Consider the following 72089-nt stretch of genomic DNA (forward strand, 5'->3'; position numbering starts at 1 on the left):
TGGTGTAGATCAGGGGCCTCCTTTGGAAATGTTTCAGGCTGTGACGATTTTCTTGTAACTCAACAGACAGTACTTGCACATTTAGTTGTACCTTCTTTCTTTTGCTGTCTTCCACAACAAAGTCCTTATGGTCACAGGCACATTCTTCTGGGTTTTTGTGTGTAGTTTTTTTACATTTTGCCTCAATTTGCAATTCTGTTTTAAATTCTCACTAACTAGTACAGCTTTAAATCCCATGAACAAGCCTTCTACTGTAATTGTAATCTCGTTTTAAATCTCTCAAGCGGGGGGGCTCTTGAGTAGAGTGCAGGATGTGCCCTATAGCCTGGAGGTTACCGATTCGAGTTCAGGCTATTCGACCGTAGACTGGAGCTCCCAGGGAGCAGTGTACAATTGACCTGGGGGAGGAGGGCTTAGGTTGGCCAGGGTGTCCTTGGCTAACCGCGCACCAGCGACCCCTGTGGTCTGACCGGGCTCCTGCTGGCTTGCCTGTAAGCTGCCCAGAGCTGCGTTGTCCTCCGACGCTGTAGCTCTGAGGTGGCTGCATGGTGTGCTCATCTTCGCCGCTCCTAAGTCATTGCAGGGGATGGTAGCAGTGGGCTGAGCCTAAAAAAATAATTGGATATGCCAAATTGTGAGAAAATAATAAAATAATTGGCGATTTAGTAAATTTAAAAAAATCAATAAATCTTGCAAGTGGAGTCTCCCAAAGAAATGTAGAATTTGCTGACACTCAGAGTTTAAAGTATTCAGAACTAATCATATAGATAGTCAGGAAGGAGGGACATTGACTAGCTGCACTGGGAAAAGTGGTTTTGTTTTACTTTTTTTTTTTTTTTTTTGTAATTGTATCAAGTGTTTGATCAGTTAAAATCGAACACCACCAGTTTGAGAAATGCTGGCATAGGTGATCAGTGTTCAGATAACCACCAGCAAATAAACAACAGAAGGGTTGTGTTTATCTAATCTTTGAGTCCCAGGAGACACCGGTTCCCAAACTGCATTTCTCTGCTTTGAGACAGGCCTCTCCTTTAGCTGACCTTTGTAGATATACCCATCCCAAACAGAACCCAAACAGCAGAATCTGTTCCCTGACACATTAGCACACCAGAAACATATATGATAAACTACAGGTGTTAAAGATTATCCAAGTGTTAAACATTTCACATTTTTTCCTAAGTTGAAATCAGAATATGATTGTGAAATGTTAGTCTTGTTTATCCCCTTCAATCACTGTGTGCACAGTCGTACCGTGTTAAGTTTCCTATCCATATCTGTTTTTTTTTTCTTTTCAAAGTTATGGCAGAGCAACTTCTTGAACTCCATAGGGTTCACACAAGCTGTTTTTAAAATGGCCTGTTTTTCCGATTGATTACAAAGGTAAAGTTTAAAAGTTTTCACACGTTTCTAAACAGTTACGCATTTTTAAACTGTAACAAATCTAGCAATCCTAAAAGTTGTATTTCTGTTCAGTGTTTGTACGCACCTTTATTTATCTATTTATTTACTTGTGTTCTGTATTTTCCCAACATTTCTCCTTCCAACGTACGTTGCTACTTATGTGTCAGCTCAGAGGGAATTTCTGATTGGTCGGGACATTTAAGTGTATCAGAACAATGAGTCCCCTCGGGAGGAAGTGAGTTCTGTGTTAGAGCAAGGCCGGAGATTAAACACTTCTAAACCCCTGGGTCAGGATCCTCCACAAAGGTTTATCTCCTCCAGGGTCTTTTTTTTATCTTATAAGTATGTGTAATAAAAGGTTCAGGATTAGTTTAGCTCAGCTCACATCCAAACCTTTAAAGCTAGTAGTGAACTGGAGGTGCACTCTAAAGTCCAGTTAATCTGAGCCCCAACCACCCCTATCCCCAACGGATATGTTGTTGTTTCAGTCGTGACTCATAATGCTTTGGAGTTATTCAGGGCAGAGGCAGGCTTGGAGGAGGCTTCAGCCTGGGTCTGCATCAGAAGCCCTGGTCTAGAATTCAAAAGTGTTTACGATGGGTAAAATGAAACCAGATTTAAAACCCTACAGTTTATCGCAATCAGACAGATGGCAGGCGGATTGAGTGCACAGTACAACTGCTCTCCTCAAACTACTTTAGAAACCCCAAGGCGGTATATTTTTTTTAATCATTTTGGTTCTCTCAAGAGCTCCTACTTCCTGCTGTGGCAAGTACTAGAAGTTGATGTATGTATTAATTCATTTTGAAATTCAAATTTCTTTAAGCAAAGATAAAAACGCTTACTTCAATGAGTGTAAGAAAGTAGAAAGTGAAGAATCAGGAATAATGAGAAGGTGATTGGCAATAAGGATCGAACTATTTAACAGGGTGGCCAATTTCTAGTCCTTTTCCTATGGAAACCAGTACAATTTGTAAATGACTAGTCAGATGCTACCCTGAGCAGTCTTTTGTCTTTGGTGAGGCTGCAAGGTTTGACAAGCCAAGCCTGCTGTACTGTATAGTACTAATGGCAGGGCTGTGCTGTAATTTGAAGAGAGCTCTCGTCACCCAGTACTGGCACCAGTGACGAATGCAATATCAGCCTTGATTTGCAACCGTCTGCCAGTTGGCAGAGATCAGAGCGTGAGGGATTGCCGGGGGGGGGGTTCGGGGGGGCGTGACTGTGACTGTGAGCGTGCCTGATTCAAGTCCTCTCTGTACATCACAGACCTGGGCTTCTCCAGCCTTCTTTCTTGTGGCGGCAGTGGTTTTGCAGTGAGTTTCTGGAGTGGGTGTGGAAGGGGGTCACTTGTTCCAGTGTGTACCAGTGTCGAACCCTCATCAATCCAACCTGCTCACCTAATAGGCTGTAGCTTTCATATGATAAGGACACTACAGTATACTGTACAGTACTGCTTGTTATGATTTGAAGTTTCTGTGTAACAGAGGGAAACTATAAGACAGGCTGGGTAAACATTGCTCTCACAATAATATTCACATTTTTGCAATCATTTCTTGAGTGCTGATATGTGACCAATTTCTTGGCTATATTTCTATATGAGAAGAAAGTAAAAATCTAGAATTTGTAACTATTGTTACAGCAACTAAACAAATTATTAGAACTGTGTGCAATTTATTAATGTCAGTACTACAGTAAAAGGTAAAAACTTGAGCTGCTGTTTGATAGGAATTCAATTGGGAAAGACATGTTAGTTGAAATACCACTGTTTTTGCATTACTGACACTTCTTATAAAATGCTAGACAAAAAAAAAACAAATGTGATTAGAGTATTAAATGAATTAAAACTAAGAGTCAGTAAACCAAGCATCTTTGAAATGGCACAGTGATGCAGTTGTAAAATTCAGCAGGCTTGTGAGATATTTAGTAGTAGTTGGAGGTGCTTTCTCCTGGAGTTTTCTTTGCAAGCTGGAATGCCCTAGTAATAATTGCTGGAAAAATGTCCTCCTATATTCACACATGAAAAACAGACAGACATGCTTTAACTGCAGCTTCACAAAAAGACAATGCGAGTGTCATACAGACACCTATGCATCTGGAATGCTGCTTTGTTAAAATGAGGTTTGATTTTTATTCCAGCAACTGTTCTTCATATGATTCTTCATTGTAATCACCATGGCTGTGTGATTGGTATGGACAACTAGAAAAAGTACACGATGTAAGCTGAAAGTTTTTCAAATATAATTCCACTGATGTCCTATTTCTAACAACAAATGACGCACAATATCCCAAACAGTGACACATGCAAAAGGCAGGCACTGTACCACTGCTGTACATTTCATTTGTTCTACTAATTTGCTTTTGGGAAAGCATTTTAGGATCGTAATGCATCATGAATCATAGTGGGTCAGATTAGTTTAGCTCAGAGCAGTGACTGACCTTCTGAGTTAAACAAAGGTTCAGATGTTAAGTTTCTCCATCAGTAGGTCTAGACAGCGTAATACACTGTTACGAAATGACAGTTTTGCTGTTGCCCAGCTAATAATAATTCTACAGTAACAGAGAGATTTCAAACCTGAGAAGAGACTACATTTGTCAACTTATACTGTTTCTGCAAAGGGAAAACTAAAAAAATAAATAAATAACTGTTGATGCAGAAGTTAATTACAAAGGTACATGCATTCCGAGTTGAATATATTCTGTGTCAACCAATATTGAAACTTGTTTCTCAATTAAAATCTAAACCGGCCTTACAGGGTTAATCAACGCTAGTTAAATGACCCATATAGATAAAAGTCCAAATAAAATGTAAAAACACAGTCAAGCCTGAAGCCTTGTCTTTGTAGCAGGCACCTGGGTGCGTGGAAAGTATGTGGTGGGTTTAGAGAAGCAGCTGAACACCTCATACACAGAGTAACAGCTGTAGTCTTCAATAAATTTTAATATGAAAGCGCATTGGCTAACTGAGTTGCTGAGAATCCACAGCTCTTTTATAGTGGGGTCCTGACCCATTTGTATAGCGGAAGGCACAAATTCAGTAAAGGTCGCAATAGCAACTCTGGAAACGTCTGTAAATAAGGATATCCCCTTTTTTGGTCTATTTATGTTAAGCTGTTTTTATATGAGGAGCTAATCACTGCAGCAGTACTAGTATAGTGGTAATGCTACTAATAATAGTGTTGTTTTGCAATATTTAATTGATGAGATAATGAAGGAGTGGGCATTAACTGCTGTCTGCTGGCTGTCGCAATGACTGGCAGCTGCTGTTTTTGCATTGGGATAGATAAGAACCCGTTCACCTCGCTGTGTTAAAATTGGCACTGGTCCCATTTGAGGCTTCTTCTTTAGCCCGTAAGTTTAAATATGAAGTAAAAACATTTGTTTCTTAATTGAATGACTTATTTTTAGGTAAGGTGGCTTTGTTTAATCCCAACTCTGCATGGGAAGACAAACAATCAAAGCAACCAAGGACTAACCTTATACACATTAGCATTGGCTAAAGTGGTGACTTGCTAGACCAACTTATCCCTCCTGTACAGAGAGGATCAGTGCTGTGACATTAGGTGCATTGCTTGTGTCTGTCCAGCTATCTGCAGGGGACAGTCCTGGGGGGCGAGCTCTAATTGGAAGTTAATAGGCTATAAACACTGTGTCAGATTGACTCAGCAGGGGACTGGATATTTTGTTTTTCCATCAAAGTAAGTCTGATTGCCCCCACACTGGTTTTACTGCCTAGAAGCTCTACCAATAAACACATACACACAATAATAAGGCATAGCAGTTTAACCAAGTCCTAGTTTTATTATGAATTTAATAACACACCTTAGCTTGTTCCCTATACACTTGGGCTAATCAAGCACATATTAAAACCTGCTATGCAATAGGAGTCTTATGATCATCTCTGGAATGTTAGTTTGCTGTAAGGGATTGGGGAAAATTCATGGAACCTAAAAAAAACCCTCATCTGTTTCTGCATTTTAAGAACATATTTACAATTTAAAGTAATGTTGCAAGCACTTCAGTACCTTCATTTCTTTATTTAAAATAAAGTAGCATCCTTAACAGAAACAAATGAAAAATAAACAGCAAAACTGTCGTAATGCATCATGACATGTTAAGGAAGATAATGCTCAGGTCATTTATTTCCTATGTGGATTTTGGCACTGGGACAAAACGCAGTCCTACGCAGAAACTATGAGGATTGTTCTTCTTTGAGTCATGCCACCATCAAATGAGAACATTTGGAAATTCCCACTGTGCAGTAAGAGGAGGCCAGGAATTTGAATGAGAAGGTGGGGAAATCAGAGGAGATTACCACTTCACTTTTCTGATAAAAGCTGTAGTTTGTTCCCTTCTCAAAACAAAATCATAGGACCATGTGCACACCAAAGCTTTTTTCGCTGTGCTAGGATCACAACATTCCATCTGTGAAATGGGAGGGAAAAAAAATGGTAATTGTTACAAGCTTTCAAAAAATAACTAAGTCCCAAGTGGGAGCTCTTAAAATGACCTCTGGGATATTTAAGTTTTTCAACACCTACATTTTGTTTTCATTTTTTTCAGCTTGTTCTGGGTCCAGTGAGCCTGTTTTCAGTAAACCTTGCCCATTAGGAAGCTTTGTTAAGAACATTAACGTACCCGTTCTTTGTCGTAATTCTCTCCGCTGTTCTAATTCTGTGAATTGTGAGTTTCCATGCCATTCAGTTGATGTACTGAATTTATGCTCACACCCTTTTCTTGTTGTTTTTGTACATTCTACACAGCAGTTTTATTCAGTGGCTTGTTGCTGGGGTAACCGTGAGGCACACTATTGCATGACCAAGCGAGAGAGCAAGAAAGAACTGCCAGTGCTCGTCTGAATTGTATCACCTGGCCGCCTGCATTTGACTTGCTTACAATAGCTGAAAACTTTCAAAAAGTTTACATCGGAACTCCGTGCTCTGAATGGTTTTGGAAAATCACTATACTGTTTACTGAAGTAAACTGAAGAAAAAAAAAAAAGATGCACAAGTTTGAAGTCAGATTTACTTAAATTAAAATGACTGTGGTATACACCTAATAAGAACACATACTGGAATCCTAGCTCTGAAGCATGAATAATAACCACACCCTCTTCTGTCATACTTACCGAGGCCTAAATTCACATGATAGAAAACAATTTATCGTACCATGCTTACTCACAAACCCGTAATTACAAGACAAATCTGTAGAGCTGATGCAACTTTAAGTCCAATATAATTACAACCTGAACTGGGTGTTACAAGAACAGACTAGTTATTTAACTAATCCACAATTTCTAATTAATTCGAAATCTAGAATACGTGTATTGTATCTCTATAGTGAGATCAGACAGACAGACAGTTAAGCTAGTGAGTGAGTAAGAAAGGTAGCTGATCGATAGATACTGTGCACAGGGAAGTGCATACTGTATTGTCGGCTTTGTTACTTCAGGTTCAAGGTTTTCAAGGTGCTACCCACTGAAGCGGTTGGCATACAGAGTTCTTTTTCAATAAGGTTCTTCAGCTAATCAGCCTCATTTAAAGCCCTCGGGTGGAGTAGGGAGGGGGCCAGTCTAAATTAGAAACACCTGAGCAGCCCAGCCTGAATTACCAGTTTTGGTCTGACACAGCAGACACAGAAATTGTGACTAAAGCATTTCCATTTTTTTATTATTTCTTGAAACATTAGTAATGCTCTATGTGCTGGATAACAGATATTATTTCATCATGGCAATTTTTTTTTTTCAACTCAACAAATTCAATATTTAAAGTATCCATTTATTTATTTAAAAAAAAATACTCTTAGCAATACATGTAGGGACTTTTTAAGCTCTGAGATATATATTGTGCTTATTTAAACTTACCTTCCACTAATTTGGTCTACTGCCTGTGGGCTGGACATGTGCAGAGGAGGATTCCTGCCCCCACAGGGTCAGTAAATACACTTAAGCTTAAAAATAAACCCTCCACAGTATAGGCTGTATGCCAGTGTTGTTTTCCTTCTAATAACATTTATTTTGCACAGTGCACTCTCATTGTAAGGCCAAACACATAAAACATACCCTTAGCTATGACTTCTGACTCTAATGAGGGCGTGCTGCATCAGCTCGGACAACCTGGACAGCTGCGCAGTGTACCAGTTGTAAATAAATAAATAAACACATCTCCTGGCTAGGTTATTAGCCTCCTGTTTTTAAAAAAAAAAAAAAAAAACATCCAACACATTGTCCTAGTCATTAGTACCATTGTGCAGATTATTAAGGCGTTTCATAATTTTCCTTCTGGATTTTTCAATAAAGTCACAGTCACACGTCTTATTAATTCCTATCCACACCTGGTTTAGCTGAACTAAACTGTTTACACGCTTGGATAACTCCCAGGAGTCATGGCTTCCTCACAGCTGTGATATGCTTTAAAGCATTAACAGAGTTAATGGGGAGGTCAGATTTGAAAGAATCTGTGGCGATGTGAGATGAGATAGTGGAGGATAGAGTTTTCTTGTTGGTTGTACCCAGTACCAATCTCATCTATTTGATGATAAATATGAATATTATGGCAAGATCCCTGTTTTAAAGTGATTTCACAGTAAGATCTTCTACCCAAGATTAGTGTTGGAGAGGCTTTCCAAATCAACCCCAGGAATTAACACCAGCCAGCCAGGCTCCATGGGACTCTATTGCACGCAACTAGCCTGTAAATGGAAAACATTTTGTTCCATCATTTTGTTTTATAATGTATAGCTCTTTTTACCATCAGCAGTCATAATATTTGTAAACAAGCTACTGTGTCTACATATGCAGTATTTGAAATAACCATTTATAAAAAATAAATTAATTTAAAAAAAAAACTCAAAACTCCTCACCTAAACAAAGGATTTACTTCCCCTTGTATACCATGTGGCAGGGGGTCACTCAATACTCAAGGTGATGAAATTACTCCACCCCTGCCAAACTGACAGAATATGTAATTGTATTTAAGGTACTGGCAAACATAAAACACATTACTGCCAGTGCAACGTACTGTTCGCTGTAGAGTACCTCTCACAAGAACATTTCCTGCTCGCCTGTTTGTATGCAGCAGGGGGAGTTTCGCTTTTTCGAACACAGTTTTGCTTCCGTTTTCCCGGGGTGGTGGTTATCATTCCGGGAAGCATTCTTTGTCGATGAGTAAATCAGATTTTAAAAAATCCCACAGGTCTACCGCTGCGAGTGACTGGTGTCAGAGAGACCTATGCCTGTCGTTCTTCTAGGTTTGGGTCTGATTCCACCCCCCTTGGCAAACATCCAGGCTGTGGAAACTGACAGTGACCGACCGCCTCCACCTCCCTTGCATTTGACTTCAGCTGAAAAGAGGCGTGGCCGAGTTCTGGGAAACTGAACTTCAGACAGAAACCAGCGAAGTCGAATGTGTGCGTCTCCTTGGAATGCTCGGGGTCTGGGTGGAACTTGAAGACATTTGGGAGTTTTTATTGGCTCCTCCTCCCCCTCTATTATTTTTTAAATTATAATTTGGGATATTATATATGGAATTGTAGGCTCCACTTCTCAATTATACTTTCTGCCTTGGATTTTTATTTATTTTTGCTGGAAATGTGCTGACCTGATACACACAGGACAATTTACGCAATTTCACCTGAAGGGCTGAGATCTTCAAGTAGGGTGAGTTGATGTATTATGATTATTTATTTATAGAGTTTTTTTTTTTTTTCTCCAGTAAAAGGTTTTTTAACATGTTTTGGTTTTCTCTACAGCATTTCTACACCTGACACAGAGCTCGATACTGCTGTTAAAACTTCATCTGTACCGTGCTGTTAGGAGTTAATTTTTTGTTTGGTGTGTAGCCTAGAGCAGTGATATAAAACACACCACTTCACATTTCAAATGGGAAGGTAGGTAGGTATAAACTGTAACTAAAGAATTAGCAAAATTAAATTGCTTCTAATTCTGTTTAACGAGTAACCTATTAGACGTGGTTAGCTGTCTTTAATGTTGGACATATTTTATTTTTATAAGCATGTATGTTTAAAGCGCAATTAGTTTGTAGCCCTCTTAACGTGGTGTCAGCGTTATACAGCATTCCGGTACTGAAATGTCAACTGACTATTTATTTATTTATTTTTTTTCTAGAAATGAAGTGTGTAACTTATTTCAATATCAGTTTGTATTGCAATGTGTTCTCATAATGAAAGGCGGGGAGGGTTTTTCTCAAAGTTACATCGAAACCATCTGCAGTCATTCTTAACAGTAAGCGAAGATATTTCTCTAAGCAGCTGGATACAATGCAACCAGTTACTACTCATGCAAGTACTAGTTGTCATTATAGTTATCGAAGCAATTATTTTATTTTTTTTTGTATTGTAATTAAAACACAGTATTTTGTACAGCTGCCTCTGCCTCGGGCGGGACAGCCTCTATAGATACAGTATCCAACCCTGATCCTGGAGAGCCCCTATCCAGCAGGTTTTATAGATGTCTTTACATCATCAGTGGCTAAAGACCTGGAACGCATGTTAATCTTGACTAATTAAGCCAATAATTGGTTCAATTAAGTAACTGAGAACTGGGTTGAAATGAAAACCAGAAGACTGTAGTGTTTAGGACCAGGGTTGGAGACCCCTGTTCTAAAGTTCTGAATAGTTTTTCATTTGAAGTGACTTTTTTTTTCATGCCACCAGCATTTATTTATCTTTTAAAAGGGGTTTATGGTCTCAGTAGTGTACAGCAACAGTTGATTGATCTTTAGTGTACTTTAGATTTTAAACTACACCACAGCTGGAGACTTGTAATTGGCTGTTGCATCGCTAGAATGTTCCGCCTACTAACTACACATTGGTATCATATTTGATTATATTAACTGATATTGTAAAAGGGTTTCGTCAAAGAACTCTAGCTAATGGATTTATAATATATTTTTTTTTCTGTTTTCCATCCATTACTTAAAAATGTTCAATAAAAATATGTAATGTGTAGCCATATTATAAACTAAGTCAAGTATACAAACGTTCTGACTAGTGCTTCTTCCTGCTCCAAAAACAGTACTTACAAGGACAGTGGCTAAAACCTTTGTTTAAAGCATGCTTGTAACAGCACCCAACTTGCAAGCTTGTGTCTGATTCCCTTAAAAAAAAAGTTTACTGCATAGAAAAATGGAATGCATGGTGAGTAACAGTTGACAGTATGGTAAAGCAAGGTGAAAATCATGCTTTGTCATGATAGCACACTGAAAACGCAAAGCTTACCAATGCATTTATATGCAATATTACATGATTGTAGAAAGAAATCACAGGAGTCTTCCAGTAAAGCTTTGATGGTTTCAGAAAGACAACTGTGCCTCCATGCTTTTGCAGGTTTTTTAAATTATTTTTTTTATTAAGTTCTGCGCCCGAAACCCTATCGCTTGCAGTGGGATCATTGCATGTGATGTAATCTCTCAAATAGTCACGCTGGCTCGTGATCCCTGCGATTAAGATGGAACCTGGCATTCGCATTTCATCGATCACTGCATGCTGTCAGCAGTAACATTGCACAAAGCAATTATTAGTAATGTTCTGTGGGGAATGCTGCAGGCGACTGGGAAAGGGGAGCCAGCATTAATAGTGAAGGGAACAGGTGGAATTTTTTTAGCCAGCAATGTTGGTCTGGAGGGGGTCTACGTTGTTGTTGCATAACTACTGTATATGGAAACAGTAGTGTTAGCCTAAGCCTAGTGCATCTAATGACAACAGTAAATTGCTGCATGGCTTTATAGATAATTGGTACAAGTTGGAGACCTGCTGCTGTGCAGTACGGTATCATTACACCTCACTTGGCTGTGTAAGGGGAAGCCTTATAATCATGTTTTTGTATGAGACTCTGATTGTTTAACTATTGTCAGTAGGACTCTGAGCACAGACTGCTGCTATTGGTTGTCACAGATGGAATTTACAACCCACTTCATGTCTGTAGCTCTACCAACCCACACAACCTGTTTCTGTACTGAGACAAATTATTAGCAGCTAGAATTTTCTTAAGAAAATATATATGGCTATGTATATTTTTTATGCCCAGTCATAGTATTGCACAAACTGATTTCTTCTATTATTTGGACTGAGCTGTCCACAGAAATCAGGTGCTGACAATCAGATGAGGGTCACTGGCTATTTGCCATTTGGAGTGAAACAAGTGAAGAAACACGTGCTTGGATTTGTGATGATTGCTGCTTTTCTTAGACTCTGCGGATAACCGCAATCCACACAAATATGGAAGCTTTTTCTCCAGTTGTTTCATGATTACGTCAGCGCCATCACGTTACAGTCCAGTTATGACTGTCACATGCTTATCTGGTAAGCACCCACTATGTTTCAATGGAACATGTGTAGTGTGCATGCTTTGCTTTCAACAGCACTACAATTTCCCCAGTTTAGGTTAAAAGTTTTCTCTGAGATCCAGACCCCTTTGACACCCTATTGAGACTGTTGTCTAACTATTGTATGTTTCAGTTTGCTGCAGTTGTAAAAGGAACACATCACTTCACTTCGTCTAGGTGGGATTTGGCCTGTAGGTCTGTTAGTTTATTTGTTTTATTTATCAGTTGTGTTTGTGCTCTGGTTGAGTTCATCGATCCAAATAAAATGTTTAAAGCAAGCTAATTTATATTGACTATTTATTGGTGGTACAAATCCTGTTCTCCGTGTGGTCAGTGTCATTTCTTGAATAAATGTTGTTTTACGGTCATCTACTGGTCTATAAAGAAATGGTCAAATCTACAGGGATCCAAATTATGTGCTGGATGAGGCATGACCCTGTGGGTCAGTGTACAGTACCTGCCACAGGAGACAGGTTATGCTGTATTTGCAAATTAAAACCATTTTCTTAAAGAAAGACAAGGCAGGGTTGCCAAATATTTAAAATACATGTAACACTTCTTATAAAACAGATCCTCTTCCTTAAACCCTGGCATTAACAGGTCTCTGTGCAAACCTGATGAGAGGGTTTACAATGTTTGTGTTTGGCATGAGTCTGGCAAGGAGAAGGAGTTTTGGTGAATTTTAACTCTCAAGCCAGCTACAGGCAGACCTATAACATTTTTATTGGAATACAGCTGTCTGAGATAAACAGCATTGGCTATAATTAAGGAAATGCAGTTCTCGTTATTGTACCACCAGTATTTTCTCTGTATTGTAAAACCTAAATATGTGATAGACCACCTCCAAATGTAGGCATTCAAAGTCATAGTCTGAGCAAATATCCACTGTAAAATACATGCTTTTGTGTTCTCTCTCTAAAGATCCTTTGAGGTCGACCCCCTTAATCCCCAGCCAGCCAAACAATACATTTTTTGTTTTGTCTGTTTGTTGTTATTTCTATGCCTTCTGTTGTCAGTCATGGTCATGGTTCTTTTTTGGCTATGTGCCTCCCTTTTATTCTTTCTTTTTAAACATGTAAGCATTGGAATGGGAACTGTTTCCGTGTCTGTACGCCTGAACAGCTCCTGGGGAAGCAAGTGAACAAGTGAAAGGGGATGCTAAAGAGTGTAAGCGCAGTTCCTATATCAGTTCTCTCTTTGACATACCATATACTATAGTATCAACTTATTTGTAGTTGTGCATTGTGGTCGGGATTCATATATGTTGTGTCTTGCTATACTCTGAATGTGTTTCATCCTTGTGCCTTAGTAGGCTTGTGCAGTAGATGCCTGTGGATAAGGACACATCATCATACGTTTGAAATTAATTGTGTTTAAAAACCGTATTGGACTGGTCTTAAAGAGATTCATTCCAGTACGGTATGAGAATTTCAGAAGTGGATGTGTAGTGTGTGTTTCGATCTGGCTTAGTGGTTTGATGTCGTTTATGCTTTTGATATGGGTAACACTCTGTGTTCTTAGTTGATGGATTTCAATATTTGTAGTCAGAAGTGTAGTTTGTTGGACCCTACAGTAAATAAGAACCTGACTTCCAAGCACCTTCTACAAAGAGCGACACATACAAGCTCACAACCTACTAAAGAGAAGAGGGCATTAACCAAACTAACAAGTACGAGAATTGCAAAACTAAACAAGTCATTGCTTAATTGCAACTCCTAACAAGCCATTGCTTAAAGGTCAGCCACAGATTGTGTTTTACAGCAAGATGTCAGACACTTGCCTTTACTGCTTATCACGTTGGATCCTTACCAAAAAAACTTTAATATGCTTTCAGTATGCTTTTCCATTGCCTTCAGCATTTCTATTGGATAGTAAATGGTTATTCCGGCTGAAGCATTTTAGTAAATGGCATGTCGCTGTATCTGGCCTGTAATATTTAAAGGAAGGCTGCTGGGCCTTGGAATTTGTTTCCTGTTTGTAGACATTGTGTGAGTCACATCAGCGTGCCGACTCGCCTCTCTCTTTACAACTTGGAGCCAACACGAAACAAGCCACAGCATGTTTTCATCGGGACTTTAAATTAGCAGTGACGTAACCAGCTAGTTTATTTCAGGTTGTGATAGCTTCACGCCCATGCATCCTCTCTGTGTTTATATACGGTGGCCTTACACTTTTCAAACCAGTGACAACTTTGCATCCAGACGCATCTGCCTGTGAACCACTGTTATGCAGAATGGACGACTCAGACTGCACATTAGGATCACTTGCAGTATTCAGCCTCATGGATGGAATGTGTTCAGTAAGCAGTGAACTTTACCACTTATGCTCACTCGTCACTTACTTCATTGGGACAAGATACGCTTCAAAACTGTAACTGAACGACACAGTGATTTAAAGAGTATGCCAAAGCTGGGACAGCTGTTAATAAACAAGCCATAAAGCACAAAAAAATAATAACAACAATTTATTGGCCTATTTAAATGATATTATTATTATTATTATTATTATTATTATTATTATTATTATTATTATTATTATTAGTCTGCAAAAATGAACCTGGCTGGGGATTCATAAATATAATGTGGCTCTGAAAAGTTTACATTAACATTGGAACAGTGAAATAAATTGTACTATGTGGTGATTTATATATTTTATAATTTGACATCCGTACTTCAGCAGTATAATGCAGTTTAACAGTCATCTGATTGTACTGCTTACTGTATGGATTGTGCAATATTCTGAGCCATCTCAAAGGGGAGGCAGGAATGACTGTTGTTTGGGTGAACATGAAACGCTACAGCCTTTCCCTTTAAAAAATACTTGGCTGTCTGGCAGGGAGAGAGGAGGGTAAGGAGGGGTGCTGTTGGCACTGGCCTCTGAGGGAGAGCCTGCGGGATTAAATATCTCACGACTAGTGAGAGGGGATGAGAGCATGGTTAAAAATAGGGAAACCGTCATCTCGGTTGGTCACTGTGGCAGAGAGTGTGACTATGAGTCTGATGTACAGATACTGTATCTGCTGTGAAACTGCAAGCAGAGTGCCTATAAGTGTACTGGTAATTGTGCAAAAAAAATCATTATTGGATAACAGGAAAAAGGGTCTGTTTGATCTGGCCTTTCACTAGCGAGCAGTTTGGGCTCTTTTTGGCTTGCTGTTTATTTTTGGATGCTTGCACCCAAAGGATGCTACATAAATGAGATTGGTGTCGTATGGTGCTAAAGTGTGCAAAGTAGCTTATGTGGTCAAAAGTGTAAAGCTTGTAAATGGTTGGAAAGTGCAAATCTGCCATACACTTGTTGGGGGGAAAAGTATGTCAACACCTTACTGCCCACAGCCCACAACCTTTGGTTTTAGGAACAGTGTGACTGGAAAGATGCAGGTCACCCTTTAGACTGCAGTCTTTTTTTGTACTTGATACCACTGGTTAGACCTGTTTCTCCTGATCTTGCTCCGAGTTGAATCAGTCACTGTGTGCAGCCTGTTCCTATTAATAAAAAAAGCTACAAAAAAAAAGAGGTTGACCCTGCATTGTAAATGATGTACAGTTTAACCTTCAGACTGCTCCTGCTGTGGAAATATCCATCCAGTATATATCCCTAGGTAGAAACGATTCTAATGGAAAAGGTAAATAAATTATAAATAACATGCAGAGTGATGCAAATCCAATATATTGCAGGTAATTTGTGATTTTAGTCAGAGCCATAAACTACAGTACCTCAGGATACACGTCAGGGGGGGGTTTCTTGTCCGCATGGCCAGTTGGAGTATTTTATAGTACTGGGGGATTCCCTCTGAAATACATCAAAATAAGTGGTTGATGCAAACCAGGGCATTCCCTGAGACTGGTGCAGTCCATCTATGGCTTACCCTGGCAGAGTGCAGGATCATGAAATCAGTATCGGAGTGTATTAAATGAATTTAAATGATACTTGTGAAAACAGTGCAGTCATATGTGTTATAACAGGTAATAGCCGCAGTATTAAACTAAGTCTTCCCTCCCTCTTTCAGTTGCATAATAGGTCTGGATAAAACCCAGACCCTGTAGATTGTGTTGGGAGACAGTGCTCTGAAAGACAACACCCCTTATTTTGTTTATTTGAATGCTACATTCTGCCAGAATGTATTGGGTTCAGTTAACTACCATGAGGTAATCAAGTAAGTAACTACATTGTTCATTCTGCAGCCCAAACACCAGCAACTAATCACAAATGATAAACACACAGTAGGACCATCTTACCTTGCTTATTGGCTGTTGATAACACCTCAACAACAACTTTAGCTTAATCTCTGTTTGTGTGTTGGAGACCTGTGGGATGCTTGCTTTCAATCAATTTCATCTTTTTAGCACACTGAAATTAAAAAAGAAAAAAAAAAAAGGGACTGAATATGGCTACTTAAAAAATGGTGACTGCGTATTCAATGTGCCTGTTGCCATTTGCTTGTATTGAAAAAAATGAACTGTTAAACGTTACTATAAAAGGTACATGATTTAATCAAGTGAGAAGTTATTAAACATAGATAGCAAAATCCCAGGTGCCCGTGGTACTCTGCTTCAGGTTCTGCCATACTTTGATGCAGGGGGAGAGTAGCGTAGCATATTTGTGGTGCCAAAGTGAAGTCCTCATTAGCTGATTCTATTGCAGTTGTACCAGTGCAACATCAGTGTGTAAAGTCTCTACTGCAGGCGTCCATGTGGTCTGGTTGGTGTGCAGTTTGTGGAGCGTGTCTTGTGTGGAGACTCGGGAATGAACACGTAGTGGTTCTTGGCATAAAGGGAGCTCTCTGCAGCTGAAGGATTAGGCATGCCTTTGATCTGCCTGCCCAAGGAATAAAACACTGGACTAATTCCTGACAAATGGCAGAGGATGTAATTGCCTTACTACTAGATTGATATTTTATGTCTCGTTTTGAGATATACAGGCCAGGTTCAGGGTTATGTTTCTGAAGTATTGTGGCCTCTTCTTCAGCCGTGCAGAGTAGTCCAAAAATGGTTTGGAACATGAAATAAAAATTACATTAAATGTATTTCATTGCATACCACATTTTCTAGGTGAATAAAAGCAGCTTGCTGTGTAGTTATTCATTTACGTTCAGATGATACGTACTGTCTTATATTCCTTTATGATTGCTAACGTGAAATGATAACCTGAAATATCACTTGAGAAGGCAACAGCTGGTCATTTTACAGTTGTGATGCTTTTGTGTTGAATGGTTTAGGACTCATGACATAACCTACTCTGCACATTGTGGCTAATGATGTTTTGTTGCCACAATCCAGTTAAATGATGAGAGGAAGAGAAGCAGCGTAGAATGAGGTGGCAGGAATAACGGACGCACCAGGAATTACTTTGCGGTTCACTAAAGGGCTAGCAACAGATCTGCATTTGTTATATGACTGTTGAGCCTCAGGAGTATTTTCCAAATGTAGTCAGTTCCTGTTTTTTCAATTCCAATTCCTTCTAAAGTATTGGAATTGATATTTTTAGACATTAATAGTGAAGTCACCTGAAGCCAATTTAATTGTCTAACAGTGACTTAAGTGCAAGTAATTTGTTGCCACTGTTAGAAGCTCATTTTAACAGAATACTGCTAATTGCAATTTTGATCAGTGATGTGTTGGAATTGATTAAACGCGAATGGGAATGCAGTTGTCATTGTGGCTTGCACTGTACTGTACATTGCTGCTTTTAGTGAGACAAAGCATGCGTTGTTCAGCGTGGTGCTGGCCCTGGGGACTAAACAAAAGAATGAACCGCAGGCTGGAGTTGCCGGCTCTGTTAACAAGAAGACATTGTTAACTTGCTGTAAACATGTTTAACCGTTATTGCTGATGTCCTGTTTCAGGGGAGCGTTGTAATTGAAGGAATATGCTCCCCTTGGGTTGGTTCCCTCGCAGCCCCTCCGGTGCATGTGTTCTGTGTTAGAGATGAAAGGGCTTCATGGCAGGCGCCTCAACCTGAGTGGGCTGCTGCATTCCTGACTGACACACTGAATCATTGACAAGGGCACCTATCATCTGCTGGTTTCTCACCACTTTACAGCAGATTTTTATCCGCTGCTTACAGACTGCTGTTAGGTTTGCAAATAGGAATCCTGTTGTATGCTGTCCAGTCTAGGAGTGTTCGTATTTTGCATTTTGTGCTCTTGGTTGCAGTTCATCTGTATGCTGTAAAGCACCAACAGTCCTACATCTAAAACCAGCTGCGGTGGCATCAGCCTGTGTGGCAGATACAGTAGGTTGGCTTGGTGACCTGCTAGTCCTGTGGGTAGCCCACTCACTGTGTTCCCCACAAAACAAAAATGCTAACTGTCTTTTTTTTTTGCAATGCGGTGCACGTCACTGCATGTGAGCGGAGTGGAGCAGATTTATGATCCATAAACGATGCAGCTTTTGCGATGCTCTGACAATATTGTGCAGTCTATGAAATCGCCCCGAATAATTAAAGTTAACAAAATAATCAATAATATCCAATTTGGACAGTAAGCCATTGTGTGCTTGTATATGAACCATGTTAATTGCAAATTTCACAAAGCTTATACAATTAAAAACATCTTTAACCACATGGTATGTGCAAGAGGGTCATTGCGTGTTAGTATCCCAAGCTGAAATACGATCCCATTAAATTACTTTTTCATATAGATGAAGTCGTGACATGTTCAGCTTGGGTTTGTCTTGCAAATGATCCCATCGAGGTGCAGAAGATTCACTTTACCCAAAGCGTTTTCATCACTTCATGTAAAAGTGAGATTAAATTATTCTCCAGGGGAAAAAAAAAACATTATTGCTGTAATAAATATTTAGCAGACCTTTTTTTTTTTTTTTTCTAAATGTGAATGTGTCGATTATAGTTGTCAAATGTATTTTTGTTGCTTACAGTTGCTTAATGTCTAAAAATAATCCTAGAAGTTTAGTTGAGGTCTGTCTGATAGGTGCACGTCCTGCCTACCTGTACATCTCTTCACACAGCCCACATCAGGGCTCATATCTGGGCTTACCCTGCCTAGCTTCTGAGATAATCACAATCAAAAGGGAAATATCCCGGCTTTGCCCTTTGCAAGTAGTAAAGTTCACATCTCCCCCAGACTCAAACCAATGTATTATACTCTCCGAGATATTGCATTGCAAATATAAGCTGTAGACATGAATTACTGCGTTATACAGAAGCATACCACAGAGACCAGTCCTTGGTTTATAATAATGCCCTTTGTTAAAGTGGCCCATGCTGATATCATGCTGGAAACTATTTAAACAGAGATTACATATTGTTTAGGCACAATGTTAACAAGTCTGTGTTAGCTCGCTCACTGTAACAGGATGCCGTCTGACTTCCTACAGACAAGCAGCCGTTTGTTAGCTGTTAAAAGATGCATCTGAAAACCACTCGGCAGAACTTCAGTCAAACCCAGTCCGGAAAAGATGTCTTGTTCTTTGTTTTCTCCAATAGAACCACTCAGTATCGCATATAATAAACCAATTACCTAGTTAAGCAATATAAACAGCTGCAGTAATGCATTTAATTATTGAATTAGACTATAATTATGTTAAATTTATAGTATACATACTCTGTTAACTCAATTTATTTGTCCCAAGTTGAATGCCCATTACCACAGATGAATTTTTTTTCGAATGTGAAAGTTCAAAGTGCAGATCATCAATCCTGACGTGTAGAAGCCGTATCAGGGTAGGGGGCGAATTCTTTACTCGTTGCTTTTTTTTTTTTTTTTTTTTTCTCCCAGCAACTCCCAGAATAGTTCCATGTGAAGCTTTCGTCTAATACCATAGTTTTTTTCGCGTATCATGCAGGTCCCCTCCTGAACACCTGAACCGTCTCCCTGTCCGATCCAGTGCATTGTGGGTAGGTGATGACTGATGGCTGTGTACCAGACATGGCAGACAGAGAGCAAGAGATATGGGCCACAGCACAGCAGAGAAACGCCAAGATGGAAGATCAGTAAAATCATATAAATAGGGCTTCTGATTTTCGGTTTTAACCGATTTTAAGAAAAATGGTAAAACACTGCCTTACAAAAAAAAAAAAATGAAATCGGTGCATATCCAGTAAGCACAGGGGGTTACCCTCATTTCAGATTTAGTGACCTCGAGAGCGATGAGCCAGATGCATGCTGTGCTTTTCTTTACATATCTGCTCCTTGTTTAAGACTGCACTCACTTTAGCCACTACTGCCATGATATTAAGTCAGTTCTTAACAAAATCTCCCTTTTGAGAAGTCAGCTCTGCATCGTTACTCGAAAACCTGACAGAAAAGCATGGGATCATCATGGGACTTTTTTTTTTTTCTCAAAAAGAACAGAACTTAAGTTCTGGGACTTTCTTCTGCTGTTCATTTTCTTTTTGCTCATTTTGTGCAGGGTCTTCAGCTTTCAGTTCTCGTGGTTTTGTAATACAGTGAGGTATTGTAGCTCAGTTGGTACAAGTTCAGACCCCAATTGGGGAACGTAAACTTACACAAATTATTAATTTGAGTTCATTTGAGGGTGGATTTTTATGGTTTAGCACATTGTGACTGTTGAGCTGGCTATACATAAGAAACAGTCTTGAAGCCCATGTGTTAAACCTGGACAAAGAAAATAAAACCGAATCAATATGGGTCAGAATAACGGACAAAAATTCAAAAGGCATAATAATAGGAGCATGCTATAGACCGCCAGATTCGGACGGTGAGCACAATAATCTGTTATACAATGACATTAGAAATGCGTGTAGCAAAGGAGAAGCCATACTAATGGGGGATTTCAACTTCCCCCAAATAAAATGGGAAAACCCGGTGGGTAGCGCGAAGGATGAAATAGAAATGGTGGAAATGACAAATGAATGCTTCCTAACACAATTTGTCAAGGCACCCACTAGAGGGGAGGCATGCCTTGATTTAGTCTTTTCAAATAACGAAGATAGAATAACTAAAACAGAGGTCAGAGAACCACTGGCAAACTCAGACCACAACATGGTCTCATTTGAAGTGTTTTTTAAATCCCCAAAAGTAAAGACTAAAGCTAAGGTTTACAATTTTAGAAAAGCAAACTATGAAGGCATGAAACAGAGACTAACAGAAGTAGATTGGAGTAAAATAGAGAAAACACCCACAGAAGAAGGATGGTTGTTCTTCAAAAACGTAGTACTAGAGGCGCAAAACAATTATATCCCTAAAGTAGACAAATCTAAATGTAAAACTAAATTGCCAAAATGGTTTAATAGATCAATTAAAAAAAATATTCAGCGAAAAAAGGCACTTTACAGAGCATTAAAAAAGGACCAAAAAGAAAGTACACAGAAAGAGTACACAGAACTGCAAATGCAAGTCAAAAAGGAAGTTAGAAAGGCCAAGAGAGAAATAGAAATGAACATTGCTAAGGGAGCTAAAACCAATTCCAAAATGTTTTTCCAATATTACAACAGCAAGAGAACATTCAAAGAGGAGATTAAATGTTTAAGAGATACAAATGGCAAAATCGTAGAGGAAGAAAAAAAAATAGCAAATATGTTAAATGATTACTTTTCACAAGTTTTTACAAAGGAAGATACTGACAACATGCCCCACATGTCATCCAGTTCCTATCCAGTTTTAAATAACTTTAGCATAACTGAGGCAGAAGTGTTAAAGGGACTAGGAGCTCTTAAAATAAACAAATCCCCTGGGCCGGATGAGATCCTCCCAGTAGTACTCAAAGAAATGAAAGAAGTAATTTACAAACCGCTAACCAAGATCATGCAGCAGTCTCTTGACACAGGGGTGGTACCGACAGACTGGAAAATTGCAAACGTAATACCGATCCACAAAAAGGGAAACAAAACTGAACCAGGTAACTACAGACCAGTAAGCCTGACTTCTATTATATGCAAACTTATGGAAACTATAATAAGATCCAAAATGGAAAATTACCTATATGGTAACAGGGTCCTGGGAGACAGTCAACATGGTTTTAGGAAAGGGAGATCGTGTCTGACTAACTTGCTTGATTTTTTTGAGGATGCAACATCGATAATGGATAATTGCAAAGCATATGACATGGTTTATTTAGATTTCCAGAAAGCTTTTGACAAAGTCCCGCACAAAAGATTAATTCTCAAACTGAATGCAGTTGGGATTCAAGGAAACACATGTACATGGATTAGGGAGTGGTTAACATGTAGAAAACAGAAAGTACTGATTAGAGGAAAAACCTCAGAATGGAGTGTGGTAACCAGCGGTGTACCACAGGGATCAGTATTAGGTCCTCTGCTATTCCTAATCTACATTAATGATTTAGATTCTGGTATAGTAAGCAAACTTGTTAAATTTGCAGACGACACAAAAAGTAGGAGGAGTGGCAAACACTGTTGCAGCAGCAAAGGTCATTCAAAATGATCTAGACAAGATTCAGAACTGGGCAGACACATGGCAAATGACATTTAATAGAGAAAAGTGTAAGGTACTGCATGCAGGAAATAAAAATGTACATTATAAATATCATATGGGAGATATTGAAATTGGAGAAGGAATCTATGAAAAAGACCTAGGAGTTTTTGTTGACTCAGAAATGTCTTCATCTAGACAATGTGGGGAAGCTATAAAAAAGGCTAACTAGATGCTCGGATACATTGTGAAAAGTGTTGAATTTAAATCAAGGGAAGTAATGTTAAAACTGTACAATGCACTAGTAAGACCTCATCTTGAATATTGTGTGCAGTTCTGGTCACCTCGCTATAAAAAAGATATTGCTGCTCTAGAAAGAGTGCAAAGAAGAGCAACCAGAATTATTCCGGGCTTAAAAGGCATGTCATATGCAGACAGGCTAAAATAATTGAATCTGTTCAGTCTTGAACAAAGAAGACTACGTGGCGACCTATTTCAAGCATTCAAAATTCTAAAAGGTATTGACAGTGTCGACCCAAGGGACTTTTTCAGCCTGAAAAAAGAAACAAGGACCAGGGGTCACAAATGGAGTTTAGAAAAAGGGGCATTCAGAACAGAAAATAGGAGACACTTTTTTACACAGAGAATTGTGAGGGTCTGGAATCAACTCCCCAGTAATGTTGTTGAAGCTGACACCCTGGGATCCTTCAAGAAGCTGCTTGATGAGATTTTGGGATCAATAAGCTACTAACAACCAAACGAGCAAGATGGGCCGAATGGCCTCCTCTCGTTTGTAAACTTTCTTATGTTCTTATGCAAGAATGGGAAGTTGCAATATGTGTTTTTTTTTTTTTTTTTACTTGTGATGAAAATAGTAAGTGAGATGGAACTGATATTGAAACTCATTCATTGATGTCATACACAATGTGTGACATTCAGACTAAAATAAGTAGGTCTAAACATTGTGGAAAACCTTGTGTAGCCCCCAACCATTGAAACGATTTGGCGCTTAAATACAATGTAATCCCGTCCAAAAATCACAACTTTTAATGAGATGATTTAAAGTATCATCTGTGTGTGGTTTTTGAACTGCTTTTTCTTTCTTGCCCTGTACAGATTAATGTTAATTGTGGTCTTTTAAATCTTATAATGATGGCTTTCCAGTTCTGAAATTGAATCCAGAGACAGATTCTAGAGACTTGTAAAGACTCATCGTGAGGATTTCCTAATACAACTTAGCAGTTTGAGAGATCTTGTTGCATTATTTGATTTCTGTAATGTGTTCCCTTTGAGCCTGACAGCTCATTACAAGCGGTCTCACCAAGTGTCTGCAGCAAAGATAAAATACACAGCGATCCCAATCTGTCAGAGAGGAGAGAAGGGCTTGTCAGAGTAAGAGGAGAGAATTGCTTGTCTCTTTGTTGTTTATTTTTTTGCTTGCGGCTTTTACGAAGAAGCCAACCCGGAAAACCAAAAAAAATCCAAGGTGTTTTAAATGGAAAATGCACATCATAGGAAATTCCCAGGGTGCTCATACAGGTTCAGTAATACAATGTTCACGAAACTAAAAACACACTGCCACTTAATACTGTAGCAGTCTGTTTGCAGGTCCCTTAAAACATGACATGATCATACCTACAACAAACATACTGTAAATACATCCCTTATAAAAGTTTACCACGGTAATTTTGGAGGCTTTCCCATGGTTGTCCCACTGTTATACTATGCATTTACTATATTTTACCTCTCTTTGTTTTTTGTATGGTGCTTTACTACACTTTGCTTTTACTATAGTAATCTTTTATAAGGGATAAATAAGCATGTTCATTTTTTTTTTTTTTTTTTTTTTACTTTCCAAGCAGTAAAGGAATTTAGGTCGACTGAGTTTCAATAACCCACAATGCAGTTTATAAACCTGCTTTATTCTGTTTATATGCAAGCATGTCAAAAATCAGACCCAATATTGATAAAACTCTTTTGACAAAGAGAAAAACATTTCTGTTTTTTTTTTTTTTTTTAAAAAAGGAAGTGCCATTTAACAAAACCTTTGTATTTTCGGAACAATGAGCATAAGATGAAAGGTATAAAAAAAGGCGGAGGGGGGGTATCATTTTAAGAATAAGGGCCCTTTGATACCTCTACAGTGGGTGGCAACATGATCTTTGCCTTTCACTCTTCTGTTTTGACATGCTAGGTCAATATCTGGTGCATCCTTCCCGTGCTGTTCTGCTAAAGTAATCCACGCCAAGCCACTGCAGACACAGGCTGCAGGGAGCGGTGGGAATATGAAACACTCAAGCCACGGCAGAGGAGACGTCACAGGCACAGGCTGTGACCCTGCAATTTCACTGAGGTTTCGCTATAATCCACCCAAATCCCGATATCCTGAGCTCCCTTCCAGACTGCTTGGATCGCTGGGAGCAGGAAAGTTAGTCTGTTCTGCTGTGGCCTGTGCCTGCTTGCCCACAATTAGTCTAATTTTTGTTTTCCTTACTCCCTGTTGGGAGCACACAGTCCTTCTTTAAATGGGGACAAATCGCTGTAGCTGTGTTTCAAATTGACTGAACCGTAGCTGCAGAAAATAGCTAACTACAGGACAGTGCTGTTATTGAGTTGTTTAAGTCTTACCTGTTTATTTACAGGACGTTTGTATCTGAACTACACTTGCAATACAGTATATTGCCATCGTTTGTCTTCATGGAGTGCTCATGATTCACTGCAGTAAAATGCTGTTTTCCATATTCGTTCTGAAAGGCAGTGGTTTTACAATGTAATAATTTACCAGTGACATTTATAAGGAAGGATAGTTGCACATTTTTTAGCTGTGTATTTTTAACTGAGTATGAAGCCATTGATTTTCAGTTTAACAACCAAAAAATCTGTTTAATCGTCTGGCAACTTTCCCTGATGAAAACAAAAGAGCCAGTATATGAAAACACACATTGTGGGTACAAAATGAAGCAGCACCACGCAGCACTGCATGCAGTTATTGTACCTTGGAAAGTGGCCATTGTCAAATTTTTATATTTAGAAACAGTCAGCAAAAAAGAGGTCCTTCAAATTTTGAGATGACCTTGAATTTACGACGCAGCCAAAGTTACCTACCCTCAATTTGAGTAAAAAATAAAACTTCAAATAAAGGTGAATTTACAGATACAACCTCAATTACGCATATAAGAAAACGACATATGCAGACATCTGGTGTTTCACATTACAATTATCCGCTGCTTCTCATTTCCAGTAGTGATTGCTCGCACCTGTTTTTTTTTCCCTTTTTGTGAACTGTGGTAGTGCTTGGCATGTTGAAAAATATGGGGTCTGATCAGTATTTCTGATCTATCCAAGCTGGTACTATTAGAACTGAGCCTAATAACGAAATGCTGAAATTATAAAATCTTTTCTTTTGAATTGCTCAGGAAGCTAATAACGTTAATGGCGCTTCTTTGAAAAGGGCTGCCTGTGTGTCATGGGTGATTCAAGATCGGGTAGTGATGCCTTTATTCGTCTTTTCTCGGCAGCCAGTCACGTTGCTGTTTGTGTACTCGGTTATTCAAGTCTTTTGTTGGTGATTTTGATTAAGCATGCAAGGGCATTAACAGGAGCTGGCAAAATACAAGTGAGGTTGCATTAATTGAATTGGATCAGTAGAAGCCACAAAAACTGTTTTAATTTCTGAACTCAAGCAATCTCACCCACATCAAAGCAGCAACTTAAGAAGAAAATAGAAAAATATAATGGTCTATCACGCCTGAATTGTGTGTATTGTGTATATAAAACCATATATATGTGTGTGTGTGTGTGTGTGTGTGTGTGTGTATATATATATATATATATATATATATATATATATATATATATATATATATATATATATATATATATATATATATATATATATAAACCATTTGCGACTCAGCGTGGTGAAATTTGTTTAGTCTATAGACTGATTAATCAGCCACATTCCTTTTTTTTGACCTCCGAACACAGGGTTGGAGAAGGTTGGAACTGTTCGTTTTTTCTCCAGCTTCACAACTGTACTGATGCCAAAAACACATTAAAAAAAAAATAACAAAAGGAACCCATTTTGTCAGCTAAAAAGGACCTGTCCTCCCCACTGTGTGCCTTTGTTCCTCCCTCGCAGGCTAAGCCAGCTTTACTGAGTTTGGAACGCTGGACAAAAAAAGGTCGGCCTGCGTGCATAACAACACTCCTGTCATTTCTGCAGTCGCTTTCCCTTTCTATATATGTCACAGATTACATCAAGGCATTGACATCCCAGTCCTAGAAAACCTGCTGGAATGACATGCTGTCACAGCCAGGGTGTCATTATTCACATGGACCTCCGAATGGCTCGAGGCTGGCTGCTGCTGTCTTTGGCACAAAAACTTTCTAAACAGAATTGCGAGACATAGGCCACCAGCAGCTCCCAGTGCAAAACATGTGCACTGTCATAGTCTAAAGATTGGTGGTCAGCAGGCAGTCCTAAAATCAATTTCACTTGCTTCCCTGAGCCAGGAAGAATCAGAGGGTGTGACCAAAATCCAAGACATTGACCAGTTTAAAAAATAGCTTAACATGTACAATGACTTATTTCACTAAAAGGTTTCTTGTTGTATTATTATTGTAATAGTGGTTTGGAAAGGAGAATGTTTACTCGTCCTCTAGACGTTGCTCATTTGTGTGTCGAGGTGAAAAGTTGTGTCACATCTCATCACATAGTTTTTCATTGCTGTTAAACACTTTTGACTGTTCTCGTTCCAGTTTATCATTGTCTTCCAAAAAGCGACCTTTGCTTCTGGTGGATGAATAGCTTTTCATATTTTACTGCTTGTGTTCAATGGGGGGATCTGGTTGTAAAGTACATGGAGATTAGTAAGGATTACATGGCGAATGCAGGGGTGGAAATGAGACTCCCAATGCGTAGCAGTTTAATCCGTTCCTGGTTTTACTGTGAGTTTAATAAGACACACCTGAGTTTGTTACCTATACAACAGGGCTTATCAAGCACATATTAGAACCTGGAGCGGAGTCTTATTTCCATCCCTGCAAGTGTTCTGTTCTGTTCTATAGACCCATGCTACTGTGTGCTTGCTAACAGCCTTATCTGCCATCCCTAACAAATGTGGTATTTTTAATCCCTCCAGCTGGACGGAACAGAGAGCCGCAGTGAGCATGGCTGAGCCACGACGGGACAGCACCAGTAGCCTGCAGAGGAAGAAGCCCCCGTGGCTCAAACTGGACATTCCCACCGCCCATGCCTCTCTCGAGGAGCCCACCTTTGTTCAGGTAACCCAGGGGCTGTCAATCACACGGATGACTTGTTATTCCACTCTCACACTCATTTGCAGATTGTGAGTGAGTCATTTGTCTTGGTGATAATTAAGAATCAGACAAAGTAACCTTATGATACATCTAAATGTCAATGTAATTTAAGCATCTGAAGATCAATGCAATACTTCAAGTAACCAGACTACTGTAAGCATTACTGCTTTTGAAATGATACGTTTTTAACTATAAACTGTGTTCACTTTAATGCACGGATGAATAGTTCCCTGTGAGATAATCGTTCTTGTTATAAAACAAAGTAAATTAATTAGAGTACTCTGCCAATAACTATTGTCAGGTCCATACTGCCCATCAGCCCTCTACTCTAAAGCACCTTGAGCAAGCTGTCAAGGCTGTACAGCTTATCAATCCTCATTTAAAGCCACACTCATCTCTAACCACCAATGTCTTCCAGTCCCCACGCTCCAAGCTGTTTACAAGTCTCTCGGCTGTGACCACAAGAGCACAATGTTCATTAGTCTGTGAGCTGTGAGCAGTGAGCAATAGGCAATACCACCTCCATCCGTTTCCATACTGGATTCTCAGTGCTTGTTACTGTTTCCATGGCAGCCCTTCAAGCGGCAAGGCTTCTTGAGGAGTATCAGCATGCCTGCCGAAAACACACACCTGCATTCCCCCCCCAACGAGACCCGGCGACCCCCCCTCCAACGACAGACCTCGATCACACAGAACATCAAAAGGTAAGACTCGCTCCCCCCCCGGCAGTTAAGAAAAAGCTCCTAGAGTTCTGAAACTCCAAAGCTTGATGCTGCTGTATATTCTACATCCTCTACAGAAGAAACCAAGCAGACAGAGCCGAAAACGGCAGATGTTATGAATTATTCTCTTAGAACCAAACAATGCACAATCGCTGATGGCATAGTATGCAAGTATATGCTATGATGTGTAGGGTCTGTGTTGAGGAGGCTCGTCCACGTATGAAATGCTTCTGCTCCCGTTTTACCCAAATAGGTGTTTTTCTGTGCGATAGTTTGACATGGAATATGTATCCTTTTACCACAAGGGGGCGTTCATGTCAAACATGCAAGATAGGTACAGTATTTTGATGTTTCAAAAGCAGAAGTGTTTATTTCTGTGTAGTTTACAAAAATCTATTTATTTGCCCCAGTGATGGAGCTGGAGAACAAACATTGATGTTAAGATAGTCTTTTGAAAGTAATTTTATTTTTCATTGTATTTCCGTACAGTCAGTTAGCACCAGTATATTGTGAATTTTCCACTAACCCCAAAGCCTGTGCAGACTTCAGAAATGTTATAATTATATAAAACCAGAGGGTTTCATCAATTTTTAAAATGTATTTATTTATTTATGTATTTATTTATTTATTTATGTATTACATTTAAATGTTAATGTTTAACAGTTACAAATTTTATTTAGTGTAAAACAGAAGACCTAAAGCATAATGGACTGAGGTATCTGTGTTTTAAAATAGAGAACTTGGTTGCAAAGTCATTTGTAATGCCATCACATTGAAAACTAAAAGGTTAACCCAGAGCGGCTGCCCTCACTGCTCTCACTGTGATTCTGTTTCTCATTCACTGCCTGCTAAACCTCTCCTCCTTTACTACCGCTGCACTCTCTCTACCACATGGCAATGTCTCAATTCTTCTCTCTCTCTCTCTCTCTCTCTCTTTCTCTCTCTCAATCTCTCGCTCCTTCTTGTCTTTCCTCCCTGTCCTCTGCATTGCCCTTGTCCAGCAGCAAGAGGGTGCACTTTGAGAGAATAAACACTGTGCCCATAAAGGGACAACGTGCCGCCCGGAGGCCCATGAGGAAGCCACAGTCTCTTTCCAAACTCTTCCTAAGGTACCTGCTCCACAGTGGAGCCTGCATGGCACCGCGTACACGCTCTAACCACGAAGCCCACCTGCCTTTCTTTCTCACGAGCATTACAACCAAGTTACAGTGTAATCGTCTTGCCTAAGTATGTATAAGCAGTGTTCCTGTGGGCACTGTATGCAGTACAGTAATACAAATAAGCCTCCAATTGCATTGTGGTTTAAGACATTTACTATTTTCGTCTCTACAGTTTCTATGAACTCAAAAACCATGTCTAATTCAGCTCATGGTGAAATGTGGAATTGCACAAACCGCTATATTTTGGAAGTCTTTGAATCGTTATTCATGAACTGATTTGGCTTCACCCATTTAGTCCAGTAAGTTTTACGGGAACCCTCTGCAGCCTGGAAGGTCAGTCCTTTTGAAAACTGCAAGCACTTTTAAAAGCTGTCTTTTAAGGCTTGCTGTGAAACCTGTCAAAGTCCTTCTCAGTCTGTGTTATTGCAGGGTGTTGAATGGAATCAGAGCCGTACTTACTGTATGTCAGCCTGGGTAAAGTGTACTGCAGTAATTCAGTGAGAACCCGTCTTGATTCAGATCGCACAAGCCAGGGGGATGCTACACTAAGTGAGCAACGAGGGCGTTCCATTGCAGAAGAATGTTCTGAGGAAACTGAAACATGTTTCAGGCAATCCAGAAACCATGTCTCATATCTGTGCTGTTTACTGTATGTCAGGACATGTGGGGATCAAGAAATAAATGTGAATACTGTACAGTGATGCATTCCAATGTTGTTGTTTTAAACGTGACTTTGACTTGTTCAAATACTCCTACAGTGTTGCATATCAGGCTTTGATACTAAAAATAAATGTATATACAGTATATATACATTATACAAGAAACCCCAATATAGATATAATATTCTAGACAAGGGGAAAATTGTGTTCGACATTTGCTGATTTAAAGCAAAGCATATTTTGTAGAGGCTATAAAAGGTGAGTTAAGGATATATATCGGACACCCAGCAGATGTTCATTTTCATGGCCCAAAGCAAGGGCAAGGTCAGGTGTTATGTTCAGTGCTATTAAATAGTTGCAAGTTTTCCAGCTATCCAGTTATTGAGCTGTCCATCATTCTGGGGGTGTGGTGAGAAGGCAGCCCAGGTGAGACTCCAGGAAACCTGCAAGGCGGATATCATGTTACATTAGTTTTGTGACTTGATTTGCACCTGCACATGACCATGGTCTCACATGCTTCCCTCCCACTGTCTGGTTATTGCACTCTACAGTGAGAACATGCCCTGGCATGCAGGCAGGCTGTCCTGTTTCCTGAATGAGCACAGCATGCAGCACTTCACTTCCTCTTGGCTTAGAAAGAAAAAAACATAAGCTGTCTTATTTTAAGAAATCTCAGTTTATCGATAGGTGCTTTGCAGTGGGTCAGCTTGGGGTTACTTGCTGGGAAATCTTTGGCACTGAGCTCCAAAATGGGAGTGACCTGCATGCAGGGACTGGATAACTGACCACTTCTCGGAGCCACCTCTGGAATGCCGCAGAGAAGAAGACACTGACTCATGGATGTAGCCCTGCCTTCAGCTCCTGAACGAAAGGCTCTTGTAGCGTTTTAGCTGGCACCAGGCTAACACTTTAGAGAAAGGAGAGACGCAGAACGAAGAAAGAGCGCTATCTTTTCAAGATCAATAGCGTGTGTGATGACCATTTGAATCCTAAGTGGTGGTACCAGACTTTAGGGTCATTTTTATAATATCCGAAGCCGATAAGGATTACCTTTTTGTGGGATTATTTATGGGAAGTGATGACCAGGGTCCACCATCCCCCTGGCATCAAGGGTCCAATCTCTTTTTGGTAGCATGGGCATATCTATTGCCCCAGTGCTGGAACTATGTCCAGCATAACCAACTGGGAGGATCTGGATAGGTAAAGCCATTCATTTTTTCTGCTAATCTGACATTTATACACATGTATACACAGTGAAGATAGAGCAAACAACATCAGTCTGTTGTAAAGGTCGTATCATTGCAGCTAACTGAGAGGAGGGAAGCATAAAAGGTTGTAGCTAATTATAAAGCGTAAAAGGTTGTAGCTTTTTTTTTTGTAAATTTATTTTGGTTGCTTTTCATTTATGAAATTGTATTCTTGCATGTTTTTTGTGGTTGCTTTGAGATTTCCTATTTGATTGGGATCTTTTTTTTTTTTTTTGGTTTATATACAGTAGATCATTTACATCTTGTACTGTGTAAAAACGTTGAATGACTGGGGTTTGCCTAGAAAGCTTTGTGTTTTGGAAGACGAATAGCCCTAGGTAATCAGGTCAGGCAGTGAACAACATTTTCAATTTAGTGTCTGTTGAGGGAGAGCTTGGTAAAATCTGTGTGATACCAGGACGTGGAGACTGAACTACACCTAGCTGGACTGGAGAGGTAATACTGCTGAAAATTGAATAATCTATTATATCAAGAAACATTGTATATTAATATCCTGCACAGGATATGTAATTTATTAGAATACTGGGATTGTTATCTCTTGAAATTGTGTGCAGAAGAAATTAATTATTTTTATAATTAGAGCCATAAACAGTACTGCTATGAAGTGACTCGCACCCTTGAAGTGGTTAGAAAACATACTCCTTCTTGCAGTTTCCTGGAGTAAATAAACAGGCAAGTGTGTTCTACCCACCCCAGCCATTTAGTTAAACTTTGTCCTCAGTCCGAATGAAGCCATGCAGCAGGGTGGGACAGCTGGGAAGAGAGGAATGTCGCTCTCTGATGAAAGTGTTGAGATGTACTTAGTGGTCCATTTGTATGTAGTATGCTATTATTAAAAACACAAGAGAGCTGGTTACAGATACGTAATGGAAACAGATTTGCGCTTAAACCTGCTATGAGGCTGGTAAGATACTGTCTCATTGTGGCTAATCTTACTGATCTTGAGATCTTAAGATTTTTATGACCATCCAGTTCTCTACGTACAATAGTCTTTTGTTGGAAGCTTTTACCTCTGGCTGGGAGCAAGAATGATGTAATTGTAGCACAGTACCAGGATAAGTGAAGTAAATTATTATATTTTAATAATAAAGTTAATACCTTTTTATGTTGGCTGTCACTGGTACTCTTAAGAGTATCATAAAAAAAGGGGACTCACTTCATGGTGAACGTTGCCTTGAATCCCAAAGTTTTATCATCAACCCTTAAACGCCTCTAGCTCTGCGGATGTGTGGACGCACTGTATAGTTTGCAGACAGATTTGTACTTGTGCTGTTAACAGGAGCCTGAGTTCTCCACTGTAAACATTCTCAGCATCCTCCTGCTACCCTCCCCCTTATATACACAACTCATCAACCGCTCAGCATACATCCGTGACTCCTTTTCAGTGGAGTCCTGCGTTTAAATCAAACAGAACAGAAAGAACAGAGCCCATTGATTTTAATATCTGTAATTTTCAATATGTTCTTGTATGGGCTGCTTGTTAATGCTTGTTAATGCTTTTTTAATGCTTGTCCGATTTAAGCCTGCAATGCTGAAATACTGTTTTAACTGTGTGTCCTCAGAGTAGCAGGGTTTGTTAGTTTATCATAGCAATTAAGGCCTTGTTTAGTGGAATGTGAGCTTCATATTGACTTCTGCTGCCTCTAGAGTTTGTACTAAATACCAAGGATGTGTATACTATTACCAATGCACTTAGCCACTAGTATGGAGTCATTTTTTACTTTGATCTGCAGCAATGCAATTTGATATGAAAAGGTTGTATAATATTGTATTAAACTATTAGATTTTTCTCTGATAAGACCAGCAGCTTTAAAATCAGAAGGTATGTTATTATTTAATATATACCTGCAATTATTTCCAGTGGTTGGCCTGGTCAGATTATTCAAGTTACTTGGTCATTTAATTTAGGTTGGCAACAAGACCCTGGGATTTTGTTATGGTAGGGATCACAGGTTACCATTGGAACCTACTGTATTGGTAATACAAAAATGAGTATTTCTTCAATCTCTGTGTATCAGGGGCACGGCGGACTGGTTCGGGGTCAGTAAGGACAGCGATGCCACTCAGAAATGGCAACGGAAGAGCCTGCGGCACTGCAGCCAACGCTACGGGAAGCTGAAGCCTCAGGTGATCCGGGAGATGGACCTTCCCAGCCAGGACAACATCTCACTGACCAGCACCGAGACCCCGCCCCCTCTCTACGTGCCCACCTCCCAGCATGGCATGCAGAAGGTAGGCAGCGCCCCTGGCTAGGATGTGCTGGAGCAACAACGCTTTGTTATTGGATGATAATAGTGTCAGCCAGGCAGCTAGGAGCATGGATAATAAGTTGATAATATTTGACTGTTTTTAAGGATCAAATACTTTTGCAGGTACTTAATTTAGCATTAAGGCATGACACGGGCTGTTGTTAAGGTAACATAATCTCACCCCTAGAAGGCATTGTGGGGCTCAGCTAAAAAGAATAGAGACATCAATATTAACATGCATAAACTTGCAACCGAGTTTTAGGAAATACTATTTTGATTTAAAACATTCTTTTTGAAGTCGTTGGCGTAGGCAGTGTTTACTTGCTAGCTATTTACTGTGCATGACAGTAGCTTTAATTCGCAGTTCTCGCACTTGTTTGATTTTCAGATCGTCGACCCCCTGGCGCGAGGGAGGGCATTCCGCATGGTGGAGGAGATTGACGGGTACAGCGTGCCTCACACCCCCATCACCCCCGGCGCCACCTCCCTCTGCTCCTTCACTAGCTCCCGATCTGGCTTCAACCGCGTCCCTCTGCGACGCAAACGAGAGTCTGTCGCCAGGATGAGTTTCCGCGCTGCCGCTGCGCTGGTCAAGGTGAGGAACGTGGGACTAATAGAGCTGCTTCGCTGTTAAACTACTCCAGCTAGCTTTTTCTAAAAACCTGAATTAATCAGTCAGGTCAGCATCAAAGTGCTGCATTTCATATGCAAGAAGACTATTCTTACCAGTATACTGTTGTGCCACTGCACACATTTTCCTGAAAATAACCCACCAACTTTTTATATCTATATTCAACAGAACCTGGGTATCTGGTAGAACTTGGCTTGGTTCCAACAGCAGTGCATAATCAGTCAATCAATCAATCTTTATTTAATATAGCGCCTTTCACAGTACATTGCCACAAAGTGCTTTGCATGAACAAAACAGTATAGTGTACAGCTATAAAAGGAGTAACAGTAAGATATACAAAGCAGAGAATGCGATAAAAGCAGTATATACAGTAAAACAGTCAAAACATAAAACAGTAAAACAAAAAAAAAACTTTAGTTATCGCATTATTACCTTAGTAGAGCCTTTTAGCTGGTGCAACCAGCACTGGTCTGTTCTTCAGTAACTTTGTAAGTTCTTTCAGGAATTTTAGAACTTTGTGATGACATAGGTGTTCCAGCATATTTATTTCTTTAAAAAAAAAAAAAAAAAAAATGTATTCTGTTTTACATGTCAGTTGTCATAAATGAGACAAGGATTCGGTTAAAATACTAAGTATATTAGTTTGTACATTTAAGCTATAGAGTATGAGAAAATGAGTAGATTTTAATTCCTCAATATAAAGTGATAGTTCCAAAGTTTTATTGGTAGGTACTGGGTTTATGGTTTGCTAAGCGAAGCTCAGGTAAAGCTGTGGTGGAGGTGTCGTTTTTTAGAAGCCATCACTGAGCTCACTCAACCTGTTGCAGGGCCGCTCATCCAAGGAGAGCACTCTGCGACGGGCACAGCGACGCAGCTTCACCCCCGCCAGCTTCCTGGAGGACGACACCGTGGACTTCCCCGACGAGCTCGACACTTCTTTCTTTGCTCGGGTGAGGCGCCATTTTCAAATCAAAGATGCTGCAATTAAACTGCCAGATTTAGAAAAAATTTGCATAGGTTGTAGCAATGTGCTACATTTTTTGCATTTTTATTAGACCCCAGGCAACACATTAAATTATTCAACTCGCCACAAATCGGTATTATGAATGTTGAAAACTTTTGTTGTACCTCAATATACGTAATCAAGTAATAAAACAAAGGGGCTTATTTAGTTTTCTTGACTACATTGCTAGAGGCTCATCTCAAATGGAACAACTATTCAGGAAAAAAAGCATAAGACTAAAGCTAGCTTATAGATTTTTTTAACTTCTGACCAGTAAGAAAAACTTTCTTTATCTTCAGTTTCCACTCCTCCTCTGAAGAAGAGACCTTCGTAGTCTCAAAAGCTAGTGTGTTCAGCTGATCCTAATAAATAAAAGGTACCAACAAATAAATACATGTTGTACCATGCATTTTGTAAAATATTCAGTAAATGCACAATTATAAGAGAAACAGATTATGCCGTTTTATAGATTAATTCAAATAAGTTAAATATAAAATATATTTATTTATTCATTTTAATTTGTACATGCACATATGTATTGACCCTTCTGATAGGATGTGTTTCTTAAAAAAGCAGGTGTAATGTCACAAGGTGTGCAAAGGACCAGAGCGACATCGCTGTTATTTCTTATGCAACACTGATATCTTGTGGCAGTGTTTTATTTAACAGTTTAGCTCCCCACTGGTCTTACTGCTCAAGTCTTTACATCACTGAATAGTGACAGCAGGGGTGCACATTTTATCTCGCCACTAGTTTGTATCGTCGTCGAGCAAAGTATTCAAAATCACAGCTTTGTTTTTAGCAACGCCAATGTGGGACGTGCAGAAAACAGACAACAAAACAAAGGGGACTAATATGATCCCTAAATCTAGGGAGATGCTTGTTGTTCTTGTAACCTCCTCTCTCTTTTGGTCCAGGATGGTGCGTTGCACGAGGAGATGTCCACTTACCCTGACGAAGTGTTCGAGTCACCCTCTGAGGCGGCCATCAAAGAGGCAGAGGCAAGCAAGGCCCTAGATGAGACCGACCTCACCGGCAGTGCCTTGGACAAGAACGAACTTGAAAAGAGCCACCTGTTGCTGTGAGTATGGTGGATGTGCATGCCTGTTGTGGGACGGTCGCACAAAAATGTGCTAAACAGATTCAACCTAGTTCTCATATTACTTCTCAGTTCAGTTAGTAGGTTAAACACGTGCTGGAAATACTGAAAACTATACGGGACACTTCTCCGCCAGTACTGGAGGTGATGTACAAGTACAAGTGCTGTACAGTATTTCCAGTGGTGCTGAAAGTCAAGCTGATTTTTGGCCCTGCAACGTTTTTTCTTGCCATGCCCCATCTTGTTGCATTGATAATGAGCTGGTTTCCTCACATCTTTACAGACTGAATGAGTAAGCTAGAGTAACAAGTCCCCTGCACTTCTGGAATTTGATTTCCATGTGAATATACAGCATTTGTATACAATTTGTTTATTAATCAGTAGTAATTTATTTATAACAGAAGAAGCCCTATAAAGATGCTTTGTAGATAACCCTCACCTGTTTCAGGCCACTGGAGCGAGGCTGGCGCAAGGGGAAGGAGGGCCCGCTGGTGCAGCCGAAGGTCCGGTTACGGCAGGAGGTGGTGAGCGTGAGTGGGCAGAGGCGGGGCCAGAGGATCTCCGTGCCCGTCAAGAAGCTGTTTGCCAAAGAGAAAAGGCCATACGGGCTGGGCATAGTAGGCAAGCTGACCAACCGCACATACCGCAAGCGCATCGACAGCTATGTCAAGAGACAAATAGAGGACATGGATGACCACAGGTGAGACGCCGGAGGGAGGCTGTGCTTTTTAACAGGGGTGTTTGGGGAGTTGAAATGTATTCATCTGGAATTTTGTCTCCTAGATTAAATGTGCTCTTTGTTTCTCTCTTGGCACGCCCCTCACATTTTTAGCTAGTGTAAACATACCAGTATGTACTGCCTGTAATGAGTCCCTCCTCACTGCATGGTGTGAGCCTTCTCCTTCCCTGAATCCTACTGACAAATGACAGTGCAGTGCGGTCCAGTGTTCTCCTCTAAATATATGCATCACACAACCAAACCTAGACCGATCACTGGCTGAATTCAAGAGAGGGGTGTTTAACTGGAAGATAATGAATCTTATAAAATCCCAAATGAGATTTAATAAAAATAAAAAGGGGTATAGTGCATATTGTGGTTAAATAACATTTATTGTACAGTGCTCAATATCTGTGAATTCCATTGTAGGGGAAGCAAGTCATACATAATTAACACATTCCTTTTGATCACTATTATCAGATAAGGTTTTCTTGAAACAAACCAGTTCCTGTCTACTTTCATATAATAATTTATTGATGTTTAACCCGTCCTCGTTCTTTCAGATTGATTTAAAGACATGCGAGTTATCTAAGCATGCCTGCTTGTCTCATAGGAGGCCCGGACTCAAGAACTGGGGGTATCTTGTAGAACTTACTTTGTAGAATATCTGGTTTATCAACATGTTTGTGTTTTCTCACTTCCAGACCGTTTTTCACATACTGGATAACCTTCGTCCACTTGCTAATCACAATCCTGGCGGTGTCTATCTATGGATTTGTACCTGTGGGATTTTCACAGAATGAGAAAGTAGATTCTGTAAGTAAAGCTAATTCTATATTTTATTTTTAATATAGCTTTTTACAGTTGGCAGCATTTCACTGTATCTTCAGTCCCACGGAGGAAAAAAAATTGAATCTTACGGCTAAAATTTTGTTTTCCTCTGTTTTGTCAGGTTTTAAGAAATAAAGGTGTTTATGAAAATGTTAAATATGTATATCAGGAAAACTTCTGGATTGGACCAAGTTCGGTAAGTTATAAAAATCATATTTTTAATTTTAAGATTATAAAAATGACCCTGTACTGGGCAGTTAAGTTTATACTGGGCATTGCACGTTTTTCTTTCTAAATATTTTTAACAAAATGAAAAAAAGGCTGCGTAACCGTCTGATTAAAAAAAACAAAACAAAAAAACCCAAAACAAAATATATATATAATTAAATGGTTGAGTTGACCGGGAATTGACAGCAGTTCCTCCCCTGTCCTGCAGGAGGCGCTCATCCACCTGGGTGCAAAGTTCTCCCCCTGCATGAGGCAGGACCAGCAGGTGCACCGGCTCATCCAAAAGAAAAGAGAGCAGGAGAAGCACTCTGCCTGCTGCGTGCGGAACGACCGCTCCGGCTGCGTACAGACCTCCGAGGAGGAGTGTTCAGTAAGTGCTCACAGATATCCTGCACTGCAGACATGCACAGTATTCGCTTTTGAATCTAATCTTTCCAAATAATTCTAGGGTCATAGTGGGGGGCAAACATAAGCAGTACTTGAAATAATACTTGAAAAACTTAGCCATTTTATTTATTTATTTGATCTGCTCAGATGTAACTACTTATATATTAATCACATTTCTCCGACTCAAGTGCATTTGACCATTAAAAGCAAGGAAGGTGGTTGCTGTTGCCTAAACATGTTTGTTTCAAACAATGTAAAAGCCAGGATTGCATTTCTAGTTCAGGTTACACATTTCGGTCCCCCTTAATCCTGGATTTTGATACTTTACCACCAGCCTATTGATTCAAAGTGCTTTTAATGGGAAAGTAGCATCAGAGTTTTCTTTCTGCTTTTCATGTCTTATAAACAGCATGTCCCCTGCCATCACTCTGTAATCACTGTTGTTTTTCTCTTTTACTTTCCTCTAGTCCACACTGGCAGTGTGGGTGAAATGGCCCCAGCACCCCAGCTCCCCAGTGCTGGCTAATAAAAGCTCAAGACAGTTTGGGTCTGTCTGTCACCAAGATCCCAGGTAAGCAAAGTACAGCATGCATAACTGCTGTATACAGTCTTGATACATTTCTATGGGCATTCATTGCAATGCAGTAACAGATCCCAAAATGAAGATTGGTGATTTAAAATGAACAGAAAAAATAAAGAAAATATTTCTTATTTTCCATGATATGATGACCATAAAACTCTCCATAATAAATGTAAAATACAATGTTAGCCATGCTGAGTGTGCATTGAGACTGGCAGGTGAATTGGAAAGCATTTTGTATTTCGATACCTAAAATGTCATGATCCACAGTTACTTTGCTGCTTGACGCTCTGCTGATTCATGTTGATGCAGGTTTTGCGAGGAACCTGCCTCTGTGTCTCCTCACGAGTGGCCCGATGACATCACTGAATGGCCTGTAAGTTCTAAAGAGCCCAAGATTTTGTGCCTCCATTGCCTAGTCGCAATGGGGGAGCAATCTAGGTTCTAGATGATAGTTTAGGATACAGGAGATATGGAAATCTCTGTTCAGCCGCTAACTCTGGAGCGGAGGAAATTAACCTCATTCTCCATCACTGTACAAGCTTCAGATTATTCTGATAGATCTCCGCTATTTACCTGGTGTTCAAGATATACTGTAGATAAAGGCTAGAGTTGATGTTGTCTGCAGATCTTGCACAGACAGCTAATTTGTTTGTTAGGTTCAGTAATATAGTATAGCCTGAATATCAACATGTGTATTGTTTTATTTAAAAATTAAACTACTTAATTCAAATCGTCTCACTGGAGACAGCAACAACAACATAGTTATTTGTGAAAACGACTGTCGGTAATGGCATAAAAAGTGATCTCCCTTTTTCTTCCCTCTCTCTCATGTAACCAAGGTCTGCACCAAACAAAGTGAAGTGAAGCAGACCAACCTCCCCCACATAGACTGTGTCTTAACAGGCAGACCGTGCTGCATTGGAACCAAGGGAAGGTGAGATGAACCAGCAGTGCAGCTCTGCATTTGGGTGATCTTCAAACGTGGTTAAAGATCCACTGCTGACCTGCATGTATTAAAACACAGCCTTGGTATATGCAAGGCCATCTCAGGTTATTATGGGGGGCAGGGAAAACTAAACCTATGATCATTTTTAAAAGGGTCCCAAGATGTCTTTTACATGGGCTGTATATCTTAAATGATGAGTTAACGGCATTTCTTTTTTTTCTTTATCTTTTAGATGTGAAATCACATCCAGAGAGTATTGTGATTTTATGAATGGGCATTTTCATGATACTGCCACCCTCTGCTCACAGGTAAATGTATCACTGTGTTTACAGTAGGATGTTAGGGTGCTGGGCGATGATAATTCTACGTTGGGGAGTGCTTGTGTTCAGGTCACAGGCCCTGTTGTGCAGTGAGTTAAGAGGTGTTTGGTTACGCTTGGAGATCAGAAATAGGATTATGTTGAGAGCTTTTTGTATTCATCCCTTCCAAATTGCATGATTCCTAAAACACCACTATTGAGCCAGTAACACTCTTCAGATCACCTGGTGTCCAGCGGTGTATTATAGGACTGACCGTGCTTACCTTTGACACGCGAGTGGAGCCTAGAGCACAGTGCAAGGTGGTGTGGCTGCTAGATAAAAAAAAAAAAAAGTGTTTTAAACAGATCAGACGTTCATGTACAGTAGGGTCAGGGGCTTAAAGGTGCTTTCTGTTTAGAATCCAGACATTGCGGATTTGATTCAGCATGTAGGCAATGAATCATTGCCACTTACAAACTGAAATGAAACAGTGGCAAGTGTGTAATGTTAACTGAGTTTGACAGTGAACTTCTGTTAATTGGCTTAACCCATCTCACTGGTACAAGAGCAGAGCAGCAATGCAGCTGACAATCCCAGTCCACTTCAGCAGCATGCCAGTCACGTTCTGCTTATAATCCATCGTCATGCCAATCTTATTCCATGTCCCAGGCGCCGATAAAAACTGTGTCTTTTATTATATAACTCCTAATTTTATTGTTGCTGATTGACATGCCAAATAACAAGGGACTAAAAAGTGAAAACCAGTTTCATTTTTACTTTGATTGCTGGTCTCTCTGTGGTGAGCAATCGAGATCTTACTATGTTGTTTCGTTGCAGGTACACTGTATGGATGACGTGTGCGGATTACTTCCCTTTCTAAACCCAGAGGTTCCTGATCAGTTTTACAGGCTGTGGTTGTCTCTCTTCCTCCATGCTGGGTAAGGGTGTGTTCCAGCCTAGGACTACCTGTTCCAGCCATGCACACTGACTCGCCTCTATTGAGTCATTTTCTACTGAAGTCATTTTGAAAACAGTTTTACATCAGTCAAATTAGTATTTGTGAACAGCGTCAGTTCTTTAAAACTAGTATAAATAATCGAAAAAGCTGTGGTTTCATAATGCTTCACACATGTCGAAAATCATAGGTAATAACAGCATTTAGCAAGACTCTCCTATGGGGATCAAACAATGCTGTAAGGATACGTCTTATCAGGTTTTAAGTGCAATTATCAATGGACATGTGCTTTGAAATGCTTGTTACATGCTGTAGACAATATGGGTCATGGTGACCTTCTTTTTCATGGTTTATTTTCTTGTTCTGTGTGTGCGTGTGTGTGTGTGTGTATATATATATATATATATATAATTATATATATATATCTATATATATTAATCGGTGTCAGTGCTTGGAAATTCTGACCTGTGATTGGTTAAAACCTCATCATCAAGCCACTGGGCAATAGTCTCCGCCTGTCATGTGATTGGTTCACATCACTGTCAGCCCCACCCATTTTCAAAGGAACACCCTCCATCTCCACTCCTAAATAACAGTATAAAATAGCTGAATGAAAAAATTGCTGAACATCGATTTTGTGATCTAACAAAAAATGATTTGCAAAATATACTACAAAAGAAAGAAAAATACTTGCGATGTGAACTTCAGAAGCATTATTTCAATGTTATTTATTTATGTTACTTAGTTATTTACTTATGCTGTATCAGCAATATTTAAACTAAATATCGTAAAGCCATAAATATTTTGTGACCAAACACTCATAAAACCTATTTTGTGGCACTGGTAGTAGTGTATTACTTCATAATATATACAGCACTAATATGTTCGTGCCGAAAATGTTTACATTTATGGCTTTACAGTATTTAAAGTCATATTTACTATCCAACCTTGCCTCTCATTATTTTGATATTTTATGCTGTACTATTTTATAATATTTTGATCATATATTAATTATGTATTACAGACTCTGTTAATAGTGGAAAATTAAATGCCCCTCGGGAAGACTATTATTACCCCCAGGGTGCAATGGTCTCAGTCTGTCGGTAACAGTAGTCCTCCTGAGGAAGTTAGCAACAGTCACTAGTGAAAGCACATGTTTTCTTGTAAATAGAACAGTGTTCTGTAAAGCATTATAGAAACATTCAGGTGTCCACAAAAGGCTTTGGGACAGGGGCTGGAGGTCCTCATGTCCATAAGTTGCAGCAGGGATGTGGTAATGACCTAGTGTCTGGCGAGACTTGTTTAGTAGAACGCGGAGCGGATTGCTGAGCTGTCTGGCACATGCCCTGCACATATACATAGCATACAACCTGCTTAATCACTTGTAATTCACAGTGCCCAAGATAAGCCTCTTTGATTTCAAAGTGATTAATCCTGGTCTAGTCAAACACACTCTCTTCCAGAAGTGCAGTTTACTCTCCATTTTCTTCTTGGTGATTTTTTATGATGATTGCAATGTACCTTCTTTATTATTAAGCCTTCAGTTCCAATGTGGTTACTATGGCAATAACAGGTCCAGTTAAAAATGATCTACTGGGCAGTTGTTTAAACCAAGGATTTGAGCTGGAGGGAAACAAGTGAGCCTGTGATTCTCAGCACTGTTAGATTTCTATTCACTGTTTGGGAAATTCCAGAAAGTTTTCCTGCAGGAGCTTGCATTGAGGGTGTTCCTCTGTGCCCTCTCCTTGCAGGATCCTGCACTGCCTGGTGTCAGTGTGTTTCCAGATGACCATCCTGCGGGACTTGGAGAAGCTGGCGGGCTGGCTGCGAATCTCCATCATCTACATCCTGAGCGGGATCACCGGGAACCTGGCCAGCGCCATCTTCCTGCCCTACAGAGCCGAGGTACAGCAGACCACACAGCCCTGGCACGAGTAATGTATCATACCCTCCTCCGCAGACACTTCAAACACACTGGGGCGTATTCAATTGAACATTATATAATACATGTTTACATGGCAGTGATGCTTCTATTCATACTTTTTAGATCAATTCAGTATCAATTGAAAATACTACCCTACTTCAGTAAGGGGTTCCTCTCTACAAACGTTTTTGCAGTCCTCCAGTAGTATTAGTAGGGTAATGATTTTCAGGATGCTATGTAGTGGCATTAAAAACCATCACTGTTATTGGGTGTTCAGCAGTATCCAAATGCCTACCCAAAAACTCCTTTTTAACAGTTTCCTAAGGTACAAAAAAATAAACACCAGAACTAAACCCTTGCTTGTACAGGTCTCTAAGGTGCTGCCCTGTGTGTTGTGTTTCCAGGTGGGTCCGGCAGGGTCTCAGTTTGGGATCCTGGCCTGTCTCTTCGTGGAGTTGTTTCAGAGCTGGCAGATCCTGGCACGGCCGTGGCGGGCCTTCTTCAAGCTGTTGGGCGTGGTGCTGTTCCTCTTCGCCTTCGGGATGCTGCCCTGGATCGACAACTTCGCCCACATCTCGGGCTTCATCTCAGGCCTCTTCCTGTCCTTCTCTTTCCTGCCCTACATCAGCTTCGGCCGGCTTGACATGTACCGGAAGCGCTGCCAGATCATCGTCTTCCTGCTGGTGTTCCTGGGGCTCTTCGCTGGCCTCGTTGTGCTCTTCTACGTCTACCCAATCACGTGCGAGTGGTGTGAGTACCTCACCTGTATCCCCTTCACGGACAAGTTCTGCGAGAAATACGACCTCAACGCACACCTCCACTGAGCACCTTGCTATCCTGGACAAAACCAATGTGCTTTTTTTTTTCGTTTTACAGAAAGTGGCATCTACAGTCTTGCCCTTTTCCTGTTTAAAAAAAAAAAAAAAAAATGCCCTCACATGCTGATGCCAAAATCCTAATTAGGGGCCTCCCAGACAGGAAATGAGGTCACTTATCATTTCTTTTTCTACCTTCCGTGAACAAGAAGTAATTTGTGTGCAACCCCTTCCTTCTCAACTGATCTTCAGAAGATATGGATGTTTTCTTATTTGTATTCGGAATCCTCTCTACACATAACTATATAAATGCATTTCCCCATGTTCTTTTTAAAGCACTTGACAGACCAGGATTGGCCTTTTTCCTCACATCATAGAGACTTGAACTCTTACCAGGAAAGAAATACCAAACAACCCTTTGGTGCCTTCTTGATATCTATTGTACCAACTACTGCCATGTTTTTATTACACTAGATTAAGCACTAAAATGTTAATCATCGTTGATTACTACTACAAAAAGGAGATGAAAGAATAGGTAGTGTTTTAGCTACCACTTACCTGTACTTGAGAATACAGTGAAAGAAATGTGAACTGCCTCCCCCAGTCTCTTATTTCACATCCCTTTGTTTCTTTAATTTACACAGCCCTGACAGAAACCCCACCCTCCCCTTTGGTCCTGTGTTGATTGGTTAACCAATGTTTATGATGTCATCCTATGATGACCATAAAACATGCTTTGCAGTCTAACAATATATGTATAACCATATAATGCCACAGAGAGGATAATAAGGCTGAAGACAACTCTAGCTTTATCAACTTTTATTTATTAATCAATGCAAGTGTAAATATAGCAAAACATGTAAAAATTAGAACCAATGTCACAGTCAGTTCATCCATTATAGTCCACATCCCAATCTGTTTGAGGCGTAAGCACTAGTCATATACTGTACAGTACGCGGATGCAGTCAGATATATAACAGATATATTGCTACAATGTATTGTACTTGTATAGCAGTTATCCTGCAGTTTTCTTTAGTGTTGGGGAATGGATTGCGCTCCCCAATTGACCCACAAAAACGAGAGAGAGAGAGAGAGAGAGAAAAAGTGAGAGAGATGAACTTGGCGTTGAGGACTACGTATCGCTACTGATAAACTGATTATTTTGGCTTAAAGTATGCAAGCTGTGCACACGCCATTTAAAAGTGCAATTGTTTATTGTTCCGCTATATTGTTATAAAATGTGTGTTTTTTTTTTTAATATATATATATATTTAAAAACGAAAAGAAAATACTTTGAAACCAATCAATAATGTTAATCTACTCAAATATTTATTTCTTTATTAATTAATGAATTAATTTTTTGGGGGGAGTGGGGGGTTCAGTTAACGAAAATGGCCAACAAAGAAGATAAACATTTTCCTTAACAAAATAGTAACAGGAACGTGAAAATGTTTTTAAACTAAAAAAAAATAAACATGAAAAAACAAATAGTTTGAGTTGTATTGATATCGGTTCATGAAAAGACTATATAAATAGCACAGCAAAAGCTGTAGGGACTTCCTGCTATGTGGTACTTTGCACTGTCAAAAAAGAGAACTGAAATTTTGTTTTTTTTTCTTTTTTTTCTGTATGCAGTAACTCTTCGTGAACCCCCCCCCCCCCCCCAAAAAAAAAATCTTTAAACTAAAAAGGTACTGAAACTGAGTAAAAAAATCTAAAACAAATATATCTTTCTGAATTTAGTTTACTAAAACTAAATAATTTAAAACGAAATAGAAACAGCTTAATATTCTTACGAACTAAATAAAAACTGAAAAATGCTGCAACTGAAAAAAACACTGATTAAAACTCTTAAAATGTATAATCCTTGCTACTTTAAGAAGATGACAACGGTGGTAGTAAATACATTGTCATATTACAGTAAGTACCTGCATACATTTCAATGGTCATTTATGGAATGGAATTTAAAAACACCACTAACTGCACTCCTTTAAGAGACCCTTACCTTCTCTCTCCATCTCAAAGACACTGAAGGCATCCTGAGGGGTGAGGTTCCTGAACTCGCTGGCTGGGAGGGGGTGTCTGCGCTGGCAGCTCTGGCTAGGCCTGCACATTGTGGGCTTCAGGAAGAAGGATTTGAGAAAGGGAGTTATTCACCTGCTGCTGGGCCATCGTGAGACTCCGAGTGACCCAGTGTGGAGAGAATGCTCTGATCGAGTGGCTGGCGCACAATACTACGTGGGGCTCTGAGTTGGTAGCCAGACTAGCATTCTACTCAAAGGGACAACACTGCCCAGTTTATTACCGAGAGAGCATCGGCTAAGTAAATTAGCCAGTTAGCATAATCTCTTGATCGTGCAAACACACACACACACACAGACAATCTCTTTCCATCTCACCAGCTGTTACCTGTTTTTTTTTCTATCATCCTCTTTAATTATCTATTGTCTATAATTTACTCATTTTTCTTTATTAATTGTTCCTCCTCTTCCAAGGTTTTGTCTTCATGGAAGAGTTTTTTTTACAAGTGGTTTACATAATATCCACCTTTGCACCTTCCTGACCTTTTGTTTGGGCATGTGAAAAACCTGGTAAATTGTAGGAATGACATGAGGTTTGATTTACCAGCAGCAGTAACAAATCAGTATGAGGTGTACATCTTCCAACGGTCATGTTGCAAACTGTGTGGGAAGTTGGCGCAACCTAGTGGCAAGAGGTAGAACATACCCCAGTCAAGATAAGAAGTTTAGGTCAGGTGCTGGTGGTTGAGCTCTTCTCTTGACTCACGTGTTGGCAACTCAGGGTCCCAAGGCAGGAAGCTTGTGGATAGTGGTTGTCTTCATGCAACTGGACTGCTTCCTCTGAGACCTCGGATTACACCCTCTCTTTGGGACAGACCTTTACAAATTGAGTAAATAAAGGGATAAAACAAATATAGAGCCATAGCTAAAATACAACATCCCCTTCCGTTAACACCCATGTGAAATATTTCTTAATTTTGGTAAAACTATTTGCATATTTTACATTTTTTTAATTTAAACCAATATAATTCTGACATTTTAGATCCTCTAAAAATCATTGCCACAGTATTCACCATTCTTTCATATGGAATGTTCTCTATACATATTTGGTGCCCTGATCATGTTTGAGCACCCCCTGTACTGCACAGGAGAGCTTGTGCCATCACGACAGAGTTGACAGCAGCTGATGAAGGCTCAGTGCCCACGAGGGCAATCTGGGTTTAGGATTACTACTGTTTAAGAGCCACCTGGAGAGCAAGCACAGATTAGTGAAGCTTGCTCTCACAACACTCAAGCAGGTTAGTTAGTTGGTTAAAATGACAAAGCTACCAACTGTACAAGTGCAACCCAAAGCCTTGCGTATACCAAGTCCTAGATATAAGCTCTAAGTAATTTAGGTTGTCCTACTGAAATGATGTGCACTGTATGTGTTTGTATGTGTACGCTACCCTCAAGCAAGTATTGCTTTTATATGAGCCTCTGTCCCCTAAAAAGGACTGCAAAAGTGAAGTGTATTGGAATTTTGCCAGGACATCAGGATTAACAACCTTGATCTTTATTGAAAGGATGCTATTGCAACTTTTAGGACATCCACTCCAAATTAGGAATACCAATAAAATGTTAAAATTTGATTCACCCAATACTATCACATTTATATAGGTTCTGACAGTGCAATATATTTGGTGCATGGTATAATTGTCCAGAAGATAGACAAAACCTCAGTTTCATGTTGTGTGTTTCATACATTTGCTATTGGCTGTTAGAGCTATTCACATAGATCACACATTACACAAATGAACCCCTGGACCTAGATAGACATAGCGACTATAACCTGCTTTTATATTTCATACACACTACCCATCCATCCAACACCCTGTGTTGCAATAATTGTAGTGTCATGTACAGCGCTGAATTGTAATAGCTTCTGTGAAACTGATTTGCAAACAAAAAACATATTTAAAATGGATATGTTCTTTTAAACCTTACCAACACAGTCGTAAAATATACTATGGAACTTATCTGATGTATTTCTGGAACGAGTTTCTGTCCATTAGTATGAATAGCTTCTATAATCAACAGTACAGTATTAATTACTGCACAACAGCAGGCAATAGTGTCCATTTAGGCAAGGGGCAAGGTATCATCAAAATGTGACCAGCAGGTGGCACTGTTGCTCCAATAATGCAGATAGCTGAAAACAAAACAAAGGGCGAGGTAGATAGATGCAAGCTGAACTGCCGGCTGCAGGACATACTGTACACTGTTACAGAAGCATGGAGCAGAGGACAGATTCTCCTGAGGGGCATAAGTCCCCAACATATGTTTCTAGCATTGTTAAATGCAAGCTTGTGTTTGCAGTGTCCCATATATGATTAAGAATTAGATGATCATATTCTCAACTTGAATTATTTTCAGGACTATTCAGAGTATTACGCCACTACTTCTATTGTACAGCTAGTAGTATTAGTATGAGTCACTAGAAGCCCACACACTATAAGAGAATCCCTGATTCCAGCAGGGCTGATTGACTAAACTGAGGCCCAAACACGTTCACCTAACTGTCTAACAAAAGCAACTGCAGTTACAAGGCAATGTATTGGTGCCAACAGCAGGAGTCTCATTAGGCTTCAATGCCAATCCACTCTGAAGTGAATTACAATATGTATAGCAATTATATCCTGATGTATAGCAATTATATAATGAGTTACAAGAACACAACTCTATAAAACACAGAAGAACAATGAACAATTTACATCATACCTGTTTGTTTGTTTTTTAGAGGAATAGAGGAAGAGGAATCAAGGTGCACACAACCTTACTTTAATGTCAGTATCGCTGATGGAAAGTCAAGGCCTTTCCTTTCTGGCTCATCACCTGCTTCATTTCTCCAGATAGATTTCAATGCCCGCGGCGACTACAGCAAGATCTGAAATAATTATCAAAAAGGTACAATTAATCCTTTCCTCTAAAATGACCTTAAGATTTGACTTTATTCAAAGGTGGTTCAATTTTCTCCGTCAGATATTAGAAGGCATTTCAATGCCAATGTGCCTTTAAACCAGGCTGCTTGAGCACCCAGGAAGCATACAAAGAGACCCTGATTGCTTCATGAAATACTGGTGTAGAGTTAGGAAGCCCCAGTGGACAGAACTGGTCTGGTCTGATCTGGTAGGTTTGATAAGTCACACACTGCATGCTGTTGTTCAATGATGCAACAAAAGGGTTAATTCAATTTCCTACGCTGCACTATTGCTAACGTTTGTACAATAGTAACCACTACTGTCAGTTGCATCACTACATATTTGGAACTGTGGGTCCATTGTGGGGTATTGGGACTCTACAACTCCTCCCTCCCCTTTTCCCAGTGCTTGCAGGTCTGTACGTGTTTCCAGCTGGTTTCACCTCATATTCTCTCCTTCAAGATAAATAAAACATGTCTTGATCTTGAGGAGCGCCAGGGGGTCGTGTGTTATGCACACGCATGCGTTTCATTTGTGGAAATGATCTCCAGTTAATAAATACAGGTTTTTAAAAACGGTGATGCAGAATGGTTGGATCTATATTTTTATTCAATAATACCGATACAAAAGAGACTTTTTTTAAATGTGAGCGTCGGGCGTGCTAAAGGTAGGGTGGATTGTTTAGCTGGAACCGATAGATCAGGGAGAATGCCCGTTTTACAGTGTATATTCGATTTAATTAAAACATCTGCAATATGCATAGCATAGGTTGCTTATTAATAGTGAAAGAGGGCTTACCACAATTAAAACCCATTTCATCTATCTTAATTTGCCACTGCAATTGGTAATTAAGAAATAATTGAAGCCGAAACCAAGTACCAAGAATGCCTTTGGGACTCATTATGTTAATTGCCTGTCTACAGGAGGTCAGTCAGCTGATTCACAGATTTTTTTTTTCAATCTCTTAAACAACAGGGCATTGTATTGGAACTGATTTGTAAGAATCAATTGAGGAAATAAAATGGCCTGATTAATACCATCATGATTGCAGTGAGTAATAGTTGTGTGCTTGCTGGCTGTTGCCCTTTTTTTTTTTTACAAACACCCCCTGGTCCCCAGTTAGTTTGCATAACACATAGATTGTACTGCACTGAGTCGAAACACAGAGAAACAAGACTGCCCCATTGCCACCACATTGCTGCTCCTTCTACAAACAGGAGAGATAATGTGGTGTGAAGAGATGCACATCAGAACTCACTGACCTGGATCCAATCAGAGAGAGGAAAGGACCTACTGACCCGCTCAGATTTATCATTAGAAATGCCAATCACTGATTATGAGCCATTTTCATGATGCTGCATTGTAATGAGCTGAGGGTGTAATGGATAACATCTCAGGGGGCAGACTGAAGTGTTGAAGGGGGGGAGAGTGGAATATGTTGGTTTGCTGTAACCCACCCTGCCCATCTTTTTAACCCCTCAAAAAAAGAAACACGGTAAAAACCTCCAGTAAAGTAAAATACACACATACGGACATAGATTTGACAGGAGGTATAACTGCAGTGTACAAACATGAAAATAAAAAATGAAGGTATTTTTGGGATCACACAAAAGGTTTAAATGATTAAAACTTTTTTTTTTTCAGGATGTTTGGAGAAAAAGCTATTCTTCAGCTGTATATAAATATATAGATTGTTTTTTTAATCAGTTAAACTTTTTTGGTACATTCATTTTATTTTTATTTTTTAAATATGTTTTCATATAGAGAGAGAGAGAGAGAGAGAGAGACACACACACACACACACAATGATCTACGACACACTAATGAAAGGACCAGTGATAGTATTTCTAATAAAATTGGTTGATCTCACCCAAGGTCTCTGTAATCTCAAACGCCCCTCAGTCTCTTTACTCATTTCATTTTATGCTGATCATTTCTGTACTTATGCTCTTGTATCACTACAATAAAAAGATGTCAGTCTTTGTTAATTTGGAAATTAGTAATCTAAATCAAAGTTAATATGCCTAATCTTTGTATCCAGCTGGCCTCTACGTTGCCAATGCAGTGTTAATTGTATGCCTGGTTGCATGCACCTATATATATATATATATATATATATATATGCTATTCCCAGTAAAAACGTTTGATCCTGGCATGTTTATTGGTAAATGACGATGGATAAGAAGACTACAGCCACAGAGAGCAGCCTTTAAACGTTACATAGCTCAACACACCTGTTCATGCATGGTACTGCTGCTCTAGTCTGTGTAAAAATCTGCAGTTAAAACATAAAGCAGCAAAATGTAGGTCAACGAGTGACAGGTGAATAAAAACATCAAAACCATCAGAACTGTATTTCAAAATAAATCTGCAACAATAAGTGCACAGCAACAGTCAGGAGTGTGAATGTTAAAAGGCGGTTGGCTGATACATTAATGTTAAGGTACAGAGCGATTCACCAGGATGTCCCCAGGCAGTATCCTATCTTAATGACCCACAAGTGAGTACGCTACCTATCAAGCCACCTGTAACGAAGAAACAGGGGAGTCTTCAAGCCTGCTATTGTTCGCCTGGAATGGGGAAGAAATCCATCATATGAAATTAAAGGCTATTAAGCAATTTCATTCTTCTGTGAATCGGACAAATCGGCTGCTCTAAAAACAAAGCCTACAGCTGACACCAGATCTGCCAGGGGAGGTAACTGAAAATCCCTTCAACACAAAGGAGATGATTAAAACAACAGCGCCCTGCAGGGAATGCACACGGCAGGTTTCTATAGGCAGTCAACAGCTTCGCTATAAAACAGTATCAAAACTACTGAACTACAGGAAATGACTTTGTGACGGTGCCTGGAGGCCACAACGTGTTGCACATCAAGTGGGCTAATGAAAAAAAAAAAGAAAAAAAAAGAAATATACTAGCGCAGTCATAATTAAAGTGTCAAAACTCTGTACTCTAATGAGAGAGAGAATAGAGATATATATATATCTATAATATATATATATTATATATATATATATATATATATATATATATATAGTGTAGCAGGGCAGGGGCCCTGCACATTTTGTTTAAAAAAATTGTTTCCCCGGCGGGGCAGATTATTTTTTTTTGTTTAAATTTAATTGTTTAATTAATTTAATTTTATTATTATTTGATTGAATTATTATTTGTTAATAATTTTGGCAGTTGGCCGCCTTATTGTAAATTGAGGCCAGCTGCCAGGTATAAAAGGAGAGCAGCCAGTGTACTCAGGGCTGCTGCTGTGTGAAGAGCCCGGCTGCGTGTATACTGAGTAAGTGTTTAAAAGTGTTTATATGTCAGCTATATCAGGGAAACATCTTAGCTGTCCTGCATGTTAGTTAGGGACCTGCCTGTTTTTATGCTCTGAGTTTTATTAAGTTTCAGAGCTAAGTTTTTTGTTTGTTTATTTTTGTTTTGTGTAATAAGTGTGCAGAAAGCATTAAAAATTCAAGTTTCGGTTTCTGGGTCACATTATTATAGGGGCACAAACCCAAAATACAGCCATCTTGTTCACTATATATATATATGTTTCCATATTGCTCTGTCAACATCTTGCTTTAAGAGACATGAGTCAGTCTTGGTAATTCTGTATCTAGGTGGTGAGAGGCAGTGATGGAAAAGTCAGGGTTATCTGCCTTTAATAATTTGGCACTAGTAATATTGTGTGTGTTTGTTAGTTCTCTACTAGTGTAAGTTAATGTCAATATTTGAAATGTATTCGGCAGTTGCGGTTGAAAACCCTTATATAAAAATTACATTTTAGAATATTAATAAAATAGTTAATAAATAAATACATTTTAAAAAGTCACGCTGTTTTCCAGTGTACAAATAAAGTGCTGAAAAACTGTCTGTACACAAATAGAAAGCCAGACATAATCAAAAACATGATTTTTTTTAAAGCTGCGACTAGGTTGATAGATTTAGTACAATCAGTGTTTAGGGGGAAAATAGTGGTTCAAAAGGAAGTTTGTGAGGTTTGAGTTTCAGGAGCAATTTGAACCATTAGGTGAACTTTGTGGCAAGTCACCTCAGCCTGAACTTCTCACATAAAATACACCGGCTATGCAGAAAAGGGGAGGATAATAATACATTAAAACACAAACAATGATTTAGTCAGCTTGAGCAAACGTATTGCTCTTAAAGGAAAACACATCTCCTTCCACAGTCTCCCAGCCACGAGCTTGGAATAAATCACAGCTCCCTTTGATACATCAGCTTTCATGGTCTGCATTAATCTTTGCACTGCCAATGGGTTGTGTGATAACTCTAATGTTCCTTATTGTGAGAAGGAATGCTACTCGGTACTGCCTGGTATTTACTTCTACCTTATAATGAGAAGTCAGTGCATGTACAGGCATGCCTCCTCTATAGGTGTGATCAAAACCAGAGGTCAACTACAGCACTTTACTGCCTCAGAGTATTATAAAAATACAATCTAAACAATGAGTAGACCAGCGTTCCAAGAACTGGCAATGCAAATCCCCTGTCCTGTGAATGTATTTGCGTAAAGAAGAAATTATCTTTTAAAACGCCGGCCTTTGGATTCCAAGTCAGAGACGTGAATCGCACCTGCATATCCCCAACAGATAAGCACTAGCAGCGTACCTATCAGGCGTATGAAATCATTTCCACTCTCATGGCCAAGATTGGACATAATAAGAAAATAATACAAGACAAAATATTAATGATAGTATGGCCCAGGTCTCCAAACCGCCTCAATGCAGCCCCACTGTATGATGAACTAATCTTTCCAGGACGCTGCCGGTAAGTGAGGGGGCCCTTTCATGACAAGAGTAGTCGGGTTATTTAATGATCACAAAGCCCAAGACCTAGGTTTTTTTCCAACGGGCGTGTTTCCTGGCTGTAGGATGGACACATGGTAGAGACTAAATATTCCAGTTTACCCTCACAATATACCAGGGGGACAATAATCAACGCCACAAGTGAGGACTCTCTCAATGTCACCCTTAAACACCCTGGAGGTCTGAAATATCCACTAGTAGCACAGCACCCCACACAAACACACAGTCGTATTTATTCCATAGTGTCTCTGACTTGCTTCCTCTTCTAAACAATGTAGTCTGTGATTGTTTGTTCTGCTCTATTTTGCCATTTAGATTCTGGGCACATAACCGTTTCACTTGCTCTTTGACCATACCTTGCAGTTAGAAATGTGCGTTTGAAATATTTAAACAAGATCAAATAAGGAGTCTGCCGGATGTGCTGTTAGCCCCTTTCTCTCAGTCATGTGTGGCTGGCTGAGTGAAGGGTATCATCTGTGTGAAAGAACAGGACCGAGGCTATCAGACACATCGTATCTTTAATAAATCTCACAGTCGGTCACAGTTTCAAATGGATTACTTTTTTTCTTTCATTCTAGAAGCTGTAGTGTCTTCACATCACTGATTCAGATAATTGTTTCATATCCTCGAGCAGGCCTCCCTCTCCTCAACACACACTGAGATAATATAATTAAAATTGAAATCATCACAGGTATCAAATTGACAGGGTTGTGAGGGAATTTTTGTGCGTGTTCAATGCCCAATCATTTGTGTTCCAGGACGCTTTAACCTGAAACCTGCAGTGTGTCGAGATTTCTCAAGCACTCTAGTTATTTGCATTTTACTGCCATTGTTGTCAGTAAATTGTGTTTGACTCTTAACAGAGTGTTTATTATTCAAAATATGTAAGATCTAAACATAATTGGGCCCTGGCTGCTGAAATAAATATTTCTTGAAACAGCTTTAGCCCTGCAGATTTCTTAGTACAGTACAAAAGATTGAGAAATTTTCCAAACTTTAGCAAAGTGCTGCCTTCCACGAGCAAGAAACACCTGAGCTTTAGGACTGAGCTTTACTCAAATCAAACTCTTATGAGGCCAAGCCCCAAACATGTGTTAACATTCGATCCCATGAAAGCTGTCAGGTGATCATGCCAGAGTTTAAGGGATTAACCAGTCTAATTCCGCACTTCCCCCAAACCTGCCTCAGTGGACTCTGTGCACAGCAGTAATAACACTAATAACAAAAAGAAAATCAAGCTGGTCTTTATGCCTTTATAACCTTTATCAAGATCCCCTGCTGACGTTGGCCGAGGAAGGTAGTGGATTATTGCATTCAGATACTGTTAAGATAAGGGACTGCCTGCCTGTGCATGTGTCTGCCAATGTCCGCTTATCTACTGTACTGTTCATACTGAAAACCAAAAAAGATTGATAGAAAATAATCAAAACCCCCATTCCAAGATGGCAAATATTAAGGTTGAGGCATTGGGAATGTGGAAATATTTTTAATGCATGGATTCTTTGATAAGGGAGCTATCCGACTGTAATGAATCTCCTCCTAGCGGCTGATCAGTTAATAACACTGTCATCACCAAAACTGAATACATAAAAGCGTTATTTGTTATGAATAGGGGGTTGCAGCTAAACTATCGGTGACCAGCTTCCCAAATGGAAATTGATTTATTTAAATAAAGCACTTATTTTTTTAAATCCATTTGAAAATGTACCAAGTCCTAATTGATTGCCAGTTGTAAACAGAGAAACTGTTTTAACAGTTTGACCTCTGGAGCGTGGTCTCAGCTTTCAACTGAAGTGTCTTGGCTGAAGGTGAGGAGACAGCCCATACCTGTGGTGAAAGTCCTTCAGATGAGGAGCTCATGTCAAGGTTTGATTTAGGGGTTGAATTGCCCTGGTTTGGCTTCCAGACACAGCCAGCAGCCTCTCTCTCGCTCTCATTAGCTCAAGATCGCTGATGTCCCATGATGTCACTGGGACATGCTCAGTCTTGCCCAACGAACCCTACTGGGAACTGAGCATGCAATGGCTGTCTTTGCTGAGCCACTTAAACAATCAAAAGTCAGAAGGACAAGAAAATTACAGATGTAGGGATTTTTAGGCCAAGCTGCAGGACAAGGTGGTGGCAATCATACACTGTGTACAGAGTGAATCTTATCAGGTAGTAAACAGTATGAACTCCTACAGAGAATGTTAACCCCCCCCCCCCCAAAAAAAAAAAGAAAATGAACATTGTTTTTCAAGAATCATTACTAGCGCCTTTCATAGAGGACCAATGTCACGAAGTGCTTCACAAGATACAAGACTAGGGTGTTTGAACTATGCATCAGCTGCAGAGTCACTTACAATAATGTCTCACCAGAAAGATGTAGCACAAGGAGTAAACTGACTTGCTCAGGGTCTCACAGTGAGTCTGTGGCTGAGCTGGGATTTTGGGATTTGAACAGGGGACCTCCTGGTAATAAGCCTGGTTCCTTAACCACTGGGCCACACAGCCTCCTTCAATAAGGGCTGATGTCAGAGGACGCAGCTGCAGCCTGGCCCAGCCCAGAGTCCATTTTTTTTTTCTTCTGAGACCACTTTAATGAGTAAATGTAAAAAAATATATAGGCGCTGTCTAATCTACTGGGGTTAGAAAAAATAAACCGTAGCAAAGTAGTATTGTCCGACTGTCGATCAAAATAGAAATCTGCAACTCACAGCTAACAGATTGTCTATCTGGATGCGGGACACAGAGCTAGCGCTCTGTTGTTATGGTCATGTGATGAGTGGGGATGGTCTACTTTACAGTCTTGCACCAGGGCCCAGTAAATGTACAATAGTTATCCATTAGCAATACTCTGAATGGGAGGCCATGGACCGCATTAGGAACAGAGTGTTCTACTGGCACAGAGCTCTTTGAGAACAGAGTGTTCTACTGGCAGAGAGCTCTTTGAGAATAGAGTGTTCTACTGGCACAGAGCTCTTTGAGAACAAAGTGTTCTACTGGCACAGAGCTCTCTGAGAACAGTGTTCTACTGGCATGGGCATCAATGGGAAGAGAGTAAATAGAAGAATATTTTGCCATTGCTGCAGGGCACCTCAGTGGAGGATAGAAAGTTTCTCAATTGCACATGCATGGTGTTCATCTCAGCATCATGAACTACTGTTTATACCAGCCAGTTAATCTTTTATGCCTACAGTCCCGTTGCATAGCTTTAGTGCTGGCTGTCCTTTAGTGACCCGACAAGACCAAAGGAATCCACAGCTTCTAGACTCATTATTCTGGGAGCTTCCCATTGTGATGCAAACAGGGTTTTACAAGGAAATGGATGGTCAGTGAGCATCACAAACTGAAGGGGAATAAAAAAGAATGAGGCATCTACAACAGACCACCTTGGAGAACTCTATAGACAACAGGCCTTTAAAAGTCACTCTTTAAATCAACTCTGAACACACTGGGCCCTCAACGCAGGACTCCTACAGAGATGTCTGGTCTGGCTAGAAAGAGCTCAAAAAGGAGCTGCTTCCTATGGACAGGCTTTTATTCGAAGATTGGCATTGTTCAACAGCAACTGAGCATTTCAAGGCATCTTGCAAACCCAGCCTAGAAAGGGGGTAGGCCTTGGCACCCACACCTACACACCACTATGATCAGTGTTCATATTTGACAACACTGTGGCAATGCAATAATTGGAAGGGCTGTGTCCAAACAACATGGATGCGTGCATCTCTAAACAAATGTATTACTGATTACTAGGAATGTCTGTTCAGGGAGGTCTTGTTTACAACTGGACAGAAATATAGACTCATACAATAAACTAAGCTAAAGTATAAAATTGCAGTGCAATCTTGATATTTGGTAATCTGACTTTGAGGCTTATGAAATAGCCTATACAGTGCATTGTACTTTTTCACAATAATATTAAATTCAGTTTGTTTTCAGGGACCAAATGGATAGATTAGGCAGCAAAAGTGTAACACAGACAATCAATGAAATATAAAAGACTAGAGACCCTTTCACACTGGCATGCTCTACCCGTGTCAGAACGTACCTGGCTCAGAAACCAGTGTCATGCGGGTCGGGTACCCGATTTCACAGTGTTTTTGATAAAGCAGGTTTGACCTGGGTGACAGACGCAAGTAAACAACACACTTATCAATGCCCTGGAATCAGCTTGTTACAGATGCTTCCATCCAAGCTTCTCTGGATTGAACTGTCAGCCCAAATGTTGATTAAAGCAAATGTTTCTTCATGCCTGCTGCAATCTGGCTCATGCTGTGTCTCAAGCAGCAAAAATATGTTTAAACAGAATAAACAGAAATGTTCCTTGTGGATGTGAAACCTTCATGCAGGCGTGGCTGTTAGTTATTGTGTTGGCTTATGAACGGCCGTCAAGCATTTTGTCTCGCTCAACCTGGGTCAAAGCGTGCCAACCCACATCCAGAGGTGGGTCGCTTGGACCTGAGTTAAGGTATGTGGTGTCACACTACACAGGATTGTGACCCGGTTAGCCAGGCCCTGGGTCCGGACACGGGTAGGAGTGCCAGTGTGAAAGGGGCTTAACATTTAATTGTCATTCAGTGAATGCAATTAAAGATTAATTCCCCAGCTTGACTATCAAAATGAATGCACAAGCATAAACAAAATACATCCTTACACAGAATATTTTCTTATCTATAAACTGCCATCAAACTAGTTTGTGTTGAATTTGCCTCAGTCTTGTATTATCTAGATAAGCACAAAGCAATGATGTCCTTCAATGTCCTTTAGGTCTGATTGGTATTTGCCTCTCCCCAACCTCCAGGTCACTTCCTTAAAAAAATATAAAAATACTGTCTACTGTAGATTTTTTTCTATTCTACCAGAAACATAGAACCAGTTGAACTGGATTTGAAGTACAGCCTTTACTATTAAGCAAGAAAGTACATTGTGTTATTAAATTTATGTTTCTGACTTGAACCTGAAATACTGAACTCAGACTGCCAGACAGGTTAACTGTTAATGGATAACAAAAATGTCATTATCTTCTGTTCATTATTCCGCTTACAGAAGGAGCACTGTGTTTAATCTTTTAAGCGATTCGTTTTTCAATTCAACTGAAAACTATAGATTTTTAACAGAAAACACAAAACTTCGGATGTCAGAAAAATATAAACTTAAGTTAAAAACTGTGACTTCGTCAGCAGTAGGTAACTTTTTATCTCATGCTTTTTATAATCTTTCTTAAAAACCAAAAATGAATTAGAAATATGCAAAAATATTTAAATCTATCTGCAAAATGAACATAGGCTCTTGGACTTTGACAAAAGTTTTGAATAACATTTATAAAAAGCACATTGGTTTAAATAATGATTAACAAATCTGTATGGAGAACTGGAAACTGACTTAATAAATACTGAACTCCATTTGTCTTTCCAAGACAGTAATCAAGGCTATAGTTCTACCACCTGCAATGCAGTGGCACCCACAGGGTTAAACCAACAGCCAAATTGTAAGTGGTTCTCAATGTGGACTAACTACTCTCCAAACAAATTACTTGGCAGGTAAATCAGTGACAGATTAAAGTCGGTCTTGCCTGTGTGTGCAGCCAGTGAAGAGGGAAATTCAGAGAAAAAGGAGGCAAACACTCCCCAACCCCCCCCCTCTCCCTCCCCCATAGCAGTGCAATCTCCCTCCTTGGTGTGCTGGTAAAAGCTAGCAGTGAGGTAGTCTGGTACAACCCCTTCTTTATTGTCTGCATGCTTCTTATTTTTTTTACTGTTGCCTTTTATTAGTTGGCTCATGCTTTGAGACCACCATGAGAATTATAACCCCCACTCCCCCCCCCCACACACTCATTCCTACCCATGTGACCCCAATATAGGGGGAAGGGGGGCACATGAAAGAAGAGAGGCTCCCTCAATCACAGCCGTTCACCGGGGCCTGACTTTGTATGAAAAGAATATAATAACCCCTGCATTGTAAATCTTTTTTTTTTCCTGTTAAAAAGGATTTCTCTCCTGGTTATGATACAACAACAACAAAAAAAGGTCACGCCGGAGGAACACAGCTTCAGAGAATTCAGCCTACTTCTTTTATCCCAAACTGTTGCTGGAGGCAAGCCTGGATAAAGCCACAAGAAGCTAGGTAAACAGTACATGCTGCCACCAAGCCTTCTTTGAGCAGGGATGTTAAAATAAACACATTAAGCACTTCCTTGGGAAAGGCCCCTCGAAAAACAATAGAGATCCAGTTATTATGCTGTATAATGAGGATTGTGAAAGCATTTGCAGTGAAATATTAATAACACAACTAATCATGGTCTTATTTTATAAATAGCTGTTTATCTTATGTAAGGTTGCTCACATGCTTGCACAGGATAAATCATGAAGATGTATTAAAAGAATAGGGATTTCAGAGGTGTCAGTGGAATAGACATGTACTATAACATGGCTTTTTACAGGTGCCGTCTTTTGTAAAGTCCCAAACCAATCAAATGACTTTTAAGACATGACAGACCCACTGTGGCTTGAGGGATGTTTGGTCAATTGACACCAGCCCACCAAATGCTTATAGGAAACTTGCAAAATATAACTCTGAAGAGTGGAGCTTATTAACCCTATTAAAAACATCCTATTCACAGCACTCACAAGCACTTTTACAAACTGTGTGCCTACTGTAATAGACCTCTGCATACAGTAGGGGGCGCCTGCACATTCTGTATTAATCAGCACCTTGCTGTGCTATGAGAAATTACATTGTATTGCTGTAGTGAATTTAATGAAAATAAATCAAAACAAAGCCTACAATAACCCAAAAATGAGACAATAATAATGTATATCTTAACAAGGGTTGAATTTTTATACAAATTTATCCGGATTACGTAAACCAGAAAATGTTTTAAACAATTATTGTGTACACTGCCTAATACAGCCATTTACTGGCAGGTTTGTAGAGTGCATTGCAAAATGTGACAGGTGCTTACGAAACCAGATAGCACACGCCACACCTCCAGATCTCCTCTCTCCCTTCTGGTCTCCTCATTCTGCTGCTCACCTCTGAGGACTGAACCCCAAGCCCTTCTCTGAATTACTGACAATTTGAGGGGAAATTACAGCTGATCATAATTTGCACAGTGCACACAGCCACATGCCTTTGTGGTTTTTTTCATTTTACAGTAATTGCCACTAATAGTTTTTACCTTTGAGACCTGGGTCTTGGTTTTATGTTTCCCATAAGGAAGTAACACCCACACACAGTCCTCCACTCTTGTTGCCCTAGAAGCCAAATGAATCTAGAAAAGAACAGACTACAAAAAAATCAATTATACAGATTTATTGGAGAAACACTTCCTTCTAACCCTGCAAACTCTGGTTCAAATTCTATGAATCTAAAACAGGAGCAGATTTAAATACTGGGTTTTTAAAAAAAAAAAAAAAAAAAAGTAAAAAAATCAGTAGAGAAGGAACTTTGAAAAGAAAAAAAAAGCCATCAAATTATAAATCAAGTATTTTTTGTTTTGAGTAAATACTGATATGGTCCCAATTTAATGTTCAAGTGGTGACATTACTTCGACCTGCCATGATTTAGATCAGACCCTGTTATCTGAAAATGTACAATTGTATATCTAACCACCTGCAACCTGCATGGAGCCAGTACAGTATTTTATATGATGAATTGTTCAATACTGCTCAAGTTCAGCTGTCAGTTCCTTGTGCATCATTCGATCAAGGTGTCTACAGTTTAATAGCCTGTCTCCCTGCCACCTGTGCAGCTGAAGACCAGGTTATACTGTAGTTCTGTAGCCGTTATTAAAGCAATAGCAAATTACCTTCAAAAAAGCAGCTGCAGCAAAATACTCTAGAATAAACTTCATTGACACACATTTCCAGTAGAAATCTTTCTTACCGTATTCACGCTAGAATTCTTCCACATTTTGTCAGGGAGGGAAATTTCTCCAGCGGTTAAACTGAAACATCTTTGCCTTGATGCTTGGTGCTTGAAACTTAATTAACTCCCCTAATTTAGCCCGTTCTCATTATATTCACTGACCCCATTAATGAAGAGATAGTGGAAGGGGTCTAGAGCAAACTAATGAATTGTAACTAAATGAAAAGCCAACCCTCACGGCAACAACATCTACCAGTGTGTTGCCTTCCAATAACAGGTTTGACCCACTGTGTGCTAAGACAGTGCTGAAATCATATTCCTGAAACTATATAAATACATTCGGATGTGGTAAAGTCCCTTTAAAAACCATACATGTATTCTGTTATTAAATGCTGGTTTAAGAAGGGTAGGGCAAGAGGCTAAAAAACAAACCCATTTTCTTAACAACATATAAAGGAAACAAAATGTGTAATTCTGATTAGAATAGTCTGGTTGTAACAAGAAGTCTTACCTAGCTTATATTTATTGCATGATCCTGAACTGGGTACAGTATTTGATTTTGTTACAGTGTACAGAATGTACAGCCAGATTCAAAGGTTTTGCATCACCCTATAGAATTAACTAATTTTACTTCATAAAGTCAAATGAAACCTGCTGAATAATGTTACTTTAGCCTATTAAATTAAACGGTTTGTAGTTTTCCATATACATAATGAAAAACAGACAAATGGAAATAAGTGACATTTCGAAATCTAACATAAAATGTTGTAGGCTAAGTCAAATTACAATTTGACGTGTGCCAAAGAAAATATGGGAGAAACACTCGAGCCAAACAAAAGCAATGTTGTGTGTCAGGTGTCCCAGGAGAGCCTGTGAGCTCCCCTGATGATCAGGCCGTCACAGAACTAAACTTGTAATTAGGGAGGGCCCAGGTGCCTGTGTTCATATCTACAAGGCCGCCAGTGCGGTGATCTGTGAAGAGCATGTCAGAGCTCAAGACAATGGACAATGAACTGGCAGAGTCAATGTGTTTCTAATCATTTAAAACCACAATCCCAATGAAATATAAGAAAACCAACGTGGTATCTGATGCATATTTTCTCACAAGTCACCTTTCTAAACAACCGGCCTCTTAGACATTCCCTCCAGTCGCTACACTTGATCCATGTTTATGTTACTTTCTAGTGTAATTGTAATTACTGCAGTAAAATTGTAATTGAACAAACTAGCCTTGAAATGGCAATTTCAGCAAACAATTCTGCTGTAATTGTAATTATATTTTAATATTGACCCCAGGTCTCTCTGCTATCACATCTTTAAAAAGAGAACAGTAATCTTTTACTAGTCCTGGGTGGCCAGCTTGCATCCTCACAATTAGGGCTAGCTTCTACTTACAAAAGTAAATCAATAATACACATCAAGGATATTTACAAAGGGGATTGTGAAACCAAAAGTCAATAGTAATTATAGGGTGCCCTGAGGGGCAAACATGCAGTACATTACCAAAGCCACCACCTCTGGTTAAAGAAATGAAACTTGTATTACTTTATTGGCCTTGCTGACAATTAACATATACAGCGTTCCCTCATTGTGTACCATTCCATAATTCACTATTTTGTTAATTCAGTAGTGGGCCATGCTGATGGTGTAAAAGTCCAATATGATCCTATATTTCCCACTAATGTAAGCCACTCAAGCAAATTCATAAGTGTAAAAACAATATGACTCTAGAGGAGAATCCAAATCAGTCTTTAGGTTTCCCTTTGCAAACAGGAGAGCAGGCTGTGTTGACAGCAATGTTTCGATTGTGGTCCCTGCCCGGCCAATGAGAACAGTACTCGCACGAGGAATGCCACCCCCTGCCATGCCTATTGTGCCCTGTGTGCCGGCAGTTTAGTGGTGCCCAGAGTGTGTGACACACTGCCTCTTGACACACATCCCTAGGTCCAGGCACATTGAGTAGCTGATAAACAAATTAAAAGGGAGGTTTTTTAACCCAATCACTATTTTTGTTCTAACCATCATTGTTCTAACATAGCATGTTCTTGGGCTAAACATTATCATATTTAAAAAAAGCATGTCAAAAAAATACTGTAGATACACATTTAAAGTAAATAAATAAAGGCAGGTTTTTCAGGTTTTTTTTAAATAAAATCTTAGTCTTAATCTGATTCTTACTGTCTGATTGCGAAAAAAAAGTGACCTTATTTTGTATACCAGAAAAGTGCCTGTTCCCCCATAAATTCTCTTTGTTCCTCTTTAGACCATTAGAGGGAGTCACGGTGCTTGATGCTGCCACCTAGTGAGAGCCGAGGGAAGTATATTTGACAACATAAATAAATGGTTAAAAGCCACAGTACAGCAGTGCTTGTTACATGGCTTGAGGCAATTAGCACCGCTAGAGATTATGAGGCTCAGGTGTTATAAGAGTCAGACACTGGACAGTGGAGGTGTTGGCAATGCAACAGTAGAGCTTATTAAAACAACTGGGATCTCGGAGAGGGGTTAACAAGACAATGTGTGACTGCTACAGGTAATGTCAGGGGAATGAAGTCTAGCAAAACACCAGATGAAACGTTTCGTCTTTGAGTGTGACTGGGAGGTCAGGATAAAGGTGCAGATTTAGGTGCAGTGACTATAGTTAAAAAGTCTAGATTCCCCTATCCTTAGTTCATCACAGTACTAATTTCACTGCCCCAAAATAGTTTTAGTTCAACCAGTAGTTTTCATCAAAATGTGTGTGTGTGTGTGTGTGTGTGTGTGTGTGTGTGTGTGTGTGTGTGTGTGTGTGTGTCTGTGTGTGTGTGTGTGTGTGTGTGTGTGTTTGTGTGTGTGTCTGTGTGTGTGTGTGTGTGTGTGTCTGTCTGTCTGTCTGTGTGTGTGTGTGTGTGTGTGTGTGTCTGTCTCAGTATTTGTGTGTGTGTGTGTGTGTGTGTGTGTGTGTGTGTTTGTGTGTGTGTGTGTGTGTGTGTGTGTGTGTGTGTCTGTCTGTGTGTGTCTGTCTGTCTGTCTCTGTGTGTGTGTGTGTGTGTGTGTGTGTGTGTGTGTGTATGTGTGTGTGTGTGTGTGTGTGTGTGTGTGTGTGTGTGTGTGTGTACCCATTTTGTGAATTGTAAATACGCAGAAGCCAGAAACCCTCTCAAAAAAAAAAAAAGTTAAATAAAATAATCCTTCAAATGATGTTTTCCAGGGAGGCATAAAAAGAAAGTGTGCTTGTCTGGCTGTCATGGGGCTGTCTACACAGGGAAAGGAATGTCCAAACTATCATTGTCAGCTACTTGGAAAGTGTGTGCTGGGAGGTCGCCATCCGACACAATACCTAGCATTGGCCTATCAAGACACTAGTGATCCCCCACGTCTTTTCCTTAAGCAACCTCCCTATTTGACCTTCAGGATAATGAGGATTACCATCAAGCCCAGGGGATGGTTAAAGATCAGCAGCACACCCATTCCTACTGTGCCCAGAGATCAGAGATACAAATGCCAGGGCTTTCAGCAAGTCTTCAACGCCTTTTACACAGCTTGGAGCTTATAGGAACTATTTACTTGAGATAGTTAGATAAGATCAGTACACCCTAAACTTGGCTATAAAAATCTTTCAAAATATCACACAACCAACTTTTTATCTGTATAGATTTTTATATATATATATATATATATATATATATATATATATATATATATATTATATATATATATATATTTATACAGGCAAAAAAACACATTTAATTTGGGTTGTGAGCCATCACATTACCCCACTTATGTCAATCTGGGGGTTACTGCAGTGGAAAAGCCCATGGATATATATATTTTTTCCAGCCAGACACACTGACTGGTGGTAACTGGGGAGACAAGGCGCTATGGAATGATCTATCTGCTCAAGGGCCAACTGTTGAATAGCAGAACTGTCAATTGGCATCCCATGGGAGCGCTTGGCATTAAACCCACGCCAGGGGCAGTAGATACCCAGCTCAATCAGCACACGTATAATTAAAAGGTTAGGGGGAAAGATACATCAGATAATGTGTCTTGAAATAACCCCCTTTAGGATGCACGTTGCAATGAGGATACGAGACAGGACCTGGGAATTTAAAGCATTTCCTCCAGAGTGCCCCTTTACTGGAATACATTTCACAAGCAGCTACGAATATTTGGCTACAGCAGAGATGTAAGGACACAGGGAGGTATAAAAACAAACCTTTAGTGCAACCCCCACTATGTAAACTCCCACATCAGAATATATAGGGGGAATTTCTACTGTCTCAAAAAAAAAGTTAAAATTTCAGTGTTATCAGTTCAGTACAGTACTCTCTACTCTATACCCCATTCATCCAAATGAACCTATAATCCAATACAACACATCATAATAAAATACATGGCGACAACAGCAGCAGAAGAAAAAATTAATTTTTAAAATGACACATTTTTGATTGAATATAACTAGTGCAGATTAACCTCCTGAGGAAAAAAAATGTGCCTTGATGAATATGGAGATTCTGTTTGTTTTGAATAAGGCACCCCACCACCTTCACTTGCTTACTGACTTATGTTAACATGCTGTGTGAATTTGTGACAGCATCATCCACATTCTCATTCATAATTTAACATAAGCAGACAACAATGCGAGCTTCACATGAGGTTTTGCATCGCAACACAATGTACGCTCTGAATTGTAATTAGCGAGCCAGGCATTGTCAAACTATTGCACGGTGTTAGCAAACATTGTAAGGGCACTGTTGTTCCTTGCACCTTGGTAATGATGATCCACACATCTGTAGATCGATGTAGAGAACCTTGCAGCACTGTTCCCCAGCTCTCCCAGCACCCCTGGGATCACCGTTCCTCCCCACCATCCTCAGGTGTCCAATTAGAGACTACACAACTCACGCTGCAGCCCAGGGTGTGCTGTGTGTATCCGCTAAATCACGCTGTTTTCATTTTGCTGCATTTAAAGGTACAGTCCAATACAGAGGTCCATTGACATATTTGGGTGCCTACAAATGACTGCATTATATTATGATCAAAGTATGCTTTCAAAGATAGAGACAAAAGAAAATTAAATCATCCCAAAATGCATTTAATATGTTTTTTATTTATTTTGTACTTTTTTTTTCTAAAAAGATTTTTAGTCAATTTTTAAAATGTATTTATCTTTTAAGTATACTTTTTTATTTTAAAACTCTACGGATTCACAACATTGTGGACAGACAAAAAAAAAAAAAAAAAACATCTAACCGCTGATGCGATGTTCAACATTCTAAATCTCATGGCCATTTGAGACATATGATTAATCATCCTGTTTTACTGGTAGATAGACGTACATCCTGTTCCTTCTAATGCCAGCAGCATTGTAAAAGTATTGCAGTCGTAAAGTACACCTTTACCTTCACTACAAAACCATCTGGGAAAATGCTGACAACAAAAAGGCTTTTTTAAAATTTTAATTGTAAGCAATGCTGCTTCCCTCTCTGTGAATAAGAGCGTGGGATCAATCCAGAGCCTCTTTCACGCACTAACATTCACCAGGAAAGCGGAGAACAACAACAAGGTGATGACAAACACCACCAGGGACAACCAGGGACAATTTCTCAAATGAACTAATACCGAAGAGCTTAAAAACTTTCTGAATTATTAAAGTGCTGTTTATTCATCTCTCGATCAGGCGATAACCTGAGCCAGGATACAGAAGGATTACTGCAGTCTCCTGGGCGGGGTGACACCACCACCATGGTCAAGTGACGTATTGCAGACACTCATGCTGCATCCCAGCTATACCCCACCCCCTCAGGGCCTTGAGGGCTCGGACCAAGATAAGCAATCTGTCAACAGCAGGTGTAGCCTCCATAGAGCCAATCAGTTTTAATTAAACCCCTGAGAATGAGTTTACTTTTTAAGAATGACTTCTGTTTTTTGGGGCCTAGCTAGCAGCTGTTGCAAAGTGCTCCTTACTCTGTTATCATTTGCTTCAGTTTTTTTTTTCTGTTTCATATTGGTCTGATTTAAAATCTGTGTTCTATTTACAAAATGTTGCTGCTAATTTCCTGAGATGGGCAATCAGATCTGATATTTGGCTAAGCAAATAAAAGATACAAAACAAACATGATTTTATTACTAACTGTATCAAGTAGATACCCTGCAACACAGCGGCTCACTTGCTGGATAGTGTAGTGTGAGAAGTTCAGGGATGTATTCCAAAACCAGGGCTTGAATCATTCTGGAGATGTTCTTATCCTCTTGAATCATATGTGTATCTTTCAACCCCTGTTTTGTCATTGCTTCTGGGCAAAAACTGGGTCAATAATCAGTCAGGAATTAGGAGCCATTCCAATAAAAAATGTTCAATCATGCCAAAAAAAATTAGCTCCCATTGCATTTCTATTCGTGCCATTCCAGCTTTTAGTGTGAGCTTAATTAGACACACCCTGGTTCAAAAACTGCTATGCAATGAGAGTCCTCAATTGTTCCCTGAAAGTGTTGTACGTGCAGAATTTACTCCCAGCAAGACCAAATCATGAATTTACCGATGGAAATTTGACCAATTTAAAAAGCACTGACCATGAAATACTACAACTCTTGTCATTAGTGCACTGGCTACAGATTCGGTGTGATGCAACTAAGTACAATGCGGAGTTGAGAGTAAACTCAGGGACAGGCAGGTCTAATTAAGTGGTCATGCTTTTTCCTGCACACTGTTTAGTTTGCTGTTCCGATCGGCTGCTCCACAATTCTGGGGGATGATTACCTCGCCTTCAGCTGCCAAATAAAAGATTGAAAAGAGAAGCACCTGCTCTGCTACCCAGTAGTATCTAATCTGTAGAGTCAGTGGCACTGGCCTCTTTGTCACAGTGTCCTGTGCCTCCAGCGCCTGCGATCCTGTTCTAAAAATGCTCTTCGCCTTGCAATCAGAGCTCTATAAAATAAAGTGCAGATTGCAGATGCTGCTGTCTCGAGTAAATTAATAAATACTTTCTTGTGCCCGTCTTTGGTTATTAACTCAACTGGCCAAATAGATGGCATAACATGACACACCTGTATATTGCCTTGCATTACAGAGCCCCTCCCTGCTGTTTTTCAGAAATACAGGTTTAAAATAAAGGTTGGCCGCAGTGAGGTTGGCAATGGTGCAGCATGTAGTTTACTCAGAAAAACAATCACATCAAAAATAAAACTAGGATTATATTTGTGTGCCATGTCATGAGGTGGGGATGCTAATTTCAAAATGCCATTTTTCAAAGCGCTTTATGGTAAGAGTAAATTTAAACGTTTCCAACTACGGCAATATCAATGAAGTTCTCTTAAAGGTAAAGTTGTTTACAAAGATATTAACAAAGCAGTAGCCTCCAGTGGTCTTCGTGGGAAGAACAGGTGTTGAACAGTGCAAATAGGACCAAGAACCTCAGGTAGAAAATCTGAATGAATGGGTCCTGTGGAGATACCGTACAGATCCTCACATATGAATGGAGGATGACATTGGTAGACAACACAGATGCACTTTTGGTCATGTGAATGGGAGAAAATTAATCTGAACTGTAAATCTACCTCCCGACCTGGAGGGGCACTAAGTAAGATTGGTGGTACACCTTCACAGGGATGAGCCGACTCGATGGTAGGACGGAACTGGAAGTCGGATATCTTGGTGAATGGGCGTAACTGTAAGACTGCTGAACAACTCTATTGTGACCAGCTGTGGGGCGCGTGGCGATTGGATGGAGCGTGGAGCCGTACTGATCACCAAGAGGAGTTTAGCAGTACTAAGGGGGCGCGACTAGGTGAGTATGCCCTTAGGTTGACATGTTAGCAGATCGGAGAGCTGCTGTGTTTGTTGTTGTTTTGTGTGAGCGGATGGAGACATGGGAGCTGAAGCCACAAAGCCAACACTGTCACCTGGCACACCTGCACTGCCACATCACTTCAACCTGTTCCAGCACCACTGAGCACGGGTAATTGCACCCTGAAACAGTAAGTTTATTGTTTTTGGGACCTCAAGCCCACTATTTAAATCCCGGATACCATTGCTGCTAGAGGGGATAGTTTTATTTTAAATAAAACCAGGACCAATTGTAAATACACCCTCTGTTGTGGACAATGCACTCACACACTTATCCTGACAATATTCAAATTTGGCAGCCTGGCATCAAATTATTTGCATTAGAAAGACACATACCATACCCTATGAGGTCTGTTTCCCATATTGGGTTTTGACAATGCATTTGTGTATATTGTTACGTACCCAGTTTTAAGGAAATTGCCATCCTGTCACCGACAGCATAGTTTTGCTAGACTAGCATGTTACTAATGCTCGAGATTAAAGTATCAGGGCATTTAGATTATGCTAGAATTAGTCTGCACATACAGTCCCAGGACATTATGACATGTTTGGCAAAGTGATCTCATACACAGCTAAGTAATACATTATTTATGCATATTAAGACAAGTCCCATTAAAAGAGACAATGGCAGCAGCTCATGTTTCTCGGAGGTCGTCATTCAGACACTGTGTGATTCACACACTGTGTGATGAAGGCAGGGTGGAGGCGGGAGGAACTGGCCCAGATGAAGAACCAAAATGTTCTCTCCTACATAGCAATGAAGACAACTGTTTGAATGTACTATGAACACAACTGAAAAGACATTTGCAGAAGATTAAAAAAAAAATGCAAGAGTGTTTTTTTTTTTTTTTTTTTTTTTTTCCTGACGCAATGCTCTCCTATTTCCTGTAGAGACGGAAATGAATAGTCAGCAGTGGAAGTATTAAGAGTTGTCATTGTTTTCCGGTGTCACAATGCTATGTGAATCATGATGTGATGGTCCTGATGAGCTACTTTTATGACACATGATGAGATCAAATGATTTGTTAAACATACAACGAGATAAGGAAAGTATGAACTCCTACCAACTATGAAACACACTTTTTCTTCACTGGAGAACTGTTTGGTGAACTACAGTGTTGTGGTGCTTTTGGTTGTGTATCACAATATAAACAATACCTCTATTACAATATGATATGTAAGGTAAAAATACGCAATAAATCATTTCACCCCGACTGTAAATAGACCCCATGGCGTTGTTGCCTTCAAAGCGGTCCACGTTAGAGAAGACCTCAATATACTTTAACACAAGATACTGATCAACTGTCTTACTATTAAAGATGAAAGATGAATGAGAGCCTTGCATATAAAGAAATATTTGTTCTCGTTAGGTGCTAGTGGAGAGATTAAGATATATATGGATATTTACTTGTTCCATCTGCAATGAACAATAAATAATGAGCGTCTGCGACCTGTGCGTTTGTCTGGCGCGGTGCCACGGCTGCAGAGCTGCTGAATGCATGCATCAGGGAGAGCGATCGATGGAGAGCAGGTGAGAGCACAGCACATCTGCCTCCTCCACAGCCTGGCACACGGAGGGGGGTGGGGATGGATTAGGAGACAGGGAGACCACGGCTTATTTCAGGAGGCCCATCAAGCCACTGTGCAGGTGTAGTGTTACACAGCCCGAGTACCAGATGCAGGCTAATCAAATAAGGGGCTGCCATTTCTGAGAGGGAGATACACAGACAGACAGGCCCACATTTGTCATTTAATTAAATAAGGGTGCATTATGAAAACTCAAGCACAGGCTGTGTGTGAAGTCGGCTGGCTCAAAGCCTAATTTGTTCCAGCGAGCCGATGGAAGGAGTATTTAACCATAAATGTCCCCAAAAAGACATCTTCACTGGCAGTCATTTATTCTTTGCTTTAATAAAAATTGATCTGAAGGTTTTTCTAAACCAGCTTTTTGGTTCCTGTTCATGCATATTTCTTTTTATAGTCCACCAAAATGAGGCCAGGACCACAGGAGCAAGGCTGACCTGTAACAGGAATTGGAATCCTAAACTGTCTTTTCTGCATCACCTTAACCCCGACCTGAGCAAAAACTCTGTCTCTCCTGATTCCATGTATGAAGCTACAGACTACTGTTGACAACTTGACACCAGCAAGGCAATTTAACTAGCAATAACATTTCGCCTAGTTCTCAAAACATAAATCAAGGATATGTTTTTGCTGAGTGGATTCAACATTAAAATACAAATAAATTGGAAAAGAATATCTACAAAATGTTCTTTAATAACCGTCTCTGGGTGAATTCTTAGCGAGCTGATCTGTCTGAGTATAAATCACCCCTATAACAGGTATTTCTTTACATTTTATAGGTTTGGGCTGCTGCTGAATTATTAAGTGCATGACCTCTATGGCTCTCATGTGCCTAAAGGGCCAGTTCCCTGTTTATTATTAATGAAAGGCAGAGGTTGGCTTGATGGATTAATGGTGAGTGGAGGAGTCTTCGGATCAGGAGGTTTGGGGGTCTGATACCTGCTCAGGTAGGAGGGAGTGGAGACAGATCTGCTATTCAGTGCCATGGCAGACTGCCCACTTTCCAGGCAGTACCTGTGTGAAGTGCAGTGTCATTCTTTCACTCAGAGACCTAAACAGCTGTTGCAATGGTAGAACAATGCATCCCAGTATAATATTATGAAAGCATTTATTTTATTATAATAA

The 72089-nt window shown here is 39.8% G+C and overlaps 1 protein-coding gene across 3 annotated transcripts; it reads left to right on the forward strand.

The window, feature by feature from the left end:
• The first annotated feature begins 8820 nt into the window (after window positions 1–8820).
• rhbdf1b (rhomboid 5 homolog 1b (Drosophila)) lies at window positions 8821–44488 on the forward strand. 3 transcript variants are annotated; one of them, XM_041229433.1, is made up of 19 exons: window positions 8821–9058; window positions 27243–27384; window positions 27994–28124; window positions 29144–29251; window positions 33248–33461; window positions 33867–34073; window positions 34937–35059; window positions 36030–36193; window positions 36660–36911; window positions 37634–37745; window positions 37882–37956; window positions 38197–38358; window positions 38843–38946; window positions 39268–39331; window positions 39798–39892; window positions 40137–40212; window positions 41041–41141; window positions 42910–43063; window positions 43487–44488. In XM_041229433.1, exons 2-19 carry the CDS (start codon window positions 27271–27273, stop codon window positions 43904–43906), a joined length of 2676 nt encoding a protein of 891 aa, XP_041085367.1. In that variant the 5' UTR covers window positions 8821–9058; window positions 27243–27270; the 3' UTR covers window positions 43907–44488. The 3 variants fall into 3 exon arrangements, with proteins under 3 accessions (XP_041085367.1, XP_041085366.1, XP_041085368.1); XM_041229432.1 differs by lacking the exon at window positions 8821–9058 and adding an exon at window positions 9269–9288; XM_041229434.1 differs by lacking the exons at window positions 8821–9058; window positions 29144–29251.
• The last annotated feature ends 27601 nt before the right edge of the window (window positions 44489–72089 follow it).

This window comes from Polyodon spathula, chromosome 26, assembly GCF_017654505.1.
Source record: "Polyodon spathula isolate WHYD16114869_AA chromosome 26, ASM1765450v1, whole genome shotgun sequence".
In the NCBI taxonomy this organism is placed as follows: Eukaryota; Metazoa; Chordata; class Actinopteri; order Acipenseriformes; family Polyodontidae; genus Polyodon; species Polyodon spathula.

Excerpts from the sequence above, each read along its gene's own strand:
- rhbdf1b (XM_041229432.1), top strand. Across the intron at positions 27,385-27,993 it reads AGGAGCCCACCTTTGTTCAG|CCCTTCAAGCGGCAAGGCTT; the intron begins GTAACCCAGGGG and ends TTTCCATGGCAG. Across the intron at positions 39,893-40,136 it reads TGCATTGGAACCAAGGGAAG|ATGTGAAATCACATCCAGAG; the intron begins GTGAGATGAACC and ends TTTATCTTTTAG.